The 72,089-nt window shown below is 42.4% G+C and overlaps 1 protein-coding gene and 2 long non-coding RNA genes across 10 annotated transcripts; 1 reads left to right on the top strand and 2 right to left on the bottom strand.

The window, feature by feature from the left end:
- Positions 1-23,674: 23,674 nt before the first annotated feature.
- On the bottom strand, positions 23,675-34,405 carry LOC144316746 (uncharacterized). 4 transcript variants are annotated; one of them, XR_013382598.1, is made up of 4 exons: positions 31,898-32,063; positions 28,931-29,066; positions 24,984-25,101; positions 23,675-24,248 (listed from the first exon to the last, which is right to left on the bottom strand). It is a non-coding gene; the product is annotated as an uncharacterized LOC144316746 (long non-coding RNA). The 4 variants fall into 4 exon arrangements; XR_013382600.1 differs by lacking the exons at positions 28,931-29,066; positions 31,898-32,063 and adding an exon at positions 34,374-34,405; XR_013382599.1 differs by lacking the exon at positions 28,931-29,066 and having other exon boundaries at positions 31,898-32,060.
- A 6,830-nt stretch (positions 34,406-41,235) lies between these two features.
- On the bottom strand, positions 41,236-43,114 carry LOC144316962 (uncharacterized). Its single transcript, XR_013382790.1, has 3 exons — positions 42,881-43,114; positions 42,304-42,465; positions 41,236-41,409 (listed from the first exon to the last, which is right to left on the bottom strand). It is a non-coding gene; the product is annotated as an uncharacterized LOC144316962 (long non-coding RNA).
- On the top strand, positions 41,801-58,684 carry LOC144316961 (uncharacterized). Of its 5 annotated transcripts, none has more exons than XM_077902713.1 (5): positions 41,900-42,104; positions 44,271-44,340; positions 51,045-51,131; positions 54,283-54,338; positions 57,830-58,684. In XM_077902713.1, exons 2-5 carry the CDS (start codon positions 44,278-44,280, stop codon positions 57,924-57,926), a joined length of 303 nt encoding a protein of 100 aa, XP_077758839.1. In that variant the 5' UTR covers positions 41,900-42,104; positions 44,271-44,277; the 3' UTR covers positions 57,927-58,684. The 5 variants fall into 5 exon arrangements, 1 of the variants encoding a protein (XP_077758839.1); XR_013382787.1 differs by having other exon boundaries at positions 41,914-42,104; positions 54,283-54,449; XR_013382786.1 differs by having other exon boundaries at positions 41,801-42,104; positions 51,045-54,449.
- The last annotated feature ends 13,405 nt before the right edge of the window (positions 58,685-72,089 follow it).

Genomic DNA, 72,089 nt, shown 5'->3' with positions numbered 1-72,089 from the left:
ATATATCTTGGCTATTAAGTTAGAAGTCTTAAATTTTTTTTTTTTTTTTTTTAGAAGTCTTAATTTTAAAAGTCAAGTAACTTGGTTCAGCCATAGGGAAATTAATCAGAAAATAAGAAAAGGTAATAAAATCATATTTGAGAATGCTTATTCTTCACAAAATTGATGTTGTGATAGATAATACCATCACATATGATGAATCATGTATGATGAATGAGCCTAGTGTTTGAATGGGTTCTTTGAATTAGGAATTTAATAAAGGCTTCATCTTTATCTTGAATTTTACTTACATAGAGTTATCTAACAGTTAAGCATGAGTACAAACCAACTTGGTTCCAAATTGGTACCAAATTCCAAGTAACACGGAGATACAATCCCAAAATGGTTGTGAAGTTTACATCTAGGAGTTGATCTCTCACCAGGAGTTGCTCTTGTGATCCTATTAATCAGAGAAGCAGATCAGAAACTTGGAAAGCATTATCTCATTACACAGGTCAGATCCCATCCCAGTCCTTTAGGATCCAATTTCTAAGGCTGCTGTAGACCAACTTTTACACTGGGAGATGTGAGTTAGAGAATGGCTTCCACCATCAGGGGTTCAGAGCCTTGTAGGGTCTCTACATGGCCCTTATTTGTCATGGCTCAGTGCCAGAGTCACGCCCCAATCCCTTGCAGTTCTGATGAGTTATTGTTTCCCTTCATGAGCCTTCGTAGTCTTCCTTTTATGTCTCTCCCATATTGCTCACTGTGATGACCAGGACTCCAAAACCTAATAGACTTTGATATTTGTAAATTATTAACACTAAAACCATCATTGGAGGCAACTGAACTCTAAAACTCAATTGGTTCTTTCTAAAAGATGCCATACCAGGCAAGAGTTTCTATGAGGATGTAACGGAAATTTTATTATAGGGCCAGGAGGGGCAATCATTAACCACCATACTTTAAAATGTTTATAGATAAACATCATTTTATCTCCGATTTATGGCACCGAGCTTTGGGTTTCTGGTTTGTGTTTATTTGTGTCTTTAAGATTAGAGCTGGGAGATGGTTTTGTTTTGTTAGATGCCCTAGCCCGCCAACTGTGGATCAATCCTATAGAGTTGACAAAAAGCACCCGAAGTTAAAAATTTCTACAAAAGGACATCAAACTATCCTTCAAATTGTTGATAAGCAACACATGCTGATTAACCCTCAGTCAACGACATCGGAGACGTTTGTGCCCTGTATTCTTTCTAGAGCACAACCCCAGACATTCTACTGTTTAATTCTTGGGAAGAACTTATTTATAAATCACAGAAATAATACTTATGGAAGATTTTCTGAAGGGCATGTAAACCCATCATTATATATAAATAAAATAAGCTTTTTCCTGGGTCAGGCCAGACCTTCAGAGACCACCTATTTGCCTACCCTGTTCGCCACCTTGCAGGCTTCTCACACTGCACTTGAGCTTGTACTTCAGGCTGTGCCACCGGTTGCTTCCTTAACTTCTCTGACTATGACGAAAATCAGCAATTCTTTCCAGTTAGGTCCAGTAATAAGTACAAACCCACATCTTGAAGGAAGAACAGAACGATAATAGAATTAGGCCCCTGGGAAACCTGCTCTGTCATCCAGAAAGCACCAGGGTCCCAGCGATCATCACAAACCCCAGCTCAGCAGCAGGAGCTTATTGATTACACCATTTCTGTCCCCACGAAATCATCACCTCATCCCTCGCTCTGTGTGTCCCTTTCACTTGATGCCTATTTATTGTTTCAGCTGCCTCTTGGCCTTTGCAACCCAACTTTTCTCTCTGTGCCCTTTGGTTCCTGCTCACACTTCCAAATAATTGCCTCCCTCTGTGTATCTCTTATCTTCAAATGCTCCAAAAGAAAACATCCAATTGTTTCCTCTCAACTTCGATCGTCCCTTTTGAGCAAGGGTTTTTTGTCAGATGTCCTTGTAGGCCACCAGCCAGTCTGTAAACATCAGTTACTCTTGAGTCAAGTGCCCTCCCATCTGCAGGCCAATTAGCTGTGGCCATAATGTTTGTAATTGGGAGGTTGGATTACTCTGTGTGTGTGTATGTTTGCGCGTGTGCTGGAGGGAAGGTTGTACTGTGCAGAGCACGGCTATTTGTGGTCAAGCCAACTATGTACCTTTCATACAATCCATAAAGGAATTTTCTCTTATACGTCAATACAAGTAAAAGCTTGGCTTATCATTAGTTTCTGTTGACTCTGCTCTTATGTACACCATCGATTTTGTAAACAATACTTTTTTAGACTGGCTACTAAAAATTCAAGGTCAAATCTATGAATCACTTCTGGCAAACATATAGGATTTTACGGTCTGTGGCTAGAGCTCACCCTACCCATATTTTCATTTTATTTTATTTTCTGCGTTGCCTTTCCTTCACCTATTCATCCTCGTTTTTTGAAAAATATTTTGTCGTGTATGTCTCCTGAAGCTATATCAAATCTTAATTCAGAAGAGGTGAAATATAAAAAAAAGTGACAAGAGCCATAATTATCTATTAATATAATTATCCATTTCACTACACTATAAATTTTTCAAGAAAAGCAATCATAGTGTCATCTTAGCCTCTACAGAATTTCATCCAGTTCTGGTCCGCAATAAGCACTTACTAAAAGCTTGTTGAATGAATGAATGGTTCAATGATTTTTACCAAAATATTGGACAATGATAAATTTCATGCTGCAAATATTAAGTAAAATATGCATTTGGAAATAAATCATTTTATGGCAACTGGCATATTTTGATAAAATCATGGTGACAATATTGTCAGATCCCAAATTCTGATTTATCATAGCTACAATATCTCTTTTATTTTCAATGAACAACACAGCTACAGTCACTAAGAGCATGAAAGTGAGCTTCTTTTAAGTTCATGAAGTTTTTGAGAAAAAACAAAACAAAACAAAACATGACTTACAGTGAAGACCAAAGCCAATACTTTAAAAGCAAATTGAAAGTTCTTTTAGGGCTCATTTTGGCGTTACTATTCATCATTGTGACCTGACTCTGAATGAAGTTGTATTTTCATGTTAGTGTCCTTTGAAATATGTAATTCCATAAGCATTCCATTGTGATGAAAGCTCTTGTGTCCATCCAAACAGAGAAAACACTGTATCACAAGTTACTCATGGCAAGTTTTTGGCAACTACTTAAAGGGGACAAATAAGAAGAATTTAAGAGAATTCAATCAAAGACGGGCAATCCACACAAGAGAAAAACAAGGCCGGACAGAAAATTAGTATAGTCAGCATTATTCCTGAATGCAACACTTCGCAGTGTTTTAGAACTGCCTAGAAGGAATGCATTGTGTAGCACGATACAACAGCTAATTGATGTGTGTAACTACTTAAGTCAAAATAAAAATTTAGCTGTACGAGACATTGGGAAATCTGGCATGAGGGTGTCACTTCTTGTTTCTGGAAGCCTAAACAGCCAGCCAGGATTTCTTTTCATTGGTTACCAGGGCCCAGGAAGGCCCTCGTGTCCTCCTGTGGGCTGGTGGGTGCGTCCTGTGCAGTTTCAACCTGTCGCTGGGGATAACGTGCTGCACCACGTTCCAAGGCGGCCTGGAGAGGAGAGCAGGTCTCTCCCTCTGCCTTTGCCCCAGTGCCCAGCTCCCAACGCCTTCTCCCACTCCGAGATGAAAGCCCTTGACCTTTGCACCGAAAACTGAAGTGCAAGATCATAGGCCCTGATAGTCTACGTGCATTCCCGGTCCCCACTGGAAGCACTGACACGTTCTCTTGGTTTCAGATTCTTATTTAGAAGCTTTTAAGAGGGAAGCATCATGGAGGGTGAAATTTGGACTCCTAAAACTCTGCATGAATTATACACTGACTCTGCACTATTAAAACAAAGCCCTTTGACAAGCGGCCATCAGATACCTTTCAGAGGGGGGGCCCAGCTGCTATTCTCACAGCGCCCCTGAAAGAGCACTGATCCTCTCTGGCTGTAGCTTTTGTTTCCAGCCCTTCTTTTTCAATGGTTGTCATGGAATCGACTTATTAACATATGAAAAGCCATACACAACACTCTTCCCTGCACCCCTACCTCCCCCTCCACCAAAGCCTGTTGCTAAAGCCTCCGTCCTTAATATGCATGTAAAGGAGGGTGGGGTGTGAGAACAGAAATAAAATTGTGGGCGGAAAAAAAACAAAGAGGTTTTCAAGTTGCCTCCACTGGGGCAGAAGTGTTTGGTTTTTTTCGTGGAAATTTTCTCAATTTCTATCTTTTCGCCGACTCTTCCCCAAATTACGGTAACTGTAGTCGCCTACCCTGTTACAACCGATGTATTCACCAGAATTGATTTTAATTGCTTCGTGAGTCAGAGGAAAGACTTGCATGCTTCTCCGTGTATCCTGTCAACAGCTTTCGCTGAATTTAGAGTTCATGTCTATGGCCAATTGTTCTGTCTTCTTAAAAATAATTTTTAAGTTTCCTTAAGATCCTCACCTCACAATTTTCTCTAAAATAATGTTTGAATTTCTTTAAAATCTTCTAGGAGTCACAGAACTTTTTATTTGTTGTTGTTAAAGTTTAGCTTAGTGGTTATCTGGACTGCAGCTCTTGGAAAAGGCTAGAACTGTGTTTGCTTTTTGGAGTTGTCTAACCCCCTGTCAATAAGCCGCCTCTTGTCTCTCCTTGTGTATATAGTCAAAATGATAAATTGTGTTTCCATGTAAAAATAAATCTTGCCGATTCCCCCCAAACACACTTATATACTGAGAACACTAGCAGAGAGGAGACTTCTTAACAGAAACCAACAACCTCGTGAAGCCTGTTCTACTCCATGTATCACACTCATGTGGACGAAACTCCAATCTACCTGCAAAATGTTCTTGCACAGCATAAAGATTTACCACTTTCCAACTTCCAGGCAATTTCTCAACCTAGTCTCTATTGCAGTAACTTCTGGCAAACATGTAGGATGAAGAGATAGTGATGAACGATAGTCAACAAAACAACTTGAACCGTGCACTGAGTGCTAAGAGCTTTGTATGACTGACTTAATACAACAATCATGGGGACAAAAATGGACCCCTTCTTCCATTCGGGGACTTAGTACACTCAATTGGGAAGGTTCTTTTAGGGAAAGAAATTCTGGAAAGGGATCCCTGGGTGGCACAGCAGTTTGGCGCCTGCCTTTGGCCCAGGGCGCGATCCTGGAGACCCGGGATCGAATCCCACGTCGGCCTGCCGGTGCATGGAGCCTGCTTCTCCCTCTGTCTGTGTCTCTGCCTCTCTCTCTCTCTCTCTCTCTGTGACTATCATAAATAAAATAAAAATTAAAAAAAAAATTAAAAAAAAAAAGAAATTCTGGAAAAATAGACCAATTTGGCCAGGTTGATTTGGATAATCCACCTGGATATTCCACAGATCATGTTAACTAGGATTCCTTTAGTTGTCAGAGGCAGACAACACTTTCAAATAAGTAAGAAAACAAAAGGGGAAGATAGTTGTTAACTCTTGCAGGTAGAAAATCCAAGCGAGGCGCTGACTGTAAGCATGACTAAATCTGGATGTCAGTAAACATCCAATGTTTGTCTGACCCTTTCCCCGCTCCCTCTTTCACTGCCTTCATCGCTTGGCCTACTTGTTTTTGAAAGCGCTGCCTTATGATCTGTCACAGTGAAGACTCCTTCTGGGTACCCCCAAGAAAATAGCTGAAGGAAGTTCCAGATTCACATCCATTCTGAAAGAGCTCACTCCTTTCACCTGGTTACCAGGTAACAAAATCGGGGAAGGGGAAAGATTTTGGCTGGTCCTGCTTGACTCCTATGCCCAATTTTAAACTGTATCTTTAAAGCTAGGGGACTGTTTGGCTTGTCTTGTTACAGGCTACTCCTATGGCTGGAGGTGACATCTATCAGGCAGTAGGGGAGACAAGGAAGCTTCCGGAGAATGGACAAAAACTATAGCTACCTATCATCCACACAGGCCTTTATCCCTCCGTGTTTGAAATGAAATATAACTCAAGTTAATTCTGACTTTCTCTAATACCAGCTTCCTTAATTATCTAAACTAATGAAGGTAGTTGCAATGTGTTTACTCCCATAAAAATGAGTAATATTAAAATATGCTTCGGTAAAAATGCATCTGGTAGCCATGCAGCGTGAAGTCGTAGACAGCTGGAATGGTTCAGTGATGGGGAGACATAGTGGAGGCCCAGTTTTACTGAGATGAAGCACTTTAAAAAATAAAAATCAATCAAAATCTATTTCCCTAGTTCCTATTATGTGACCCATACTGTGCTTTGTGCATTGAGAGAGAAAAAATGATAAACATCCAGGCTATCAGATGATAGAAATAATGTATAATAAGTTCTCAACACACAGCTGGAGGGTAAACTGAGAAAGAAAATTGGTCCTTGTCCACCAGAACAATCTATAAGAAAGTGATGAGCCCGTGTCTGAATAAAGGAAGCCTTGAGCTTAGTTAGGCTCCCTTATTGCCCTCCGACACCCCTGCCTTCTGTAATATCCTGCCAATCCCCCGTGGTAGCTAGCAGGGGCAGGATGTAGGATCTGGCTTAACTGGGATTGGCGTAAAGAATCTGTAAAAATGCCATGCTTGTCTCCCATGTGCTTGTTGCCCTTCTACCGGACTTGAGACAGATGTTTACCCGCTATCAGAACTTCTTTGCAGCCTCCATGTTCTTGGGGTTTTCTCTTCTTACACATCTGGAAGAAAGATGCCATGTAAGGGGAGCCTAGGCCCACCCTATGGCCTCTCAGCACCCTCCCAGTCATCACACAAACAGAAAGGAGTGGAAAGTATGGATGTGAAGATCTAAAACATCGCCTGTGTGATCCCATAAGCCATTCTGCAATAGCCAACAAGGCCTGAGCCACCATTCTTTCAAGCATCTTTATTTGGAGACTTGTCAAGGCCTTAAGGACTTTCTGCAGTTTTGATTCACTGCAGTCACTGACCCATCTGTTTTGTTTGTGTGTGTGTGTGTGTGTGTGTGTGTGTGTGTTGCTCTCCATTGAACCATTTGGGAGAGTTACCCACTGACAACCAGGTATCACTGTACTCTAATTACTTTTAAAACACAACTTTGGTTTTAAAAGTCATATCCAAAATAGCTTTTCCAACCAACCTAAAGATGTCCTTATACTCAGTGGGTTCTATTTCATTAAAGATAATCATTATAAACTCATATTTCTTTTAATAAATTAAAAAAGCATCATTAAACAACTCTCTCTACTTTCCTATCTCCTATAGGGAGTCCCTCATTTCCAATCAAATAGTCCTTCTGTTCTTCTTCAAAAATCAGTTAAAAAAAAAAAATCAGTTTTGAGTACAATTCCATAAGAAACCTTCCCTTAGTAAGCCCACCCTACCTTAATCAATATATTACTTTACCCTACATAAAAATCTGCAAGAATTGGTAGCCAATCAATCCACAAATAATTAATGAGCATTTATTAGATGCTTAGCACTACTAAAGTATGTGGGAACATAGAGAAAAAGTATAAGACAGGCGCTCTTCCACCAAGAAGCTTATAGTCTAGCTAAAGAGAGAAGATTTACCCATTAGAAATATTTTATTTATTTTATTTTTTTATTTTTTTAAAGATTTTATTTATTTATTCATGAGAGACATACACAGAGAGAGAGAGGCAGAGACACAGGCAGAGGGAGAAGCAGGCCCCATGCAGGGAGCCCGATGTGGGACTCGATCCCGGGTCTCCAGGATCATATCCCGGGGCCGACTATAGCGCCAAACCGCTGAGCCATCAGGGCTGCCCACATTAGAAATATTTTAAAATAAGATAATGTACAGTAAACCTAATAAACTATATGATTCAGGTGTAAGTAGAAGATTTTGCCAAATCACAATTGAGACAGATTGCAATCAGGGCATGTTGCAACTTGGCCAAGGGAGGTGAGAAAAAGCGGAGGTGACAAAAAGGAACAATGTGTGCAAAAGCACTTTGTGTTACATGGCCAGAGTGTAAAGAGCAAAATTCTCTGCCTTAAAATCCTTTTGGAACGATGAGACGCGCAAACAGATAAATCAGCAAATAAATAATACACGTTTGCAGAAGAGCAAAGGCAGATTTACCAGACACAGAGAGTGTCTGGGAACACTTCTGGGCTTTGTGGAACCTTCTGGGCTTTGTGGAGTGTCCAAGGTAAGGTGGGAACGTCATGTTGCAACCAGGAAGCGTTCTAGGCAAACAGGTCTGGAAAACTACCCAACAGAATCTTAGGGGACCGATGCCTCTCCAAGGATCCAATAGCTCCAGTAAACTTTTACCTCCTTTCGTGTTCTTTGTCATTAAAAAAATCCCCTCTAAATTGCATAAAATTCCAATTCTCAGAACCTGACTCTCCCCTGCTGTGGAGAGAGACTTGCAAGGGAATTATTTTGCCACAAAGATAGGCCTTGACCTGGGCTTTGACTAGAAGGCCCCCCTGCTGAGCAGCGAAAGAAATTGCTTTCCAAGTGGGAAAATTTTGTCTCTGGGATGACTTAAATGCAAACTTTCCCAGAACCAGAGGTAGACTAGATGGCCATGAAAGATCCCTTTCTGTCCTGTGATTTCATAATTTTGAAGTGTCAGATACTCACACTTCACTCACATTGTAGCTACAATCTCAAAGTCACAGATCCTACATTTGGGCGACATGAATGTGATCAATTGTTAAGCACAGCTCTGAGCGTATTTCAGAATTTATGCATAAACTTCAGAATTAAAAAGCCAATTACGAGTCTCAGAAATAAATGTCATTCAAATAGGGGTTCTGAACTGCCATTTCCCTCCTGGTGTGTGTGCAGATTTAAGCTAGATGATCCATTTTTTAGATAGTGTTTTATATGAGGCCAATAATATACCTTCCTTTAGGGCTTCTTCTTTTTTTTTTTATTTTTTTATTTTTTTTTTATTTTTTACTTTAGGGCTTCTTAGGCCTGTGTTATAAACTAAAGAACGCAGTTTGTGCCAACGAGAAGCACTAAGCAAAGCTGTCCGGTATAACTGATAGGTCTCAGAAGCTGGAGTTAAAAGACCTGAGTGTGAGTCCCAGCCCGCCCCCCCCCACCTTCTTGAAAGTCATGTGATAAATGTTCGCTGTAACGTCCATCCTCGTCCATCCTCGAGGATCTGCGGGAGGCGTAACCAGACTAATCTGTCAGACAGTCAGGGCCGACAGCATTCTAAGGCTGGAGTGGTTCAGTGTTACAGATTTTGAATTTCGTCCTGCTTGGGGCACAGCGGAGATGCCGGTTAAGAGTTCCCCCGACCACTGTCAGAACCCAGTAGAGCAATCACAGCTCCAGGACTGAACTCATTGTTGGCTGCAATTTCGGGGTCCCATTTTTCTGGATATAAACATCTCCGGAGTCATGATGGTTTTGAGTTCCTTGGGATAGGCACCGGGACTGATGTCCTAATGAGAAGCAAAGTTGTTAGGCTAGACCCAAACGCTCTCAGTCCTGACTGCACATGGAATCACCTGGGGAGCTTTTAAAAAAATATATTTGTGCCTGGACCCCACCCTGGATGAATTAAGTCAGAATTTCTATGTGCGGAGTCATGGTGAATCTTTCCCAAGTGATGTCACTATGCACTCGGAAATAAGGATCCTTGTAATTAGATTTCTATTCGCCTTTAGCATATGAGGCAAAGAGTACCTTCACCTGTTGTCCCTCCATCTGCAGACACTGCAGCAAGGTTGGACTTTCTAAGTGAAATATCCTCTTATAAAGGACCTACCTAAAAAAAATAAAAATAAAAATAAAAAAAAATAAAGGACCTACCTTATATGTACTATTCATCAATCCAAGCAAGAGGGCTGACTGCTTTGTGCCCTACATTTTATAGGGTTCGGCCTGGTCTTTCAACAGTGCTTCTGTTCTTGGCAAGAAGAGTCCACAGGGCCAAAGGGATAGTCCCACACTCATACACCCTCACGATGCTCTTTGGGTTCTCAGGACCCTTTTCAACCAGCCAGAGTCCATTTCCAGGATCTGTGTAAGGTTTCTTTCCTGGGTCTGTCCACCTAAGTACAAACTGAACACCTCTCTAGGCAAAGCAGTGGCCAGGGGTTGGCAGTTGGCGTCAGTGGAATTTTGACGCATGGGGGAGAGTGACCTGCATGAGTCTGAGAGGCCACACACATTGCAGGTTTGAGCCAGACTATGAAGAGAAGAGGGTGGACCTGGGACCGAGGACAGTGCGCTGAGCAGTGAGAGGCCAGGTCTCACCGGCCATTGTGTCCCGGAATGGAACTCCAAGGAGTCAGAGAACCCCAAATGTGAACACAACATCTAAATTATCAATAAAAATATCATGGAGCAAAGATAGAACACATTTTATGTTTTACTTAAGGGTTTTCAAGCTTAAATTGTAACTTTTTAAGTATTTAAGCATGTGGCATGTGGGCCTCCATCTGCATGCTTACCCTGGGCCCCACGAGTGTTAGAGGCGAACCCAAAGGACACATCTTTGCCCTGCTTCCCTCCAGGATGTTTTCTTATTTGAAATCAGCAGCCATGGAAGCTTTCCAAGGCTGTTTAAATGCAACGAGAATGTGGTCCATCAAAAATGCTGTCTGGTTTTATTGCACACAAGGGGTTGTTAACTCTGGCAATCTCACCGAACTGGGCTATGTTCTCATTGTCTCTTCAGCCTCCCCAGCCAAATCCTAATGGGGGAATGAGTCCGTGCCTATGAGATTTGAGGGAGGGGCTGTGGAATATGCAATCAAGCAGATCACCAAGTGTTGAGCTGAAACAAAGTTCCTGCTCCTTTGACTTCATTTTCAATTCACTCCATTTAGGGTTTGTGTTTGTGTTTTGGTTTGCTTTTTTGGCAGCAGGAAAGAAAAAGAATGGTCTCTTCCTCTTACGAAACCTGGAGCAGGATAACTGCTCGGGTCCCACAGGAACCCTGTAAGGAGGCTCTCGGAGGACAGGGACTGGTTTACAGCCTCCACATGAAAATGTGTAAGAACTCATCACCATCCCCTTCCGCCATTCGTCAATCTGACGGGATTTACTAGGGTCGTGGAAGGGAAGGGTGGCCCCGTCTTAAGAGAAGCTATAGTAGGGAGGTGGTGGGAGTTGGGCACAGCAGGCCAAAGGCAGAGGTCAATTCACCCTTTACGGACCCGGCACCGGGGTAGGTGAACTGCTTCATGAACTGGCCTACACCAGCCAAGGAGGAAACTCAGAACAAACCGAGGGTCGTTCTCAGGCCGTCACTTCTGCCGATGCATTGACCAGGAACCATGCAGGGGTAGGAAATTCCAGAATCCAGGCAAATTCTATGGAGACCGTATGTCTACAGCTGCTGAGGCAGCTCATGGATACTGTGTGTCAGGGGGGTGGCGTGGCCCTGGGAGGAAACAAAAGTCCCGGAGCCCAAGCCTCTGGGGAGCAATGCACAGGCCTGAGGACAGCCAGGGGGCCAGGGCCCGGGGGGTGGGGGGGAGATCCAGTGGCCCTGAAATGGGGTGGTTGCTGGTATAAAGGGCTGGGGTTTCAGCTGCTTAGGGCAGCATGGCTGTTTCTCCCACTGGGCAGAGCAGGGTGCTCGGTGCCTACTAGATGCCCCATTGGGCAGGTGGGATGCGGGCTGCAGGCCGAGCAGCTGCCCTGGAGCCTTGATGTGCACTGGCTGAGGGCCCACCTGTGCCCCGGGTCGGGGCAGGTGAGCGAGGCGCTGGGCGGCAGGGGTGGGGTGTCCCTTGGTCCCGTCGGACGGAATCACCTGCCTGGAGCTGGCACTGGGCAGCTCGACTCGCACAAGTGGCCCAGATCCCGTTCGCTGGCAGCAGGGAACCTGTCTCAGCTCCGGGTCTCATCTAGTTTGGGGACCTACCTGGGGGGCGCGAGAGGCCTCTTCACTTTCCCACCTCACTGACACGGAACTTGGGTTGGTGGCCGGCAGCCAACCTGGAAATGGACCGATTGGCAACAGACTGAAGTGGGCAGAGTGTCTGTCGGACAAGGGTAGGGGAGAGCGGGGTGCGTGGGACCCTGTGGCCCTCCCGTCTGGGCCCAGGGACCACGGTGAGCATCCTGGACCCTGGAGACACGCTGATTTCCTAAAGCCTCAGTTGACAAGCACCAATGACCATGTAACCTGAGTCCAGGGCCTGGAAGGCCCGAGAGCATCCATCCTCATTTAAAATACACACCGACCCAGGCCAACACGCGAGAATAATCCCTCACTCCTGTAGGCACTGGAGTCCACGAGGGGTAAAATCAACGTCTCAAGCGACGATTCTCAGGACCGGGAAGACGGCCAGGGAAGCCCGGACACCACCCGAGGTGGGTGGGCATCTGAGAGCTCTCCTGCACCTCCCCCGGCCCAGGCTCGGTAGGCCCGAGGAGGCGTCCCATGCGCTTGGGCACCTTCTATGTCGCATCATCTGCAACATGTTCATGTGGCCACAGAGTCCCGTTAAGGGTGGAGACAGTCAGCTAGGCAACTAATTATCACAAATCTATAAAAGCCACCCAAATGTCATGGGAATCAATGTGCATTGATCCCAGTCCCAACTTGCTTGAGAAAGACGGAAAACACGCCCTGCCGGGCGACACTCTCACAGGTGAGGACCTTTGGGAGGTGGCAGGATAGTCTTCACCTGAAAGTCACCATCGAGGCTGAATTCCGGCAACGAAGAGCGCCCAGCACAACGCTCTTGAGAGGAAAGGTGCATTTTGTCAGCTAAATTCTAAACACTTTATTATGTCATCAACAAATTGAAGCTTGGGAAAAGCAGAGGGGGAAAAAAAGTAAAAAAAAAAAAAAGAATCACTGAAGATTGAGAAAAGCGTTGCCAGTTTTTTTCAGCAGAATGTTCATATTGGACACCGAAGGGAACTAGTTGGTAAGAACCTGGTATATATATAATATTTAACAAAAGATTCATTTCTCTGCAATCCCAGTGTGATGAGCATTGGACTATTTTTTTAAATATTATTTTTAAAATATATTAAATCAGGCGCTGATTCAAGTTGCTTCAGATCCTATTCGGTCCTGCTGATGTTCCTTCCAAACAACAAAAAAAATTTTTCTACAATAAATAACTGAAAATCTACTGAAATTGTTCATGGGCCAAATATAGCAGAACCACTGTCCTAAAGACAGTAAAATAGACATTTCCCCTGGAAAGTACCTACTGATAAAAAATAGACTGAATCGCCGAATATATTCCAGTTTTCCTGGTGGTCTTAATTACTAAATTAATTTGATTATATGGTTAATCAAATTGACTGGATTAGTTTAAATGGCTGGGGTGATCCTTTTTCTGGGTCGTAGTTTGTGGCCAATAATCATGGTCTTTCCAAAATATTTCAGTTGAATGAGATTCTGTATTACCCTTGAATAAATTTTTCCAATGATTAAATGCTTTAAAACTCAACGTAATTTTGTACATCTAATCTCAACTTTCTTGGTGTAAACCTGTTGTCTCTTTGCTCAAGATCACTTTTTTTTTTTTTTTTTAGGATTTTATTTATTCATGAGGGACATACACAGAGAGAGAGAGAGGCAGAGACACAGGCAGAGGGAGAAGCAGGCTCCATGCAGGGAGCCCGATGCGGGACTCGATCCCAGGACCCTGGGGTCACAACCAGAGCCGAAGACAGACACAACCGCTGAGCCACCCAGGCGTCCCGATACCCCTATATTTTAAAAGCTACTCTACAATTGTTCAATTCTGTAACTTTCTCCACTTAACCTGTTTTTCGCCTCCTTCGCATTTCTTTTTCTTTGGAGAGCGGGTGAGACTACTAGTATGAGTGTGAGTGCAAGCGAGCCTGCGCCAGGGCAGAGGGAGAGGGAGAGAGAGAGAGAGAACCTCAAGCAGGCTCCATGCCCAGCATGCAGCTGGATGTGGGGCTGGATCTCACCCGAAATAGTGCCCTGAGCCAAAATCAAGAGTTGAGTAGCTTAACCGACTGAGCCAGCCGGGCGCCCCATATCCTTCTTGTCCTCAAATATTTATATATCTATTGTATGTCTCCAGGTATAAGGTTTGTGAGCTCAGGGACGTTGTTTTTGTTCACTGGCAAATCCCCTACACCAATTATAGCTCTTTTATAAGTATTATTGAACATGTCTATGGGACGGACGCTGAGACATACCAAAATCAAAGTGTACCAAAAAGATGCAGAACCAGATGTTTCCAGGGAGAAGAGTAGGATGTCAAGGGGCCATACACTTACTTTGTGAGCCCTTCTCTCTTTTCTATTCTCCAGCAAAGATAAACAGCATAAACCTTTTCCTTCCTTCGTCTTTTCAGCTTTTTAACTACGTAAACGTCCTATTTTGATTGCTCTCGCACTTCTTAACGGTGTTTATCTTCAGACTCATTTCTTTCATTCATAAAATATATTTTTTTAACAGACTGAATTTTCTCTCACAAAAGGGTAAATCTTATGGGTGCAAAAAGGTGTGACGCATTTTGTGAATTAGTTGTTGTTGACTCTTGCCTATAACCTGAAGTCGTAGTGTTCAGCAAGGTTAATTATAGACAAATTCAGGTAGTTTTAGAGCCTCAAACTGGTCCAGGCTCAGGAAAAATACTAGGAGCTAAAATATTTCTCTGATGCTCATGCTTAAGTGGAATGGCCACTATGAGTGCAAGGCCCCCCAGATGGCAGCGTGCTGGTCTTCCTCAGCACTGCGGGAGCCACCTGCCCCCTCACCGAGTGCCAGGTAGCGGTGAACCTGCTAGCGAGAATCGGTTCACTGTCGGATTCGATGTGCTCAGTCAGTGAACTTCATCCTGAGGTTCTTGGATGTCTTACTTTGTTTTAGCAACGTATCGTCTCCACCACCTACTCCCATAAAAACTGTGGTGCCATCTCCGTAGAGAGAAGTTAACACGGTATCTTCTCCAGTTGTGCTTTCATCGTGAGCCCCCCACCCTTAGTTCTCAGTATTTCTACTTCTCTTCCCACCCAAATGAATACCTCCTACAGACCTTGAAACAGAGGATGACGCTAACTCCTTTTGATTATCCACACCAACAGTTTGGGTTTCGCTTGAGACTTTGGCCAAGATTTAGGACAGTTCCTATGTTGTCAAACACGTTTAGCCAACCCAACGGGGAACTTTATTCTCCTGCTTTCTACACAGCGAGGAGAGAGAGAGAAGTGGTGGCAGGTTATGGGAAATAGGAGAAAGGCCTTTCTCTTACCTCTGGGGATTGTCGATGGTTGATATGGAAGATTACACTGGAACAAAGATTGCATTGCCAGCTTGTGTAGTTTATGCTCTACTTGTACTACATTATTATGGACTAGTTCTATTGTCTTGGGGGACAATAGAGGGTTTTATTTCAACATTATGTACAGAATGCCTGTATGGTCTCTTTCTTCCCTCCTCCAGATGCAGGAAGATATTTAGTATCAGGTTTCTGAAGGAGCCATGTCAAAATGAGGAGGTATAAACATTTCCTTTTTTTTTTTTTTTTTTTTCCCCCTTCTTCCCCCCTGTCAGCTTTCAAAGCCCAGGATTCTGTTGTTTGTGAGAGAAGACTAAGTCATAACCCATTAGAGTGCGGCCTTCTCGGGCAACTCTGCACGAACAAAAACGAGTTATATATAAAATGGGATCCTGAAAGAATGATTTTTATGCCAAACACCTGAGAGAGAAGTCTTTCAGTGATGTAAGGAAAAAATGCTCTAAGAAACACTACTCAGAAAACTCTGCTTTTAGGTAAAACTTCTTATCTTTCTCTCTCCTCCCTGTTCCTACCTCATCATATACATGTACAAAACCATAAATTCTATGTTCTCAGGTAGATACACAAATGCCCAACCAATGTACACTCGCAGCAATTGTTTCCAATAAACCGTGGCTTACTGGTGTCATGTGCCAGGCAGGATGTGCGATGGGTGATATCGTCAGAATCGTCAGAACTTGCATTCCACTGATCCTTATGTTCTTTCAGATGTGTTGATCCTCTCTTCCCATTGATGAGTCCGAGATTATTGTTAAATAGACAGTTTTAGGCAACCTGTAGATTGGGACATATGCAATGCAAAGTGAAGAATTAGCAGGTCTTTTTCTTTTTTAAGTTTGAGTAAGAGGCAACAATTACTCCAAATAACCCATGACGACAATCCCATGTCATTGTCCTAAATTTTCTAAATTATCCATGCCGGTCTCAGCAATTAAGGACAGTTCCTTGTTAGATGAGAAACCCTAGTCCTCCACTTATGCTCAACCTTAATTATTCCCAATTAGGCCATTTCATCAAAAGTGTGGTCTGGTCAAATTATTTGGCTCTAAAGTAGTTGTCACCTAAAGATAGTCTGACCTGTCTCCTGCTAAAGGAAATCGGTGTAATGAGAATATTGCTTTTGGGTCACCTTGTATACTTAAACTTTCTGGGCTACGGTTTCCCCATCTCCAAAACAGAAGTGCTACATCATTCTCAGAGGGATGGAGCCCTTGCACTTGGAGAATGTGGGCGCTGGAGGGTTGGAAAAAGAAGTGTATTGGGCTTAAGATGTTGATAATCACTGCCTATCATGTGACGTATGTCTTTTTAAAATCACTGATTGAGTGGGTTTCGTACATAAATCATGGGCACGATTTCTGCAAAATAACTTGCTACATCTTTTGAAGGTTTACGAGCAGCATAACTGATTTTATGGCTTCACCGACCAACACAATCTCACTTCTCTGGGGAAATACAGTAACACTCATAGGTAACGTATCTTCTCTTCCTTTTATTCATACTGCTACCACCACCGTTTACATCTTCTCCCACCACATTGAGTGTTGCCATAGTTTCCCAACTGACTTTCCTCCCTCCTGTGCTTCATCCTGCAGATTGCCCTTAATCATTTTCTGAAAGCACAGCAAAATCACCAGGATCCTACTTAAAATTTTTGACTGCCTCTTCACCGCCGATGGAATTAAGACCAAACCATTTGACCGAAAATTCTGGCTCCCGGCTGTTCTTCCAAACTCAAGCCCTAGTCCTCCTCAAGGTTGAGCTCTAAATGCAACTATTTTAGATTATTTCCTGATCATAGAATGCCCTGTTCACCTCCCTGCTGTTTCTTCAGCTGCAGCTCTCTGCCCAGCACTGCCCTCCAATCTTGGTCAAAAGGAAGTCTATCATTCCCAGAAGAGCTGGAATCCCTTCCATTTCAGATTTCTGGGGCCCATGGTCTGCATCACAGATATGGCACGTCATCACTGCCTGGAATATTGTGCATAAGGGTACAAGTCTTAGCCATCCCACCAGAATGCAACCTGAATATCTTGCATGGCATAGTACCCGGCACAGGCCTCGTTGGAGAAGGAAGATGGTGTTGCCTTCATATCCGCTTAGTGAATGAACTAATAAAGTCAATAAACATAAAAGCAGGGCTATAAGGGAAAAAACGAAGGACAATGGTTTTTAAAAGAATGGAAAATCACTTTATCTGGCAGTGAGATGACCGCCGTAGAATGAACGAACATGCTATAAGCCATTTCTTATGAAATTCCAAGTGGAAGGTGATAACTTTGTCTCAGAACTAAATGCATCTGTGTCTAGCCTGCGTCAGGAGCACGTACATTCAACCTAGCACCATGCTTTTACAGGTCAAAACAAACAAATCTTTGCCATGGGCAGATGCTCTGGTACGTCAGAAACGGACTGGCCATTTGCATCATTAAATATCCTGTAGTTAACTCTGTTTGAGGCAAGCATCCTAGGAACTTGATTAGAAGGCAAAGACTTTTGAGGAATGCATTCATCACTCCGCCTCTAGACTTTCCAGCCTGCTCTTCTAACCTGCAGGTTGTGGACTTGAGCGGCAGCCTCCAGCTGGATCTCCCACTTCCAGCCCAGTCAGCTCTGCTCGCTACAGACTGGCCAGCCTTCAGAGCCCAAAAAGGCCGAGCCTTTTCAGAGCCCAAAAAGGCCGAGTTCCTTTACTTCTCCTGTTGCTACTATTTCTCCTTGACTGGAGATTTAGTGCAATTCAGCGGCTTTTGTATACTGACAGACTCTATTTAGTTTGTCTGAAGTCTGAAGCCAAGGTGAGATCCTTGTTAGCAACCGAGGACCTCTCCCTTCAGTCCCAAATGGGTTTTCCCCATTGCAATGCAGTTTTACAGATTTTACTGCTCTTGGAGTTTACTCATACCACTCACCGTGTAAATGTATCAACAGAATTCACCGCCTGCTAGAGTCTCTAATTATTTAATATAAAGCCATCCATTTTATCCTTACGATTCAAACATCTGGACATGAGCCAAGGCAAGCATATACGTCAGCTCAGTATTTAATAATGAAATTCAAACGTGTAAAATAAAACTTGAAAACTATTCCCTTCCCCCCAAAAAATGTCTTGTAGTTAAAGCATCAGTGAACTCATGGTCAATTCAAAAAGATGATTCAGTTCATGAGATGCTGCATGTCTGGATAATGAATCCCATTAAAGCTGTGCAGAAATTCAGAGCTGAAAGTCTGAAAGCCTTTGCAAAGATAATGTTTACACTAGTCCTTAAATACTCTGGCAAGGCAAACCCTAGAAGATAATAAATCAATGATTGAGGGGTGGAAGAGAGACAATATCACAACCATTGGAAGGCTTTTGAATGATCTAATGAAATACCTTACCCTATATTTTTAAATTTTTCTGTGAGAAACAATCCACTAGAATTTATTGATATTATAAGGCTTAATTTCTCACACAACAAAAGTAACTACCATATAATTAGATTGCCAATTGTCTGCCAATTTAATTGAGAAATTGACTGAAATATGCCATGCATACATTATTCTTTTATATCAGAAGTCCTAGTGTTGCATTGATCCCAAATATTCCCTGTCTACCAACTATGAAACGATAGACACACTCTGGATGTCTGTGTGTGCTTTCCCACAAATGTCATTTTCAGAAATCTATAACTCAGCTTCCTAGACCAAGGAAAGGAAGGCACATGAGACCAACAGGCTGTTTTCGACTTTGCGTTTCAGATCATTTATACCGGAGTCCTGCTGATCACCCGGTGTCAGGTCGGCTTCACTGACGTTGAGGGCGTAGGTGAAGAGGCTAAGGTTCTAAGGGTGGATGCCAGAAATTCCACCGAGAAAGCTCTCCCTGGGTCTTTCAAGTCTTTGCCCCTTTTAAAAATGCAAATAACCCTTCAAAAACCAGACTTTTAATGCACTTATCGATCATTTGTATATCGGTGATAGTGGAAGACGTGGGAGTGCCAGACCTTGGCAAGAGGACCAGCAAGAGCGATGGTGAGAAGACAAGTTCAGAGGAAAACATGTAACCCAGGGGCATGGGGCAGAGAAGACCATCCTGGAGGGACCAAGCACCGTTGTGAACCTAGCCTACCTCCCAGTCTGGGCAAGGCTCCCTCCTGGATTCGCCCCTGAGAGCCCCTAACTCTACCCCGTGAAAGCCGTGGAACTTCTGCAGAGGGGCTGACCCACGTTCTCGAAGAAAACCCTCTTGCTAATACAACCACAGTCACGTGAAAAAAAACAAACAAAAAACAAAAAAAAACAACCCATAGTCATATGCAACAAATTAAATTATGGAAAGACACCGAGGAAGGATGTTTTAAGCACTGAAAGACCTTGTTAGGAAGACCATGGGATTTATCATTCAAATGGGGGCCCAGAAAGGGGCTACCGTCTTGCCCAGGATGGCAGACAGACAGGTGGACGAGAGTGTCTGCCTATTCCACTCCCACATCCATTTTCAGCCGTGAAAGATTATTGCGGTCTTTCTGGCATACGCTGGGTAATCAGCTTTCATCTTCCGTCGTCCCTCAGAGTTGAAGGCCTGACCCCGTAGCTACTACCCTTTGCAAGTGGGATGTGTTCTCGATTCCTGACCTAGTTCGCCAGGAGAGTATTAGCTGCTTAGTTAACTCGGTAGCTTGTCCCTGGCAGGGGGCCCGGATTGGGGCTCCCAGAGGGGGGGAAGCCTCTCCCAGGAGGCCAGTTCTCACACAGGAGGGGGCCTCAGACCAGAAGGATCTGGGCGGGAGGCGGAGTCCTTGCAGCAGGAAAGAAAAGCTTTGTAAGCAGTGAAGGAAACGCTGAGCAGCTCCCCAAATCCGTGGCAAGAGGAGCGGGGGCCTCCTTTCTTTTGCAGAGACCCGCTCTAGATGCGTGTCCCTGTTTCCACGAGCTGCTTCGGGGCGACTCCCACGAGGCCAGCCGGCTTCTCCCCTCCTTGGGGTCCTCCGGAAGGCCTGGGCCACGGGAGGCCTCAGGGCCCGGGGCGGCCGTGGGAGCAGCTGGGCAGCCGGGCCGGGCCACTGTCGCGCCGCAGTTCTCGGGTGGGACGCGGGCAGGGTCGCTCGGGAGGTCCTGCGTCTGCCCTCCGAGCTCATCTGAGAACAACCACGGAGCAGGCTCGGAGAGGTGCCGGGTTTCCACACCAAGGCCTGCGAACGCTTTCCATTCCACGCTATGCTTTTTGTCAGGGAAGCGGACGGCACTTTCCGCGGCCCCACGACGCCCATCCTCGGCCGATGCTCCTGAGTCGCGGCTGCCAGGGGACCTCCCGTGCCAGAGCCCAGGCCCCTTCCCCTGAGGGCCTCGCTCGTGGTGTCAAGTCCTCCCGTGAAGCCTGACTCTGTGCCGGCTCAGGCCGAGCCAAGGCTGCAGTAATTCCAGCTCTAATCACGGCCACGTGTTCATCAGGAGCTTTAAACTACTTGGTTCTGCAGATCCCAAGGGGCCAAACCACACACAGGCAGGGAACCGAAGCCTCAGCCTTTCCACCGATTACTCTCTGTTTATCGCTCCACTTGGATTAGAAACATCTTTGTCACCCAGCTCCTGGCGGGCCACAGAGTGCGGGCCCGGCTCCGCGGCGGGCGTGGGGCGCCGACGAGGTCACGGCCACCGGGCCCACCGTGGCCTTTCCCGCCTGTCCCCTGCTGCCCAAGACTGTCAGCCTCCGTCAAGGCTTGTGCGTGAGTTTTCTCAAAAACCTCTGAGGACACTTCACTCTGAAGGCTTGACGGTGCCAGCAGCGAGTGGTGCCTCGTGCAGCCTGGCGCAGAGCGGCCCAGGTGGTCATGGGGAAGTGGGCCCGGCCACACGGCCACACGGCCACACCGCCACACGCCGAGCAGGCCGCTGGCGCCTGGGCAGAGGCCGGATCTAGGTCACCAGGGCCCTGCAATGCTGCAGCTGCCGGGCCCTCCCAGCCCCAGCACGTTCTCAAAGCGACAGCACCCTGCCACTGGCAACTGCCCTTTCGCTCCGGCCCCTCCTTCTGTTGGCCATGTGTCATTCTCCGGATTAATTGAGGACCCCCAGCCATGGGAGCTGGAAAACATTCTATGTGTGTGTGTGTGTGTGTGCGCGCGTGCAGGACATGGACAGACAGAGATTTTGCTCTGGAGCCTGCGTGCTGAAGTTGCTGTTTATTTTGTTTGTTTGTTTTTTTAAGAATTTTTTTTTAAAAAGATTTTACTTATTTATTCCTGAGAGACACAGAGACACAGAGACACAGGCAGAGGGAGAAGCAGGTTTCCTGTGGGGAGCCCAATGCAGGACTCCATCCCGGGACCCTGGGGTCACGCCCTGAGCCCAAGGCAGACGTTCAACCACTGAACCACCCAGGTGCCCCTGAAGTTGCCATTTAAATGCAGATTTCCACAGAGTGAGCTAAATATTAATATCACATTCCTCTGTTAACGTAAACACCAGCAGCAAGATTTGGCAGCTCATAAATCGAGGAAGAACTTAAGCTTTTCTCCATATGCAACATGTGCATTTTCTTTTCTTTTTTTTTCTTTTTTCTTTTTCCTTGCCTGAGTGCCACTGAAGTGAAGACCACATCCACAGTGTGGCAACATGACAGGGAGATTTTTTTTTTTTTTTGAAGCTCATATTCTTTAATGTTGTACAAAAAAGTAAGAGTAGAACCAAAAGTAAATTAAGCCTTATCACGTTTGTTTACACCACTATCTAGTTCTTCATATTAACTTTACTATTCAAACAATACAAAGTAGGTAGCAATTTAGGGATTGGGAAAGAGATAAAAACCAAAAGAACTTTTCTACCATGTTTATTCTACACGGTGTTTAGCTGCGCTCACAGAGACGGCTCCTTTTACTTCTCCACCGTGCAGGAATTCCGTTGTATATAAAACTGAACCTGCTCAGAAGCTGAGGGAGACTAGAAATGATGGGTCCGTATCCTGGGGCATTGTCAGACAATTCAGACAACGGTGCAGCTACAAGCTTGTGACTTTTAGGGACTGCAAACAAGGCTTTCTCTTGAAGTTGAACCCAAAACAACTTCTTATGGTCCTTAGGTTTTGTAATATGTGCAGGAATATATGGATACTGAGGAGGTTCAAAATTTGGTCTCCACCAGTTGCCAATGCAGAGTCATCAATGACCCAGTCTTGCAGGACTCCATCTTGATGACCCAGTGTCTCTGTCATGAAGCGTTTTAGTCCTTCAACTTCATCTTCTCCTGGGTTAAGCTCACCACCAGGTAATTTGAAGAAAGTTGTTCCCAGTTGTAGCAGAACTACACAGCAGGGAGTTGGGGGGGCTGGAGATGTGGGTGTCCTCTCCGTGGTCCTTTGTCCTTCCTTGTCCAGAGCTGGACGCTATACATTGGGGACCATTTATTTGGCGTTACCTTTTCCATTCTATGTAAGGGCAGCGATCTGCATTTTTCATATAGACAAGCAATCTTCGTGAACATTTATTTTTTTTATGATTACTTTTCTCTATAGCTGGGCTTTCCATGTCTGAGGCATTGTTCACTTGAAGGCAGGCATTTTTGTTTTGATTGTTCATCCAAATATCAGTCAGGATTTCCTGGTTTTCTGGCTACATGCCAAACGCACACACCTACACACACACTTGCTGCTACCTTATCTGCATTATATAAAAATCTGAAAGCATCTTCTCCACTTAGCTACAGGGAAAAAAATACAAAAGCATTCTATTTCCACAATAAATGTATGAGGCAGGAAGATTTATATTTATCCACCTCTTTCCTCAAAGAAAAAAACAATGCTTGAATAAGTAAATATCCGAAAGCAACATGACCTAGAGCCCCAGATATCAAGCCACCGAAAAAGAGAGGAGGAAGCAATACTTGATGGGATGTGGGAGGTGTGTAAGGATTAACCCTGAAAAGGAAAAGGAGTGCTCTGAAAGCAAGAGGAAGAAAAGCAAGAATGATTACCATTATGCACTGAGTTGTGTCCCTTCCTAAATTTGAATGTTGAAGCCCTAAACCCCAGGACCTCAGAATGTGACTGTATTTGGAAACAGGACCTCTAAAGAGGAAATTGAGGTCAAGTGAGTTCATATGGGTGGGGCCCTCGTGCAACGTGACTGGTGCCCTATGAGATGAGGGAGAACAAAAAGGTGCACAGAGGAAAGGCCATGTGAGGACACAGGGAGAAGACACCATCTGCAAGCCACGGACTGAGGCTCAGGATAAACCAAACCTGCCGACATCTGGATCTTGAGCTTCCAGCCTCAACTATGAGAAAATAAATTTCTGTTGCTTACACCATTTAGTCTGTGGTATTTGGTTATGGCAGCCCGAGTAAACTGATATGGTTACAAACACAAATTTGGAAGGTGATGTTCATGAATTTGAGCAAATGTTTGCCTTTGCTGGGCATCTGAGACCGTTAGAATAAAGACAACTATCATTTTTATTTTTTTAGATTTTATTTGTTTATTTGGCACACGCAGAGAGAGAGAGAGAGAGAGCACATGTGGGGGGAGCAGCAGGCAGAGGGAGAGGGAGAAGCAGACTCCTGCTGAGGAGGGAGTCGAAGGGCTCGATCCCAGGACTCCGGGACCATGACCTGAGCCAAAGGCAGCCACTTAACCACCTGAGCCACACAGGTGCCCAAGACAGCTGTCATTTTAATCAGTGTGAGTTATGTGTCAGGAAGCCTGCCGTACTAGCCATGTACTGTCTCACTGACTCTTCACTGTAACCCCAGGAGATGAGCACTATCACTGCTCCTCTTTCATGGTTGGGGATTGTGTGTGCATCATCATGTACATATACATGCACACATACATGCACGGACCCAGGGAGTGAATCAGTGAACCAGAATCTCAAAGATAGGCACTGGTGGGCCATCAGATGTGGGTAGTCTCCCTCCAGACCCTGTGCTTGACCGCCTCTTGACAGCACGTTTCCAACCACATGGCCTCCCTGAGGTCCTTCCAGTAGAAAACACGTCTTCTCATTCCCTTCCCTTCTTCCTTCTTGAATCTTACCTGCCAATTCAAAGCACAAGTGAGATTTTAGCAACCAATGGAAGCCCACGTACGCTCTCAGCCTCTTCTGTATCCTAGAGCATGACATTCTATTGATTCCTATAGCACTGCCTGCGTATTGCTGGGAACTATCATGAATTATCTGCCTGGGGGTATGTCCTGTATCCGTGTCCAGAGAAAAAGCTTCTTGAGGCTAGGGGCTAGACCATGGACTTCTTCCCAGCATCCATTACCAGACTAGCATATAAAGATACTTAAGGAATACTATTTGACTGAAGCTTCCAAAAATAAATTTCCGTACAGACACTGTAAATAAACTTAAAATCTATGAAAACACCTCAACCTGAAATGTGTGATTTCAGCTGCATTAAGAGTCTGGCCTGCCTCACCACTTGGAGACTCTACATGGTTGTGGTGACCAACAAGGTTACACAAGGACAAGTGGGGAGCAAATCCAGCAGCCCTCAACTGAGTTTGGAGCTGTTTTGCATCCACTACTCAAGCATCCCCACACTCCCCTTGCATGCTCATTGCCAACATTCTCTAGTTTCTCAATTAGACAGTTTGTGTTATAGGAGATGCAAAGTCTTAAAGTCAGATAGTTAATACGTGAGAAACCTTGAGCAAGTTAATGTCTCTGAATCCCAGTCTCTTATTTGTAAAAGACAATGACTCTTACTTCAAAAACAAACAAACAAACAAACAAACAAAAAAATAAAATAAAACAATTCTTACTTCAGCATCCCCACCGCAGCCTCGTGGGGTTGTAGTAAAGTTTAAAAGCCATATAGGTAAGTGCCCAACATATAGCAGATAGTCTGCGTATGTTAAGCCTGTCTTCTCTCCCTTCTTCCTGTGCCAAATGTTTAAAAAGAAAAAAAATCAACAAACTGTCACTAGTAATTAAATTGCTCCACATAGCCACTGGAAAAGGTTCCAATCATACTGATACTTAACATTTGATTAAAGATTTGCCGTTTACAAAGGGCTTTTATGAGCCTTAACATTTGATCCTTAGAAAAAGTTCCATGAAGGAATCAAAGCAAGAATTATTACCATTTCAATTTTAGGGGAAAAAATAAAAAGCACTGTGAGTCCTCTATAGAACAAGTTACTCAATCAAACTTACTCAACTGGAAAGTCACAAAGCTCAGGTTTAAACCCAGAGAATCGGGATCTTTCTGGGAAAGCACAATGACTCCCTGAACTGGGCTCTGGGGTAAGAAGATTGTTCTGAAAAACACAATGGGAACATTTAGCACACATTCTGTGAACAATCATGACAAAGGGTTGTGCTGCTTTTTTTCTCCAATCCTTCCTTAGGTTATACTCCCTTCTAGGGGTATTCTCAGTATAAAGGAAAAAAAAATTACCCCTTGCCCATTTCCGGTAGTATAAGAACATGGTGACATCTCTCCAGTTTTCTCCTAAGAGAGGCATAGTGAAAAGGCTGGGAAGGATTTTGCGCATTGCATAGCTTGATTCAAATTATTTTTCATGTGATGCCTCAGTTTGTAGTAGAAAGTAGAGTCAGTTTGTGTTTTTATGAGAAATAACTCATGTAAATGTCAGTGATATGATTTGTTAAGTTGCAAATGTATTAATCTCAAAGTACTAAAGCTAGAAATGACTTTTTAAAAACTAAAATTAGACAAAGAACTGGAAAATAAAATTTCGAAAGTATACTGTCTACAATAAGATCAAAAGACAGAACTACTTAGGAATAAATATGAAATCTGTGCAAGAGTAAGACACAGAAAAGGATTAGACATTGCTAGAGAAATATATAAAGATTTGAATAATGGAAATATATACTATGTTCATGAATTGAGATACTCAGGATTGTTCTCTATTCTCACCACATTAATCTATAGATTTTATGTAATTCCAATCAAAATCCCAGCATATCTCTTTTTTTAAGAAATTGATAAGCTGATTCAACAATATGTATGAAAATGCAAAGGATCTAAGAGAAAAAATAATTATGAAAAAGATGAAAAAACTTGGAGAACTTACGCTATTTGATTTTAAGACTTACTGTGAAAAAATCAAGGGGGTGGAATAGAATAGAGAGATCGAAAATAGATCCAAACATGTGTGATGACTGTGTCAGGCAAAGATTTCTTCACTAGGTCAAAAATAACACCAAAAATAAAATAAAATTCATTGCATTTATCAAAATTAAATCCTTCTGTTTTCTTCAAGAGAAAAATACAGGAAATGAAAAGGAAGACTGGGAGAAAATTTTTGCAACACATATAACTGATAAAGGAGAACATCCAGTATATGTAAAGCACCCAATTATAAGACAAATAATATAACTTATTTAAAAGGGTAAAAGATTTCAGTAGACTCTTCACAAAGATATATGAATATCCAGTACTCAACATGAAAAGGTACTCAACACTACTAGCTTGTAATGTAAATTAGATTGTAAATGTAATGTAAGTGTGAATTAGATTAAAATTGTAATGTGGTATTACTTTACGCCCACTAGAATGGCTAAAATTAAAATGACTGGCAATATCAAATATCGTCAAAGACTGGGGGCAAATGGAATGCTCATACGTTGCTGGTGAGAGTGTAAAGTGGTACAAAGGCTTTGAAAAGCAGTTTGGAAGTTTCTTATAGAGTTAAAAATATACTTACCATATAACCCAGCAATTCCACTTTTAAGTCTTTACTAAAGAGAAGTGAAAATGTATGGAACAGAAAGGACTTGTACACAAATGTTCACTGTTCATAGCAGTTTTATTCATAATAGTCCACACCTGGAATCCACCCTGTATCCATCGATAAGTGAATAAATAAACAAATTGTGGTATAGTCACACAATGAATACCCTACTCAGTAATTAAAAAAAAAAAAATGAATTACTAGTATACACTACAGCCAGGATAAACCACACAGACATATTGAAGGAAGGGAAACAATACCAAGAATGGGTATGATTCCATTATATGAGACTTTAGAACCCACAAAATTAATCTATGATAATAGAAATTGGATTCGTGGTTTCCTAAAAATGGTGGAGGAGGAACTGACCATAAGTGTCACAAAGAAACTTTTCTAGAGAGGTGGAGGTATGCCATATTACACTGATCTGGGTATGGTTCTACGGTGTCATCAACCTGTATGTTTGAAATAGGTGAACTTGATTGCATGTAAATTTTACTTCAGAAAAGTTGATATATTAAAAGGCGGACAGGGTCAAATTTCTTTAAATATTCTTTTCCTCTCACTTCATAAAAATTTGTGAAGGCTCTAAGTGAGACATGAGTCTATACCGAGGGCTATCCCCTCGATATCGATTAATTAGAGATTAATTTATATGAAGGGAACTTTGCCGAGCTTCCCGCTCAGATATTCCAAACACTAGTCTCCTCAGACCAAAAGTTCCAATATTCTTTAAATGGTGAGTTGTAAAAGAGGGTCATATTCTAAAACCACCAACAATATTAGACAATAACGAGACCCACAAATCAGACACGTTCCACAGGCTTCTAAAAAAACACTTTAAAAAAGACTTTATTATGGAAAATTATAAACATACATAAAAGGAAGAACAGCAGAAGAAATCTTTGTGTCCTCATCACTTAGCTCCAAAAATCATCATTATCTGGCCAATCTTGTTTGTCTATAACCCTAAAGCTCCCCTTCCCCACCTGCTCAATGAATATTTTAAAGCAAATCCTAGGTGTTGTATCATTTCATCTGTAAATACAAGAAGCTCTAAAATCGTGATTTGTTTGCTCATGCTGTATTCTCTGCCTGAAATGCTTACCCCTGTGCCCTGAATATAGCTGAATCTTTCTTATCTGTCAGATGAGACCTTTCCAGAAAGACCTTCCCTGATCTCCTGATAGAAATAGCTCACCTCTACCTCGGCCCCATTATTTTTTGTCCTGGTAATTTTTGACAGTTTGTAATTATGAGTTCCTGGGTTTTGTCTGTCTTCTCAACTATATTCAAAGTGCCGCTGCGCGGGCACTAGCACAGCGCCTGAAAGGTGGTTAGTAAATGGTAGGTCCTTATTGCTAATTAATTGTTCTGACCAGAGAGCCTGCAACAACTTTTCAGAAGTCAATGATTAACATTTCTTCTAGATGGGGTGAGGTACTGGATTACCACCAAAGGTGAACTGGCATTGTGTTTTCATGATTTTTCAAAGCCTACAGTATAGGAGGTGTCGAATAGAGCCGGCGGGTGTGTTTCTTCTTTTATATATTTTTATAAGAACCATGGAATGTTATAAATGGAAGCAGATTGAGAAATAATCTACATTCATAGATTTGTCGACTTTTAGAATGAAAAGAATGCTTAGGTAACATTTTGTTGAAGACAGTTCAAGCTTTTTTCTGTTAACAGATAACAGAATGTCATACCCACACCTAAAGTTGCAGGATTTGTGATTTATAAATGGCCAATAATCTGAGATCTTTGTCTAGAAATATAATCCATTAACGTAAGTGAGAATTTAATTTCATGAAACATTAGAAAAATCACTCGATTTTGTATTATCTACAGCTCATTGACTCAGTTAAGCTATTCATTCAATAATTTTTTTTTTTTATATCCATCTTGTAACAAAACTCCTCTAGGTAGTTGGGGATATAATAACACTGGAAAGGGAGCAGAGATGTGCTAAGGCCCACCCTTGAATCCAGAAGTGTCCAACGCACCTAATATAGCTTTGAGTTTCAGGTAACCCTTCTAGTCGATTCATACAGAAGAGTGTCTTCCATGCCATTGTCTCCATGAAGTTACGCCAAACACTCTGTCCATTTCCGTCATCACTCCTTCACTCTGGCCAGGGCGCTAGTCACAAGATAGGGTTTAAGGATATGGGTTGCCAAAGTGATAGGTTCTTCTGCATTGAGCATGGAGTCAGGGGCAACTTCAGAGGTGGAGGGACAGCAGCCAGGGAGGTGGGGCTGGCCAGCAAGAGGGACGGCACGTTTCCCCGAAGTAGAGCGGATGCAACATCCACCACTACGATCCCAGTCAGGGTGATGCCTCTATTCTGATCTCTGTCTCTCCGATGTTCTTTTCTACCACCGCCATCACCACCATTTTGTTAGCAAGGGACTTTGCTAGTTTGCTGGCAAAATTCTTCTCATTGTCTGAATATAGGCTTTCCTGGGAAATTCTAGCTAGACTCCCTGCTTCACCTGGACACCAGTCCGTGAGGCATCCACTCTGGATGACAACAGTAGAACAGCAGCAACGCTAGTCTAACGAGTGTGGATATTGAAACGGTGGGGTACTAAGTGTACAGTGTTTCCCCGCACCCGAGAATAGAGAATACCATGTATTGCAGTTTTAGAATTATAAAATAATGCAAATTTCCTATTTTAACATCTCAAATCTCAGTTGCCAAGTAACAAAACCACAAGTTCTCCTATTTTCCATGAGCTTTCAAAGTTTATGTTTCTGGCATACTTCAGGGCACAGAGGAACTTGTTGCTAAATATATCATATGCTCTGCCTACAAGAAATTTGGGGATTTCTCAGAACGACCTTGGGGCTGATGGGGTGATGGAAAAGTCACTGCCAGGCTTTTCTTTTCTGAGCTGCTGGTTCTATTACTATGGAGAGACAAAGACTAACTGTTCCCCTCAGGATGAATGTTTCTTTGAGAAGCCAGAGACATTTCTGGAAAGATGGAGTAATAATCCTGAAAAGGGCATGTTGGGGAGCAGGCCTGGGATTCCACCTTCCTTGTTGGAAAACTATACAATCCAAAACCTGCAGAATTCTAGTCTCTTCGCAGAGCTAGATGTCCAGCCCTTGGGCTGGTCTTGCTGGTTTTCCTTCATGGTGAAAATTAGCACATCCTTCCTCTAAATTCTTGAGTTGTAAAAGAGTTTTACAACTTATTTTCTACACAAGCCCTTGGTACTCCTCATATGTTGCCCTTGTTATTGGTGCTGCTGTGCACGTGATACATCCCTAACTAGATCACAGGCTCCCAGGGAGCAACTATGGCTTGGACTTCCTGTTTATCTCCCGCTGCCCTAGGGAAAATACTCTGTACGTAAGTTCTAAATAAGTATATGTTAAATGACTAAACATTCGTAGCTGACTGAGCGAAGGGAACAGAAGTGGTATCTGCCGACAATATTCCCCCCATTCTCTGTTTCCTCCTGTAAATACCAAACACACACACGCACACTCACAACCATAGACCCTAAAAGCAAAGTCTTCACTTCTATTGCTCCGACTCCTAACATCCCTTGGCCTGTCTTGATTTCTTATGGTAAAATATATGAATTATCGGGCCTGTGCTTAGCTTCATCTTGATTTTCTTAGATTCTGTGATTCTGCAGAATGGGCACTTCCTGGCTTTCTCCCTATTTCTCTTCATTCTCAGTCTCCTGTGTGGATTCCGGCCGATGGCCCACACCGTGGTTATTGGTGCCAGCACCCCTCTCTCAGCACTCACTCCACGTAGTACCTTTTGTTACCGTCTACATGCTGTGACTGCCAATTTGTATTCACAGATGAGCTCTCTCCTCTGAATGGTAGGGCCATGTAACTGATGGCCTACTGGACATCTCCATGTGGATGTCCCCCTAGGTGACCCAAACCAGAATTACCACCTTCCTTCTTCAAAGCTGACCCTACTCCTGTTTCTGATCTCTGAAAATTACCTAAACTGGACACTTTCCTCTTGGCTTGACTCACCACCAATCATCAGTAGCTGTAGGCTCTACCCCCATCACATACCTCTTTACTTCACTGGTTGCTGGGCTAGATCAGGTGCCAGCATCCCTCACAACAGTATGGGCCACCGGTTCTAACTGGCCTCTCCAAGTATGGTTTTAAACCCTCCAGGCCATTTAATACTGAAACCAGAGTAATCTTCCTTTCTTTTCTTTTTTTCTTTTTTATGTAGGCCTCATGCCCAGCATGGAGCCCAGTGTGGGGCTTGAACTCCCTCCCCAGAGATCGAGACCTGAGCTGAGATCAAGAGTCAGATTGTGAACCGACTGAGCCACCTGGGTGCCCCCTTCTAAACTATAAATGTGATTATGTCACTCTGCGCCTAAAAATCTTTCAATATATCCCATTGTTCTTCATGATAAAGCAAAATTCTTTAACGTAGCTTAGAAAACTCCTGCACGACCCCAGCCCTGCCAACCCAGCCCCAGCGCTAACCTTCTTTCTAGCCCACCTAAATGCCTTTATTACCTCAAATGTGCCATACCACCTCTCATTTTTGTGTGTTTCCTCAGCATATCACACTGCCTCCCCCAACCCAGTCCCCAGTTTTGCCATAACCTCTGCTTCTGCTGCATTTTAGCTCCACCTCTGCCAAGAAGCCTTTCCCAGCCCCTCAAGTATAGCTGAAGGGCCACTCATTGGCATTCCCAGAGCATATGAACTCTCTGTGATTTCATTTATCATACTGTGTTATCCTTGGCTTTTTTTTTTTTTTTTTTTTTCCTGAATCTCTTACTAGCCTCACCCAGAAAGACAAAGATTCTATCCCTTTTGTTTAAAGCTTAATCTCCAGCATCTGGCCCAATGTTTGGCACATAGTTAGTGCTCGGAAAGTATTTGCTAATGACTGCCCCGAATAATAAACTACATGAAATCACTTTGCCTACACGAGTGTGATATACGTAGAGAAAAATATTTCTTACCTGGTATTTAAAGCTAGAAATGGGGATGCCTGGGTGGGCCAGTGGTTTGGCTCAGGTCGAGATCCCGGGGTCCTGGGATTGAGTCCCACATCCAGCTCCCTGTGTGGAGCCTGCTTCTCCCTCTGCCTGTGTCTCTGCCTCTCTGTGTCTCTCATGAATAAATAAATAAAATCTTTAAAAAAATAAATAATAATAATAATAAAAGCTAGAAATGGATTTTCCGCTTTCCTAACCTTACTGGCTATTTTAATTATCAGGAAACGGCAACTTCCTGATGAAGTGGGGTGAGGCCGAAAATGTAGATAGAAGTTTGATATGAATGGTTCTAGCGTCCAGTGGGAGCAGATTCTCCTTTATCACGAGATACACACAGAATGGGGGTCTAGAAATCTCTAAGTTAACTCCCTGGGGATTGGTTTTTGTTTTTGTTTTTTGTTTTTTGTTTTCTTATTGATCTATTGACTGATCTCAGATAGAACCGGTAATAAGTACATTTCAAGCTCCTGGTATATTCTGGAAAGTTGCGTATCAGTTTTTCTATGCACATTAAATACATACCGACAGTGGTCATCCAGATCTCATACTTAGCAGAGTATTTACATTAAAAATCCATTAAAAGTATTTACACTAAAATTTCTTATTTGACTATTCAGGCTACCTGGCACTCCTAAATTCAAAGGGACTCTGGGTTTGATTCCTTTCCAATTAGACCCCGAGCAAGACAAGAAAAGAAGTAGTAAATTCAAATATTCAGTGATTAATCATGTCAAAGTTAAAGACCAGGGTGCAAAGAAATCCACTATCTTGCCCTGAGTGGATTAGGGAGAGTGTTTTTAAGGAGGTGATTAAAACTAAAGGTTTTAGCTGGGAAAGCCTACAGAATCTGTTGATTCTTTCTTAGAAAATAAACTGCCTAAATTAAATAGTAACTCCATCAAGAGGCATTTGAAAGCCACTTTTAGCAGAATGCTCTCATCAAGAACACAGGCCTAATTTTCTCACCGGGTGCTGGGGACACTAGTTAGCTTGCCACAAGGAGAAACAAAGGAAATAAACTAACACCAGTCTTTTGTCATATTCCTGGATCCAACATATCTTACATTAGAGCTAATGGGCCTTAGAAGAACACAGGGAAAGTAAGCTTTTTAAATACTGAGCTTACAAACCTAACCTTGATACGTAGGCTTCGGAACTCAGGTGGGGCCCTATTCGAGCTATCTAGGGCTCCAGCGCTCTGGTTCCCCCAACATTCAGGTGCACATGTGACAGAGTCAAACAAACACAGAACTCAAGCCAGGAGACTTTATTTATTTATTTATTTATTTATTTATTTATTTACTTATTTTTAAGATTTCATGTATTTATTTGAGAGAGCGTCAGAGAGAGAGAGACCACAAACAGGGGGAGCAAAGACCTGACTCTAAATCCAAGCTTTTACACACACCAGCAGTGTAAGCTTGGACAAGTAAATTCCTTTCCAGAGTCTGGGAAACCTGAAGGTACAACTTGTAGATAAAAAAACTGGGTTGGGGCACCCGGGTGGCTTAGTCCGTTATGCATCTGCCTTCAGCTCAGGTCATGATCCCGGGGTCCTGGGATCCAGCCCTTGCATTGGGCTCCCTGCTCAACAGGGATTCTCTGCTCTTCCCCACTGTCCATGATCTCTCTGTCTCTCACTTTCTCTTTTCAATAAATAAATAAATAAATAAATAAATAAATAAATAAATATCTTTAAAAGTAACATGAATTAACACAGGTTGGAGGGCCTCTTGTCTTCTTTTCTAGAAACAATCTGCTATGGAAGCAGCAAGTCGCAGCGGGCCTCCTTGGCAAAGGGTTAACATTCACCTCACATCTTTCTGTGGTGCTTTTAGCAGCAACCTGGAAAGCTCTTTCACTTATGCCCAATTACACTGCAAAATGTCAAGCTTGTGAATTTAAAAACTTACTGTCAACACTTTTGCTGCAAGTAGATATTAATTGATATTAAATCACTGTGGAATGCCTATAGAAAAGCACTGCATGCCAAAGACTTTCTGACTGAGGAAAGGTAAGCACAATGAAATAATTAGATATGACTTTCCATTTCTTTACAAATGTTGCTAAATACTTAATTCAGCAGCACTTGGGTTCTCACTGTCTTTATTATTAGCTCGCATGTATTCATTTTGTCTAGTTCTCTGTAGGTGTTTTTTTTTAAGCCCCTTAAAATAAAAGAATATAGTATTCAAAATAAATGTGCTCCATTAATCATAGCACTTTCTCAGCATTGACTATTAAACTGAAATCTGGGTCTGCAATAATACTGAGACGATTCAAGACTTACAAACATTTTTATGAAAGAAGACGAGTACCTTGGACTTGAGCATGGAGTTATCATTATATTTGGAAGAACAGATGAAAATTTAAAAAGTATTTAAAATTCTTCTCTACCCTAAAAATTTGGGATCATGGAGTAGATGGAAATGCTGCTTACCAGTACTGCTAGCTTTCCTCTCTTCAGACTGGTGAGGATTATACTTTTGGGTCCTTGAAATTAGATACAGTCATGTGACTTGCTTTGGCCAATGAGGTAGGAGTGTCACTTCTTGGCAGAAGCATGTCATGGTTGGTGTGAAAGGCTACAGTGTTCTCCTGCCTGCCCCAGTTATAGAAGCACATAATGATAGAAGACACAGAAGAAGGTTACCCTAGGAGTCACCCACCCATGCAGTAGACCCAGCATGAATGACCCAGCAACTGCTATTGCTCTAAGATTTAGGGCTTTTTGTTACCACAACATGGCCTAGAGTTTATAACCAATACAGAGACACCAAGCCCTACCATCCCAAGCTCCCTGGACTCCCTCAGCATGTCCTCACAAACTGTCCATTCTCTCCTCTAAGTTGCTACTAAACTTAGAATCATACATATTTTTTTTTTTTAGGAAAACTAATATGATATATTGGATGCTAACACCAAGAAAACCAAACGATTGAATTGACCATATATAAGTATATGACTATATATACATATGTAACATAGGCAGAAAAATTCACATATTAATATACTGGATTAAGTGTCTCCTGGGATTTCCTCTTATTGAATCAAAGGGTGTATTAGTTTCCTATTGCTGCTGTAACAAATAAAGTGACCGAAAACAATGCAAACGTATTCTTTTACAGCTCTGGAGAGCTCGATCTAAATCCGTGTTAGGAAGGCTGTGTTCTTTTTGAGGGCTCTAGGGGGTGGTCTGTTTCCTTGGCTTTTTCAACTTTAGTGTGGCCTGTATTCCTTGGCTTGTGACCCCATTTCCAAAGAGCAGCACTTCAACTTCATTTTTCATCATCACGTTTCCTACCATTCACTCTGACCTCCTGCCTCTCTGATAAGAACCCTGTACTTACATTGGGTTTATGAGGATAATCCCCCCCTCTCAAGATCCTTACCTTAAACACATCTTCGAAGACGCTTTTGCCAAATCAGGTAAAATTCACAGTGGGTGTTTGAAATCATCTGGCCCATCTTGCTTCATCATCACTCCACACCCCTTCTCACCCTTGTCTAGCACAAGGTCTTAAATAGAAATCCTTGCTGAAGAAATGAACGTTTAGCTCAAATGTGCACTGTATTATATCTTCCTTTATCAAGAGCCCAAACAATAAGGTTAATAAAGATATACACACAGAGAGAAAAAAGTAATGCCTCTCATAAAAGCAAGAACTTATGGGGAGCTTAAAGTAGCTGGATTTAAGCTGATCAAAATTAATGGGAAAGAAAGTAAAATATCTTCTCATATTGGCACTTAGTACTAAGTCTTAGCAATATGAAAAAATGCTTCAAGTCTATGACTATTCATATAAATACACATTATGCATACATATGTCAGCATTGGATACATCTGCATGGATTCAAATCACTAGTAACTAACCAGAATATATACTATATGTCTTTTTTTTTAATTGAAAGATTTTATTTATTCATGAGAGAGAGAGAGGCAGAGACACAGGCAGAGGGAGAAGCAGGCTCCATGCAGGGAGCCTGATGTGGGACTCCAGGGTCATGCCCTGAGCCGAAGGCAGATGCTCAAACATTGAGCCACCCAGGTGCCCCTACTATATGTCTTTTTTTTTTTTTTTAAAGATTTTATTTCTTTATTTGAGAGAGAGAGTGTTTGAGAGGGCACAAGCGATGGAGAAGAAGTAGACTCCCCATTGAGCAGGGAGCCTGATGTGGAGCTCCATCCCAGAATCCTGGGATCGTAACCTGGACTGAAGGCAGCCATTAAACTGACTGAGCCACCCAGGTGCCCTAAGTTATATGTCTTCTTGCTGAAAGTTGTGTATCAGCTGTCCCTCATTCTTCTCATATGAGACAATCTGCTGAAAGGAAGAGTCCGTTATTTCATTCTTCTCAGTTTGGAGTCTGTGTAGGACAACTCCCTCTGTTTCTGTTCTTTTTGTGCCTTTGTATTACCCAATTCACATGGGCTCTAAGTTTTTTTTTTTTTTTTTTTTTTTTAAAGAGTAAAAATTCTTAAAATGTGTGATCTCACTAGGTGCCTGGAGGGCTCAGCCCGTTAAGTGTTGAACTCTTTATTTCTGCTCAGGTCATGATCTCAGAGTCTGTAGATCAAGCCCTGTGTTGGGCTCCATGCTGGATGTGGAGCCTACTTGGAATTCTCTCTCTTTCTCTCTCTCTCACTCACTCTCTCTTTTTCTGCCTCCCCCCCCCGCCCCGCCCACCCACTGACTTGCACGTTCTCTCTCTCTCAAAAAAAAAAAAAAAAAAAGTGTGATCTCCCAATTCCACTTAACCCTGTGACTCCATGATAATTTTTTCTAGTGCTTTCCTCCGCTCACCCAGTACTTACAGTTTGAGGAAATTCACTCTTACAGGCTGTCCAATTTGCTATCACTCTAACTACTGACCTATAGCTTGTGTCATTCTTTCTGACAAACAACTTGAGGTGACAAACCTCAAGGGATTGGGATTTTCCAATGGTGAATATACAATCACCGATGGGTTTCCTAAATACCCAGTGAATGAATCCCAATAACTAGATTGCAAATATATCTCAACCATTTTTTTTTAAAAAGGTTTTGTTTGACTGCAGGTTCTAAAGTGAAAGCTAAAAATATGAAAGACCCAAGTGTTATTTTAAAAGGCTATTAGAAAGAAAATATAGTAAGTACTTTTTGGTCCTGACAAGTGGTAGCCAGGGGTCAGGAGACACAGAGTGGCCTGGGAATGCCTTGAAGGTGGTGGCCCCATGGCTGTGGCTGGGAACTAGGACCAGCTGATGCACAACAGTGAATCCAACAACATTCCTTGACACCCCAGACCAATACCCTGCTCATGTAGGCTTCCTCCCCTTGAATGTCAGATCTTCTTTCCATGCTTGTCAATTCTAGGTGTTCAGCTCACTTTATTCCTAGTTTAGCTTCAGTTTCCTCATCCACAAAATAATGTTAGAAGAATGAATGAGGACAATATATATAAAACACCTAACACTGCAGCACAAGAGATCACCTAAAAGTGCTATTTGATTGATTGCTAGGTTGGTTGATTCATTGATTGACTCATTCATTCAATGTATCCAATATGTACAAGGGTGTCTATTAGGTGTGGGAAGTAATCCTGTCCAAAAAGTCAGGGTGCTGGCTTGGTCCATTACTTCACAGTGCAGAGGCCTATGGAACTCTCAGGTAAAGATATGTAACTTCAGACGTTCTGTGATGTTATGCAGTTATAAGCAGAATTATATTGTGTTCCTAAGTGCTTATGAAAAATTTTATAGACATAAAAGATTTTATCAAATACTCGAAGGAATCTGTGTTGTGGTCATCTTTGCCACCTCGTGGAGTAGCCTACCTACAATGGAAGCCAACAAGGAAAAAAACTAAATAGAAATCTGGAAAAAAAGACAAAATCACAACAACTTTTGTTTGCTATAAATTTCTCTCCTTTTAGTGAAAGGCCATCTGGCTAATTCAGGGCAACTACTCTTTACAAACAAACAAAGCCACTAGTTTATTGCTCCTAGACACTAAACTATTTTGTGGTCATTGAGTCAACTTAGTTCTCTTATTTTTGGGGTCCATTACTTTACCCATCTCCAAGTTCAAATTCAATCCCACCATCAGCCCATGACTTGCCATGCCTTCTCATTTTATTATATCACTTCCACATTCACTTCTTCCCTTGTTTCAGAACATGACTGTAGAGATTACTTTTCCATTCTGATTGGCCCTGAGCCACTTGCAGAATTACCAAACCAACAATTGAGTTTCCTTCATCACTTTCACTCCCATATTCACCAAGCCAGAGTGATGGTATAAACTCTATCCCAATCAACATAGTTATACTCCATACTCACTGGACGTTTGTGAAATAAACAAAATAAAGATTTCCCTGTGTCTTTGGAATCTTTCTCTTTCATTCTTAAAAGGAAGAGAAGCACCAAAAATGGAGTTTGATTCCAGGGCCTCACAGGGGAGCAATCCCCAGGACAGGAGAATCTTATCTTCATCCTAACTTGGTGTGTTATAGGTCTGAGAGGAGAGTGTACATAAAGTTAGAGAAGTGGGCAGACCTGTTGCAATAAATTTGAGGCAACATCTAGTTTCACTTTTATAGCACAAATTTTTTAAAGCCTACCCTAAGCAATCATAACACATAAATAGTAAGTGAATAAGAAAACGAAAGTTAATATTTGAAAATGAAATCAGTCATTAGATGAAAAGGACGAGATTAGAGCCTATTATTTTCTCTTTTCAAAAAATTCATGTATCATGTTTACTGTTATTTAAAGTATTTTCAAAATATTGGCATAAATTGCTATTTTTTTTTAAACTACTGCAGATAATTCATTCGTGTTGCAACATATCCTCAAGTGGGAAAATTGTCTGGTGACAAAATAGAAAGTAGGCCACTGGGGAGAAAATACACACACACACACACACACACACACACACATTTGGGGTAAAAAGACAAATCCATCTGATTAAATACACTCTGTTTTATCACCATATGTACATAATACTTAAAATAAAGAATGGCCGGAGATTCTTTTTTTCCACTGCAAGACCTGCATGAACATAAGGCATGTATTTCCGGAGCTATGTTTAAAAAAGAAGAAGAAGGCCTTTGCCCCTAAGTGGCAATCCCCCGTCAGGGTGGGGGGCGGGGAGCTGGCCCAAACTACTGGGCAGAGAAGGAAGAGGCTTCTTAGGAAATCCCTGTGAGCTATAAAGGAAGTGAGGACACAGAAAATGCAGAGATCCAATAACCCCCTAAGAACCACAGAAGCCTCTAAATTTCCATTGGAGGTTTTGAGAGTTGGCCCTGGTGGGAGGAGAAAGGTGACACAGAGACCAAAGGCAAGAGAAGCAACAACAAAAGCCTTTCGGGGGAAGCCAGAGGAATTTGGAGACACCGTGACAGTGGAGACCCTGGGAGCAGAGGTGGCCAGGCCCTCCCTTTGCCACTGTCCTCAGACTGCCCGCAGGACTCTTGGGGAAGGTCCTTGTCTTGGCCAGACACTTGGCTGACGGGCTGACTGTGCCATTTGAAAGGGACGTGGGAAGCCCAAGGGCGGGTAGGAGCCTCTTCGGGAGGGGACTTTCCCTGGCCCGTGAGGTTTCAGATCATGTTCTGCAACAGCCTCCTGGCTTGTGACAGCGTTTCAGGGAAATGAGACAACTCAAATGCAAATCACAAAGGAAAAGAAATTCAGCCTGGCTTGAGAAAACAAACTGGGCCCTGCCGAGCCTGACAGGCCCGCCCCAAAGCTCGCTGGAAGGGGGACACGGAGGGCAAGAGCCACAGCGCTGGGGGGTAAACACGAAGCAGGGCCTGGGTGCCCGGCGGCCTGCTCTGTGCTTGGGCCCTGCGTGCATTGCCCCTTGTCCATCCAGAAGGAAACGTCACAGAGACATTATTAACCCTATTCTCATCTGTAAGGGTGAGAAAACACACTCAGGGGAATTAAGTGGGAAATTAGCCACCATCACCAGGTCCAGGGCCAAGATTCAAACCGAGGCCCATCTGATCCCAGGGATCATGCTTCTCCCCTTGACTCTTCTGCCACTAATTGAGGTGACTCACCGCACAAGTCACAGTTTTCTTTATACCTAGACTTTTCCTTAGGGATGTGGTACAGGTAATCTTAACGTCAGATAAGGTAGCAGCTTAAAACTAGCCAATTGCAGCCCTGATATGTCCGTCCCTAAGCCGTTTTGTGGAAAGGGGTAAGTCAGGCAACTTCCCCGAGTCTCTGCATTCTCCTCTATAAAATGGGTCGGGCCTGGGCGCTTCTCCAGTTCTCAACTTCTGTGAGGCTTTCCTAGTCCTCATGTGCCGAAGGGAAAACATTTCAAAGTTGTATTTGTTTTTTTTTAACAGCGCATATGATGGGATTATCACATTCCAGTTCTCTGTGGATACCGTATGTGTAAGGACCCCACACTCAGAAAGTGAAAATATTCTTAAGACAGTGTTTTAGATGGCCTTGCGAGTGGAGCCAGAGCATTCCCAGCCAACCCTCTGTTAGCACAAAGGCTGGATGGAAAAAAAAAAAAAAAAAAGCCACTCAACATTCTTTGCCCCTTCCCAGCATAAATCATCACTTGCTGTGGGAAAATGATTACTTGCCAGGATGTAGGGCCTATGACTCATGAACCGTTGTCCTCGGCCCCCAGTTGAGCAAGAACTAAAGGTGAAAAGACTGAGAAGCTGGGCTGAGGACTCTGGATTGCCGACTGTTCCACCTATGACACCGTAAGAGAGGAAAACCGAAAGCTAGGTGAGAGGCTGGGCCAATGGAGTCACACGCTGCTGTGCTGTGGGGCCAAGTCCAGGGCAGAACGACGTGGGCCCCTGGCTTTCTGAGTCATTCCTTGGGTCTGAGTCGTTATAACCCCAAAGAGGCATTGATTGACAAAATGCAAATAATACCACCCCTGGGCTTGTCCTGACAGGCAACCAGCGTGCTAATTAATGCTTGTGTAAGATACTCTCCACATCCGGAAACACCAGCAAACTTCACAGAGAAGGGGTTAAAATTGCTCAACATCGGCATTCTTATTCTAGCCTAGAAGTACATGAGGTCTTAGACACCACAAACACCTCCCCTTGTGGTTTCAGCAAATACTGTGCTATGCTTTCTCCTTTGTTGCTCTAAGCTTATGGAATATCTGCTGTAAACACACTTCCTATTATATTGCTCTACGTGGTCTTTGGTGTCTTTAAAGAAGGTTTGGTTAGAACAAAGAGCCATCTTGTGATCAAAAGAATAAAAAGCTAAAATTACATACTGCGTATATAGTGTCCTAGGAACTTATGAAATGCAATAAAAATTTTTTTTAAAGATTTTATTTATTTATTCATGAGAGACACAGAGAGAGGCAGAGACACAGGCAGAGGGAGAAGTAGGCTCCCTGCAGGGACCCCCATATGGGACTCGACCCCAGGACCCCGGGGTCACGACCTGAGCCAAGGCGGACACTCAACTGCTGAGCCACCCAGGTGCCCTGCAATAGGAAAAATTGATGTTATCTACTCTGAGCATTGTTCTTTACTTTCTTCTTTACTGTCTTAAAGATAGTGAAAGTAGAAGCTCATTATGGAGATGATGTAGAAGGGAAGATTTTTTTTTTTTTTAATTCTCCTAGTTTGGGGAGGGGCCGTTAGATACGGTCTTAGGGTGGTGGTTTGTGATTAAGGAACTAGAGTAGAGTTACTTGGGATAATGAAATGAAACCAGAATTAGCTCGTCTTCAACTGATGTCAGGAAACAGTAGGTCTTTGGATATGAAAACCTCAGAGAATGGAAGGCTCTTCCTAATGCTAGCAGGATAAATGAAGAATAGTAGTTCTTCAAGTATGTTCCACAGAACTCTAGACCCATGAGGTACCTGCATAAAGAAGGTTTTGTACTCCAAAGTAAGCAGATGGGCTAAGTCTGCAGAGTGGTGTCTCTGCACCACAGCCGCCCTGTTAGGGAAGCCGGGCACCTTTGTCACACCCAGCATATCCCCAAGGCACTGAGGCCCTTGGAACCACGCCCCTCCCCTTTTTATGTTTCATGTGACACTTTTTAATCCTGTACAACTAGTGCTTCATGACCAATTCTTGGTGAAATGCTGGTGAGGAAGGAAAATATAAGGGGAAGAATTTACACGGAAAGGGATCCGCAGAAGGTTCCTGATCAGTGAGGCCCCAAAAGGTAAGATCCTAACGTGAAGAGAGGTAGACAAGGGACACCATGCAGATGAGCGATGGGTTGGACTGACCAGGAGAGGGGATCAAAACTTAGAAAAGGAAGCCAGCACTTAGAATACTTAAATTATATGGCACACAGTGTACCCAGCTTTGTGAGGAGGAATTATTACTCTATTTACCATTAGGAAGAATAAGCAACTCACCCAAGACCACATACCAAGCAATTTAGAGCATGAAGGCTCAGGCAGGCCCGTCCAGCCAGACAGTCACGCAGAGCACGGCTGCCAGGGCTGTGGGCCACCGAGACCGGGACGGGATTGGTATGTGTGGAGCTGTGAGGTAGCGGTGACACGGCCTCCTGGGATCTGAAAACAGATATGACGGTTTTCAAAGCTGGAGTGGGCTTTCCTCTGCAGGCAGAAGCAGGCTGATACAGTGGGAGAAAAACAAAAAACAAAAAACAAAAAACCCACACTTCTGTTTCTTTCCTTCCTTCCATCTTGGGTCCCTTAGTTATCAAACTTCTGGAGAAACAGGCAGGAATCGGGCCTTTAAAACTTTCTCTTGGGGCCCCTGGGTGGCTCAGTGGTTGGGCGTCTGCCTTTAGCGCAGGGTGTGACCCCGGGGTCCTGGGACCGAGTCCTGCATGGGGCTCCCTGCATGGAGCCTGCTTCTCCCTCTGCCTGTGTCTCTGCCCCTCTGTGTCTCTCATGAATAGATAACTAAATCTTTTTTAAAAAATAAATAAAGAAAAATAAATAAAAGAAAACGTTCTCTTGCCAATTCAAAGCAGGCAGCATTTTCTCTCATAGGAGGTCCTCTCTTCTGATGTCCAGAGGAAAACAGGCTCCAATTTGTCTCCCCCAGAGGGGACAGGCCACAGGCACTCCACCTGGGCACCCACACGCGTCCCGTTCCTCTGGCTTCCTCGAAGCCCTGCTCTGTGAGCACTGCCGCTGTGTCCAGGAGGGACGTCTGACGGCCGTGACACTGAAGGATCATGCGAAAAGACAGGTGCTCTGGCCTAAAAATAAATGTTCTCTTTCAAGAGCTGCCATCGACTTTATCTAAACTAATACTAAAAACAAAAAAAAAAAAAACAAAAAAAAAAACAAAACACTACTACTAGATTCTCTAGGTGGAATTCAGGGAAAAGCTTCACATTTTCTTGGGTATATTGTTTACATGGGAGACGGCTTCTCAGAGAGCCCATCTTCGTACAGTGCGTGGATTGGAGGAGCTAGGCATTATAGGCAAGGTGTTAACTTCATCAGTAAGCCTTCACCTTATTTAATCTCCCCTGTTTAACAGTTTAAGACGAGATTACCCCAATATATCTGTTTTTACCTACGAACGACCTAACTCTGCTGCCCGGTAATGTATTATGAATGATATAAAGCACTCACAAAAAAAGGTTTTTAAAAAATATTTAAAGATACATTTATTTATTTTCACTATTTCCCCCATACCTCGATAAATCAAGGGATCGGCGCACCTCACTCTGTGATCACTGACCTTACAGTTTGCCTGTCATGAGAGAACTCATCTATTAAATGAGCTCAGAAAGCTTTCGAGTCTCTAAATAATCTCGTTAAAAACCTAAACAGCCCATTAATAACCTGATTGGTCTTAAGGCAATTGAACTATGCCCTCATAAAAAACCATTAAGCAAAAGAATGTAGGCCACTGGTTGGCTGGCTCGCAAGGAGTTACTTCTGTTTCCCCAAATGCTTTTGGTTCACTGCCCACTGGATTTTAAGGGAACAGCTAAATATCGTCTCCTCGGTAATGTTATTCTCCCTCAAGTGCGTGTAATCTTGCAGAGCTGTTTCTCCAGAAAAGAACAAGGTTATGTGAAGGGGAGAGAACATCTCTCCCTCCAGGGCAGTTGTGCAATGCAGGGTCAAGGGCTCTGTCTACAGAACTCAAAACCAGATCTTCAGGGAGTGCTAGGAGAAGAGAAGGAGCTGAACAGAGTGATCGTGCCCCTGCTTGGGCACGGCAATTACTTGAGTTTTCAGATGAAGAGTGCTGTCGGAGGCCCAACAGACTATTTGGCACAACCAATAAAAAAATTTTAAAAAGACAAAAAGGTACCAGAGCGGGTGTGGAATATTTGCTGGGTACGGAACAGCACTAACTAATGCCCTCACACGCTCTCTCCATCTAGATGCCCCATGCACAAAATTCTCCTACTTAGAAGGAGAGTATTGGTCGTTCACCTCACTCTTCCTTTAAAGGTATGTTCATGTCTCTTTCCATTTAAAAAAAGTGTATATTTGCTTTTTAAAAGACTCCTTGGCAGAAAAACCGACCAAACCACTATTAACGTCTTAGTGTGACCTTGGGGATAGGTCTCATGACTGATAAAAGCGCTAAGAGGATTGACAATTTGGTGATCCGTAACTCTGTAAAGAAGGAAGATGCAAAGGGAAAGGGCTTGGAAGGGCTACGGATCTCCAAGGGGGAGACACTTGGGGAAAATGGAGAATAGGAGGATCTCGGAAGGGCAAACAGCATCGTTCAGACTCTGGTTTAGAAACCATTCTAACGGCAGCCACTCGAAATTTGGGTTCTTTGCTGGGCTAGTTCAGCGACCACTGAAATGAGGAAGTAAGCCCAACGCTTTTGTAAGCCTCGGAGTCCATAGAAGTTATGGAAATTCCTGGTGGGCTCACAAGAGACTCTACACGGAGGCAAGGAAAGGCAGGGAGATTCCACCAGTGAGTCAGACCAAAGGGCCAAGGAAGGCCTACAAAAGCTTTTCTCAGACAAAACGAATCACTGAGAAATTTGGGAGAATGAAATCAAGTTAACAGATTTGGGAGAAATGGGTGTATTTCCTACAGGACCCGGGAAAGAACATTAAACGACAAACCTTTGGACTTAAAGACTGAGCGAGAAGGTTGCTTGGGTGGAAGATAGACAACAGAGCGCCAGGCGCTGGCCCCGGAGGCTGGTGACAGTGTTGGGGGAGGCCCTGTGGGCAGTGGGCACCAGGAAAGCCCCCAGCATACCTGGAGGGGCTCCGGGGAGCTGAAGGCAAGTCCATAGTCTGTGAGGGGAGGTGACTAGTGAGGCTGAGCCTCTGTAAGGCCTAATCCTCGACGCAATGGGCCTGGCGATGACCTTGCCCGAGGCTCTCTAACTCCACAGCCCCAAGGACGTGGAGATGAACTGCATCAGGAGGGAGCACATTGATGGGAGATGACTAATATATGGACGAGAATTTCTCGTAAGCTTTTTCTTATTGAACACATCTGTGATAGAGGCTCTGGCATCGCATTTTATATGACACAAACTCTGTAAAAACTCTGAAGTGACTATTAAGTGCGTGATGTCAGGTCTAATGTGGGCCTAAATAACACCGGACGCCACAGACGGTAATTTAGAAGGTTCTAATCACATCTTGACAACAAAAACATTAGAGTCTATATAATAATGTCAAAGCATCTGAATGAAAAGAGAAAAGCACAAGCAATATTTTTTTTTCTGCAAAAGCCAAACATCTGGATATTTTGGAAGACTGAACAGATATTTCATAAAACCACAGTTTTTAAAGTTAAAGTGTTCTGTGATCTGCTTGGATCTAATTATTTTCCATGGTTTTGCGTGAATATGGAAAAGAGTATTGGTTCAATAACTAATAACTGAATATAATAATGGTAATTCATAGGTAGTGGTGGTTGAGCTTCAAAATTCCTATCTGATGTATGTATTTTTAGCGCCTGTGTTTTACACGTAGTGAACCTTTCACACATCGTTAGCTCAGCTGCGGAGGGCAGGGTCCTTCAGAACTCACCACTATGGTCAGCTGATGAACCCACGTTGGCCTTGTGGTCACTCATATCTTTTAAATTAGATTTAAATAAGAATTTTGTTCTTCATTAATCATCATTTCTCTTACATGTTTTTATCTTATAACACCCTGTTCTACCGTAGCCGAAGTACCTGCTGGCTTGTCACCTTCCCAACTAGGCTGTAATTCCTCCGCTGCTTACACGGGGTGGCCGGTTCCTGGCTGTGCTAGGACACAGCAGGTGCTCAATTAATATTTATTAAACTAAACAAGAGCCAAAACCCATGTAAAATTAAGACTTCAGCTAGCGTTCAGAGAGCACGGCAGATCATTTGCACCTTAGCTAATTTCCATACTTAGGCCAAGGTAGGCCTGCAACTTTGATTTCATCAGGTTGCTCAGTATTCACGTCAACTTGGATGCAGTTTTATTACTTTAATTTGTTAGTTCAGTGTGTTCACCATGACTTTCCTTTTGGTTTTCCCTTTTGCTGATCCCTCGCCAGCGTTTCTACGCTTCCTTCTCACTCCCCGCTTGGTCACTGCCTCTGGACAAATTCAGGCAGTCATTTGTTAGATTTAAGATAGAAGTTAGAGACACAGGAAGAAAAAACAAACAGAAACCTTGGGCATCACGTTTTTGCTTTTAGTTTTATTTCCCAAATCGCTGTAAAAACAACTTGGAGCTATTTTCTTTCCTTTTCCCTTTTTAGCATGTTGTACACCCTGGACAGGCAGCTATGGTTTCTTAATGATTCTACATGATTTTTAATGCCTGGCCTTTAAATATTCAAAACAGTTTGTTAAGTCCATAATTAAATTTTAACTTGTTTTTCAAAGTCTGTGTCTCTGCAGAACCACTGAGAAACACGAAAGACAAATGTTGGCACTTGTTTTTGTAGCATAATCAGAATCCATTTCCTAGGGGGAAGAAATGTTTCTGTGGTTTGCACTTGTATGCACAGTGACCCACCTCCCTGCAGACCCAGGCTGGAGTACACTACAGGCCACGCAGGGCACAAATGCAACCTTTAAATGCTACCAATTCCCCAATAGAGGGCAAGGTCAGGAGCGAAGCCCATAGCTATCCTCCAGTGTGGATCTCCAACTCTACCTCTTGCCTCTTGCTAACCTGCAGCTTAAATAATTTTTTGAAATTGTAAATTTTGGATGAAATTTTTTTAAAATCAATTTCAGCTGCACAAGAATAGAGATGGGAGCATAATAAGCCCTCCCACCTCCCCAACTCATTAATCAAATATTAATTCTGATATGTTCTCTTCTAAATTTTTTTTAAAGATTTTATTTATTTATTCATGAGAGACACACAGAGAGAGGCAGAGACACAGGCAGAGGGAGAAGCGGGCTCCATGCAGGGAGCATGATGCGGGACTGGATCCCGAGACTCCAAGATCACTCCCTGGGCCGAAGGCAGATGCTCAACTGCTGAGCCACCCACCCTGCTGGGGATCCCCCAAATATGTTCTCTTCTAAAGGATCTCAGTCCATGATTTTCAGAACATGCCAGGTCAAAATGTTACACACATCAAAGTCAAATGATATACAAAATATTCGTCTAGTGTTTTTCCTGAAGCATAGTCTAAGCTGGCTTCCAAATAGACTGTAGAATTGATTAATCTTATTTATTAAACTTTCTGGCCTATCCCTCAGCTTTCTAATTCCCTGGGGAATCTACACTTGCAGACATACTTCAACACCTAAGTATGAACTAGACTTGATCATGTCTACCCAAGTCTTGGCCCTCACTGTTTCCATGCTGCAAGAATCACGCTACTTAAATGGAATTTGGTTGTTTCAAATGTATTTAGTTCAGTGTTTGTTTTGTTTATTAGTTTGTTTTAGGGCTTTGCTCTCCCTATTTTGCCTCACATGGATATTTTGCCCAAATTTCCCTACTTTATCTTCCTTTTTCACTCCCCACCTTGCTACTGCCTCTCAACAAACCCATTTCCAGATCTAAGTATTAAGGCTGTACCTACACGGGCAAAGTGGGGAGCTAAGGCAACTCTGGAGAAGAGTTCAGCACAAAATAGCAACCTCCTGATCCAGGGGAAGGCAGGTGGAGCTCTGTAAGGGCTGAGTCTCTCCACCCTGATGCAAACTGATACGAGATAATTTCTATATCTTTCCATCCACTCTCAAAAAGCACATGTATTTTTACTACATTTAACCAGCACGTTTAGATGGCTCTTGTGTGCTAAGTATAAGCATAGAGCGCTGGGGCCAAGGAAGGTCAAAGACGTGCAAGGGAAGGGAAGAACTATTTTTTTTTAATTTTTATTTATTTATGATAGTCACACACACAGAGAGAGAGGCAGAGACATAGGCAGAGGGAGAAGCAGGCTCCATGCACCGGGAGCCCGACGTGGGATTCGATCCCAGGTCTCCAGGATCGCGCCCTGGGCCAAAGGCAGGCGCTAAACCGCTGCACCACCCAGGGATCCTTTTTTTTTTTTTTTTTTTTTTTTTTGGGAAGAACTATTATGAAGGAACTAGATCTGGGCTGTGGTCTTTATATTCACTCTCTTTTGTAATACCTAACACAGGACAGATCACCTCTGAGAGATGCAGAAAGAGAGACTTGGAGAAGTTAATGAACTGGCCTGTGCTTTCACAGTCAGTGGGTAAAAGAACCAGCATCTGAAAGCAGCCGGCCTGATCCCACAGCCCATCATCTTTCTACTTGCTGCCCTCTGCCTTCACACCAAATGCGTCTGCCCTGAAGATGTTTTAAAAACCATAAGGAGAGGCAAGATTTACACAGATCGGAAAAGCAAAAAAATAAAAATAAATTGAAAAAGAACACGAGATGGAAAAAAAAAAAAAAGAACACGAGATAGGATTCAACAAAATCCAACAAGGAAGGTGGTCAAAAACCACAATGTGTGGTCGTGAACAAAAAGTAAAGATGGGAGGGACAGTCTGTGTGGAAAGGAGGTTGGCCTTGATGTCCACCCCATTAAGTTCAGGAATTATCACCTTTTCCTGTGCTGATGTGAACTTTGGATTCTTTGGGTGACTGTTCCTTGCTCTACCATGGCGTCTGAATTCAAGGCAGAGCCCTGGAATCCATTTGTACTGTTGACTCTTCTCATTCTTTAGCCCCCTACTCACCTACCTTCACCGAACCCCTTCCCTAAAATACCGGTGAGGCCAGTAATCTTTCAGAAATAACAAGAAAGCAGGATTTACAATTATTTTGATAATGTCTGTGCAAACAGCCATAAATTCTATACTTTACATCATGCAAAGGGCTGCAGTGTTGACAGTAAGAAAGGGTCAAACCAAATATTTGCATCTGGGGCCTCACCTGTTAGACCAGCAGTGAAGAGTCCAAAGTACAGCCCCAAGGCACCCACCGAAGCCCAGCAGTGCACTTGCGACTATTTTCCTGAAAGTTCCTGCTAGCCAACCCTCGCGGGCGCACTGCCGGCTCCTTTGAAATGGGGATCTCACCTCTCCCCATTCACTTACCGAAAATATGTCCATTATAGGATCAGATAAAGTCATTTGTATACTTATTTGAAATTCTTAGCAGCCCTGCCTGCTTTGGAACAGGAAGACAGTCATTTAAAGCTACAGTCTGATAAAAGAAGAAAAAAAAAGAATCACTGGGGAACTGTCTCCTCACCCTCGACACCTCCTGTCTCCTTCCTAGGGTTTGACCTGAAATCCTGGTGTGCAGCAGTGAAGGGGAAAATATATATTCATGTTACTGGGAACCCCTAACACCGTCTTCCTTTTGCTCCTCAGATCATAGGAAATCAAGAATTTTTTGAGGAAGCAATTTCATGTTGGTTTTGGTGGATTGAAACAAATTCAGGCCACCAGATAAAAGAAAGAAGAGGAATGGAAATAAGATCACCCTGCCCCACCTCAAGCCTGGAGACCTTACTGTCTCGAAGCAGCATTTTTTTAAATATAAACTTAGCATAAATAATTACCAGGAAGAAGTGAACCCATATTTCTTACAATAAAGAATATTCTAACTAACGAGCTCCAACTACGCTGAAGTCTCATGTCACGCCCGCATGGACAGTGGGTATCATACAAGGCACTTCCCAGAGCCCCCTTGTGCCATACTGATAGACAGAAGCACTGTACAGACAGCAACCAACCTGTACAATCAGGATTTTCTGGATATTCTTGATGTAAATATATTGTCCCACTGCTGGAATAGAAAAACGTGTGTCTCAAAAAAAAAAAAAAAAAAGAAAGAAAGAAAAAAAGAAAAACATGTGTCTCTACGTCCATCTGCATTAAGCTCAAGCGTGTGTGTTCTCTGTTATAGGACGACTCTGTCCTCATTGAATACGGTCTAACAAAGCAGGGGCATCGGTCATATTCAAAATCTTTCTGCGTAACATATTCATCACATCTTGTTAATTATAGACTAAATAGAGTCTGAGCCCAGTTTTGAGGGCTAATAACAGGGGAAATATTATTTACTAACCTGATTTTACTTCTCGATGAACAGATATACCAACGTTCTGGGTTCAGAAATGATTTTTCCTATTATTTTGGTTCTTCCATGAGCAGCCCCAGAATAATACAAGCTGAAATACAATCCCATTCCTTGGATGCTGGCTTCGCTGTTTTTCTCAAAGAACCAAGGCCTCTTGTGGTCCTCAAGCGTATCCACACAGCCACCTGCCGATGGGCTAGTAGTTTTGGTGTGAAAGCATCAGGGTGGGGGCTCAGCTGTGGAACCCAGAAAGCTGGAGGATGGCCACCGAACACTCAGCATGTAAGAATAATGGAACTGCCTTAGCTCAGAAAAAAAAAAAAAAAAAAATCCTAAATTACATTTTCCTGATGCATCCAGCAGAGTAGATGCAAGCCCCCGAAGCCTGGAGTCGTCCACAGGGTGCTGCCCCAGTCATGCCCTAGTGGATGCTCTGGGAGGTTCCATAAACCCCAGAGAATATGCTCATGTGTGGAAATGTTGCCAGAGAATTGTGGTGGGTGTATATTGTGGTTTGAGTTCCTTTATGACTAAATGGTTTATTTACCTCTTTCTTTCTTTCTTTCTTTCTTTCTTTCTTTCTTTCTTTCTTTCTTTCTTTCTTTCTCTCTCTCTCTTTCTTTGGGTCTGAGTGGCTATGAACCATCACCGTGAGGACAGTTTGCTGGGTTTGGGTTTGTTTTTAACGAGTGCACCAGTCCTTTTCGAGATGCAGCTGCCACAGAAAAGGAAGAAAGAAACCATGAGGTGAGTGGGGGAGGAGAGAGGGGAGCACCAGGAGAGAGAATGCACCAAGTCTGACCACTTGCGAATCTAGGCCTCTGCCCGGTGGGGGGAATCACCGGCCAATAATAAAAGTGTGGTGGAGTCTAGGTCCTTTATTTAGCTTGGCTTCTTCCAAGGACAGCCGAGCGGGATGCAGGGGGGTGACTGCTACAGCACCCACCCGTGCCACCCCCCCCGCCGGGGCGCAACCGCGTGGCCTTGGGGAGCAATGAATGCCAAGGTGTGTCAGGCCCGCCCGCTGACCGGCCCGGTGCTTGCAACAACTAATGGCTCCTCGTTTTCATGCTGAAAATATGCGCCCCTTGGAACCTCTTGTCTCCTGGTCAGATGTGCGTGATGTGATCTACACTGTGGAATGCAGCCCGGGCATGTGCTTGCAAGCGCTCGGATCCAAGAATCAGGTTTCTATTATATACATGGTCTGCATTGCCTTCTGCAGTGACCTCCGTGCATTTTTTTTTTCTTCATTTAAATTGTGGGCTTATTTTTAAATGATCCGTGTTCCATCAATCCCTTAGCCCCAAATGTCTGGCTGATAGGTAAGTGTGCTACAGTTATCAAAACGTCCCAGAGACGGATTTCACAAGCTCCTTTTTCCCTCCTCTGGTCCTATACCTGGGAAGTGCTGTGGTGTGGGTAACAGAGAGGTGGGGGTACAGCTGCCCTGGGCCGGCTCTCTGGGCTGGCACCTCTGCTGCGTGGTGCGTGAGTAGACGTGGCCGGGATTGCAGGCTTCTCAAAGAGACACCACGGGTCCCATGGACACAGCATTAATACATTTGCCAAACTATTTACATATTATTGTTTACTTCCTCGTGAAGCTGGCTGTGTTCACTGAAGCTTATCTCGCAGGCACGTAGGGCGTGAGGAACACGCTTCACGTTTCTGGAAGGTAGAAAGCCTAAGGATCTTAGTTTTAGGCCTTCCTTCTCCACTAGCCCTCTAGTAGGCTTTTGTGACTTATTTAATTTTTCTGGGGCTTGGTTTAGGAACCCTTCTTTGGATCCAGAGAAGTTTTTGGGTGTTTGTTTTTCCCTGTAGGATCTCCCTGAGTCTTTGCTATGCTAATGAGGGCTATGAGTTCCAGGAGTGTGCAGTGAATCCCAAGCTGACAGGACTATTGAACACTTTTTCCCCTCAAAAAAGTGCTCACATCCTGGACTTTATTGCAAGTGTTCCATAGAATATAGTTGGGGGGATGCCTGAGTGGCTCAGTGGTTGAGCATCTGCCTTCAGCCCAGGACGTGACCCTGGGGTCCTGGGATCGAGTCCCACGTCGGGCTCCCTGCATGGAGCCTGCTTCTCCCTCTGCCTGTCTCTGCCTCTCTCTCTCTCTCTCATTCTGTCTTTCATGAATAAATAAATACAATCTTAAAATATATATATATATAGTTGGAAAAAGCCATGGAACTAGAAGTGCTCTTCTTGCTTTGACATACTATGAATCTATAAAGACAACGCAGAATTACACACATTTAATGGATATATAGAGAGGTCGTTTATGATCCTGTTGTCTCAATCAAGGCTTTATGTCCCAGGTAACAGTCCTCACTGCTTTTGGTTACTTGTCCCTCGCCACGGTATGGGTGGCAGGCAGCGTCCTGAGATGGCCCCCAAGATTCCTGCTCCCCGATGTAAATACGCACCACAATACCCTTTCTTTGAGTGTGAGCAGAACTTGTGAATATGATGGGGTATCATTTCCATGATTATATTCCTTTATACAACAAAAAGGGGTCTTGTGAATGTAAATAAAGTCTCCCGTCAATTGGCTGGGAATTAATCCAAGGAGAGTTACCCTGCGTGGATCCGACCCAATTAAATGAGTCCTTAAAAGAAGTCAGAGATTTGAAGCCAGAGACACTCTCCTCTTGCCTTGAAGGAGCAAACTGCCATGTGTAGACGGCACCACAGGGCAGAGAATGTCAAGAAGGCTCGGCCTGCGGGGAATGACCCCAGCAAGAGAGCAGGGAGCTTACTCCTACGACCGTACGCAACTCAATTCTGCCAGCGACCAGGCCGTGAGCTTGGAAGAGAAGCCTGATGAAAGCCTAGGCCTGGCCAGCATCTTGTGGAGGAAGCCCTGAGCAGAGGGTCCAGCTACCCTGTGCCCATACCTCCGATCTGTAGAAACTGAGCCAACAAATGATGTTATTTTAAGCCACTAAATCCATGTAATTTGTTACACAGCAATAACAAATGCACACTTGCATGTGCATGATGGAGCCATGTGGGTCCTCAGAATTAAACTGGAAAGGCTTTTCACTTTCTGCCCTCTAAACTTTAGTTAAAAAAAAAAAAAAAAAAACAGAAGTGGCTGGTCTTGGTACTGAGTGAATCGATCTCAGCAACCATCTTCCTTGGGGAATTCTTTTCCAAAAGTCCACGTCTTTCAGAGGACATCTGATCAGTATTAAAAAGTCCCTTAGTCTTTTGTCTGGTTTTGGTTTTGTTTTAAGATGGCAAAGATCAACCTAACATACAAGTACTCAAGAGAAAGTAATTAACATTTTTGCCAGCAAATCCCTTTTTTAAATCAACCAGTTGTCTAAACGGATACACCAATAGTTCTAGACTGATTCCTCTATAAAATTTTTTGTTCTTCATGGAATAGATAACTATTTATTTATTTATTTATTTATTTATTTATTAAGATTTTATTTATTCATGAGAGAGACAGAGACAGAGACACAGGCAGAAGGAGAAGTGGGCTCCATGCAGGGACCCCGACAGGGGATTCAATCCCGGGTCTCTAGGATCAGGCCCTGGGCTGAAGGCAGCACTAAACCGCTGAGCCACCCAGGCTGCCCAATAGGTAACTTTTTAAAGAAAACAATGCTATTCTAAGAATAGTCTCTATCATGGGATTTTTTTTTTTTTTTTTTTGGAGATTTTCCATATCTTTATATGTGTACTGATAATGTATGTATAAGGCCTGGCCTCTGGGTCTCACCAACATTGAGTATATTGATTATATTTTTAGTAGCTTCTTCCCTGAGAATTGAACAAATCATCATCAAAACCAAGCTAATAAAGGAAGGATTTTTTTTTCCAGATGAGGAGTTAAAGGGCAAATATTATTTATCTGATAATATATACTATTTCTCCCTAGGAATATGAGAAGACAGGGATTCCCATAGTACTCCTGAAGAGTTGGAAAGTTTCCTGGTAAAGCTGAACTTGTTTCTCATCCTTATACGAAAGCCCACTCACATGCCCGATGTCTAGCCTACCACCTTCCCCACATTAAAGTGGCTCAGTTTCTATTTGTTACATCCAGTAACTTGAACCATCTCCTCTGCCTCATTAGTAGTACTCCCTGACCCGACCAAACTTCCTCTCATTTCAGAACGACCCAAGGTGAGGAAGGGTAAACAATGAGAATGACAATTAAGAACTGGTGATTTCCAGAAGCAAAACAGAAGCCCCATTTGCTTTACTTCATGTCGTAATTTCCCAGATCTGTTCCTCTTGGCCAATGTTGAGCCAGGCATTTTCTCCCTTGAAGGCTGAGCAACTTCTTACAAAACCACACTGTGGGTTTTCCCAGGTGCTGTTATTTCCTGAGCAGTACATGATAACAGTCCCTTACTTTTCACAGACTGAAAGTTTACAAAAAGTCTTGTCTCAGCTCATTTGATCCTCACAATAGTTCCATAGGGGTCAAGCCAAGTGTCATTATTTCCCACTTCTAAATAACAGAAATGTCTGTTTTCTGGAATTATGTGACTGGTCTAACTATGGTGAGCTGTGATGCTGAGTTTGGAATCCACATCTTTTGGATATAAGTCAGTCTTTCCCCAGGATTCCTATCCTCCTACAAAAATGTCAGTGAATGGATGGAAATAAATATTCAATAGGCAATGGCTTCCTACTGTTCCCTGGTCTTACCCACCCAAGTCCTCTGCCCCACTTGTAAAGGGCACCTGTGACCATGGCTAACACCATCGAGTACAAGTTCCCAAGCATAAATCTGGATCTTGCCTACCTCTAAGTCTGACCCTTTATCTTCCAGGAATGCTCCATTTCTTATAGTCCGTTCCTCATACTTTCTTTCTGCCTAGACTTGCTCTGACTGCATTTTTCTGTCTGAGTAAGTTGTATTTGTCCTTGAGGACTCTGCTCAGACTTTGCCCAGGCTGGCCAAGCTAGTCCTCATCTGTGTCCAGTCTAGTCTTCTATTTATCACATTATTAAAATTTCTGCTAATACATATGTACCTCTCTAGGATATGGGTCTGTTGATGTGTCTGATTTATCTTCTGTCCTCTGTATTTACCCCAGTGCTAGGAATTTCATCCCTCAATGTTTGTGGAATTAGGATTTTTTTTTTTAAGGAGTGATTTTATCGGCTAGGAAATAAAAAGCCAAACACAGTGAGCCTCCAGAGGTGTAGCTTCTCTACCTAAACTGGTTCTGAGGGAACTGAGAGTCTAAGAATGGACTGAATTGCTATACATTAGGCTGGAGATGGGCGTGGAGAAAAGAGGGGGGAAATGCCCATAAGCTTTGGAAAGTTCTGCTGAGGATCCTGAGGATTTCAGGTCACATGCTTAGGCACTTGGGTGGCCATGAAGTTACCCTCTTTGAACTCTCCCTTCCAGAGCACCTGCAGCAGGGAACATAGCTGTCTGACAGCCTCAAACTGACATAACTTTGGATCCACTGAAGCATTAGAGTTAGGTCTCCTTCCCATCGGCTGCTCCCAGACAAGGAGAACACAGTGGGGGTAGGAAACCTGGGCCATTTCTGCCTGGTCAGGTCTCCTCTGATAGGATGTGAGCTCAGGGAGCTCAGGGATCCCTACTGGCATAGCTGAGGCTTTCTCAGAACTGGACTGTGGTCTGCAGCTGCTTCCAACCAGATCATCTCTTCTCTCCTGAAGCTTGCTCTTGCCTACTCATACTCCCCACCCCTTTTTCTCCTTCACAAGCATTTCCCCCAATTACTCTCTTGCCCAGGTAATCTTTTCTTGACATCTGCTCTTCAGAAGACTTGGACTTCTAAACTAAGAGAGTTAGTACTCTAAGTACTCAAGATTTAGGTCCAAAAGTCAAATTTTAGACTTGCTACTCTAAATGCATAAACTCTGCTTACAATTTAACAACGCCCTTAGTCTAAAGCTATGTAGTAGTTTCGAATCTGAGCTAAAAATACCATAAAACAGGACAAATGGGTTCTGCTTCTGTATATCTGATATACACAGAGGCAAAATAGACAGTAAAAGTAGCCCACGTTGGCCTATAAGTAGTATGAAAAATATCATGGTTCACTTGACTCATGGGACAACAGGAGCGTGATCAAGTCATCGAGGTACCAGAAGGGTTGAAGAGCATGGACCAGGTGTCCAACAGTTACAGAGTATAAACAGCCCAGCTGTCCCCAACACTAACCAGCTGAGGAAAGCCCCAGGAAGAGGATATTGCAAGAAGTCAATTGTGTATCAACTGCTATAATAGGGTGACCTTTCGGTCTTTTTTTTTTTTTTTTTAATTTGTATGGCATTTCCAATCATTTTATACTTTTGTTGTGGCTATGGATACTCATGACAGGAAAAGTGTATGAGAATTGTGCAGATCTGGAAGTATTTCATCGTATGGAGAAGTCATTCAGACACCAAACAGCAGAGTTACCCTTAAAGAAATCCTTCAAGTAGGGTCTCCAAGCACCATGAGAACACAGCCTCTGGTTCTTCAAAAAGGCAGCAACCAGTCACCCAAACATGCTATGCTGTGTTTCAACTCTTTTCAGGATCTTTTAAGCTACAATTAAATTAAGCTATTGCCCGACCCTTAAGGATGTGGGCAAGTCCATGAAGTAACAACAGTTCTACACATTGATACTTCAGTAACTCAGTCTGACTGGTTTTCTTATCTTCTTTATTTTTCTGAGCTTTGTCTTAATGTGATCTACAGTTTTGCCTTTCTTCAAAATGACATAAGTTAAAAAAAAAAAAAAGAAAGTAAGTGAACTTTTCAATAAATCCAAAGAAAAAACAAGGTATATGTCAGCCATGATGAAATCGTAGGTGATTAGAGCTTCTTCTTAATTAATGCAGTATCTCTCACATTTGTTGAACTCATTGAAAAACATAAAATAATGTAAATTATGGTCCCTCCCACACCTGTGCTAGAGATTCTAATACAACCTCCCAAAAAGAGTCGGCTCCCAACCTCTGTGAAACCTAGGAGTCAACATTTTCCAGAACTTGTTTTTTCCTACTGTTTAATATTATAGAAATAATACCTTTCATTTCCTTTTCCAAATATAAAATTATACAATGATATGGAGAATGGTTTTCCAAACCACAAATATCCTAATAAATATCCTGATATATCCTACCCCATCTCTGAATATCAGGATAGGTCTCACAAACATCACTGAGAATTATTGATCTAGTCTAACACTTTTACTTTGCAGAAAACCTGAGGTTGTAGATTAAATAATTTGTCCAAGTTTGCAAAATTAATAAAGACTGAAATGTATTAATGTAATATAAATTTATTTAATCAATTTGAAGAGTATAACCCCCTATTGTTGAGAGGCAGTGAATATAACCACCAAAACACAATTACTACTCCAAAATGATAAACTCTGATGCTATGTTTCCTATATTATAATTTGATTTTATCTACTAAGTTCCCACCATCTCTCTTCTAGGCAGCCTTTCCAGGTGAACACAGTGCACAGCAAAACACAATTCCTGCCCTCCGGAAGCTCACTGTCCAACAAGCACAACAGACAGGTGAATCAGTGACTTCGATTTATGATGCAGGTTTGATGACGAGAGCAGAGCAGGATTGAAGCACAGAAGAGAACAAGTGAATCAAGTCAAGGCTCGTGGGGACGCCTGAGTGGCTCAGTGGTTGAGCGTCTGCCTTTGGCTCAGGGCATGATCCTGGAGTCCTAGGATCGAGTCCCACTTCGGGCTCCCTGCATGGAGCCTGCTTCTCCCTCTGCCTGTGTCTCTGCCTCTCTCTCTCTCTATCCCTCTGTGTGTGTGTCTCATGAATAAATAAATAAAATCTTTAAAAAAAAAAAAGACTCGTGGTCAGGAAGGCTTCCTGGAGCACTCCTCTGGCCACCACACAACGAGACACCCCCAAAGACAGAGCCTGTACCTGGTTATCGCCCTGACTCCACACCACCTACTACCACCACTGGCTTATCAGCCCTTCGTATCACTTGCACCTTCGCACAACCGTTCCCTACATGATTCTTTAGCCAAATAGTTTCTACAACTTTGCAAACACATGATTGAACTCGTTATTGTTTTTTTTTTTCTTTCTTGAAATTTGAGTTAAATTTACCCAACCATATAATACCAAAGGGGGAAAAAAATCTCACTTTTACATCTTTCTATCCAAAAGGCAATCTCTTTTACCACCTCTTTTTGTTGTTTCACTCACGAGAACTTGGATACTTGAGTGTTTGTGTAAATGAAAACAAAAATAGAATTCTGTTTGTATGAATCTTACAATAAAACAAAATAAACCCACCAATTAAAAATCTTCAGATCAGATGGATGGCCTGCATTATTTCAACCACAATATAGGGCAAGACTCAAAAAGTTTCAGGGCCATCTTACAAGGCCTGTAAGTTGGTGACCTTCAACTGCTTCTTTCCTCCTCCCTTTTCTATTGGCTTCAGTGCTGGCCTGGACAAGCACTGTGATAGCATAGCCTCTTATTCAGAGCTCCAGAATTGTGCCACCCACAGTCCAATGGCTGGAGGCCAGAGCACTGCCAGTCACACAGACATGAGTCAGGCTGTGACATGCAAGAATTCCCACTCAGGTTCTTTCCTGATGGTTTTCTTGGAATTGCCACCATCAACAGCAAGATGGTGAGAAATGTGTGATATAAAAGAAATGTGTGGTAAGGCTGGTCAGAAACCTTGACTCCCACTCTTGTGACTTTCTCAATGTGTGACCATTAGCAGTTTTTCTAATCTGTTCTGCTATCTCACAGTTACTGTAAAAATCAGAATGAAATGATGAAAATTAATAGTTTAATTTTTGTTAGTGAGAGAAGAGAGACATTCTCACATTTATTTGGTCTAGGGGAAATTATAAGACCTTCTGGAGAACAATTTAGCTGATAATTATCAGACTTTTAAATGCCCAGGACTTTGGCCTAGTGATTCCTCTGGAAATTTAGCCTCGGGAAATAATGAAGAAAGTGCAAAAAGATATATGTGAAAGTAGGTATATTACTGTGCTGATTGTAATAACAAAATGTTAGAAACAATCGAGTGTCCAATAATAGAAAGTGGTCAAATAGAGTAGAATGTACCTGCATAATAGTATAGTGTACAGCTACTAAAAATAATGTTGCAAAAATATAAAATACAGCTATTGGTACATAATGGCATGTAAAGGTTATTATTATTAACTATACGGGCAAGTTAAAAAATGTATATATGGTGTTAAAGATATGTGTATGTGTATATATAAAGATATGTGTGTGTGTGTATATATATATCCATAAACATCTACATAGAGAAGTGGGATGGGTATGGAACTAAACTCACCAAAGTGCCAAAGAGTTTAACTCAGAGTAGTATTTTTTTATTTTCCTTCTATTTATGTGTCTGTTTTCTAATTTTTCTATAATATGCATATATTTCTATTATAACAAGAAAAAATAACCTTACATTTGGAAAGTAAAATAGCATGTATGAAAACCTACACTCCACTGTTATGGTATATCAGAGTATTATATACACCTATGAATTACAAAGGTTTTGTCATCTCAATGATATATGTCACTGTACATTTGTAATAGAAATGGAATAGAAGAAGCCCCCCTTTTCCATAGTAAGAGATTGCTGAGCCCTCAAAATACTGAAATATTTTGTAAATTTTCCCTAAAATCAACACTCCTTTAGTAAACTTAATTGAGGTTAGTGAAGAAACCAAAGATCTCCATGAAGAAGGTGATGTTGTGAAAAGGCTCTGATCCATTCATCTTGTATAACAAGTTTGACCATCTTTACCCACTAAACATACAGCAGAGAGTGTTCTAAAATAGTTACCTCATTTGCAAATAGGAAACTCCAGTTCTATTGCTGGTTCCGGCAAAAACTTTCTGCAGAAACTCAGACAAGTATAACTTGTCTGTGCTTGAATTAATTTGTCTGTGAAATGAACATCATGTTGGCAAATCCTTTAAGTGAAGTTTAGCTTTTGAATGTAAAAATATTATAAACCTCCTTAAAATGAAGTAGGAGGAGAATTTGGAAGAGGACGAGAAGAAAGTTTTGATGATTCATTAAAGAAAAATTCATAGCCATTTCTCAACGAGATGCTACAAAATAGCTTTAATGAGCCAATTCCAGTGATTTAACTCCAAAACATTACTCTGTTGTTGCTAAAATTTGAACTATTGGCATTGATATCTGACTTATAAACACCACTATATTTTATATGGGTCAAGTCTTTTAAACTTTTAGCTAACTTTAATTTAAATACTATTTTTCTCAACAATACTAACCTTTTTAATGCAAAACTACCCAAATTATACAGTATTTATTTTTTGAAATAAATTACTGAACTATATTTTACTGAATTGTCAACTATAAAATATGGAAACACAACTAATAAAAAGAAATCCATGTCTCTATCCATTGTTGACTGCTTTTCAAGTGAGAGTCATGTAGAATTGAAGATGTTCCATAACAAATATATCAAGTCTGAGTCTATTGAATCAGCAGTAAATTACTTGCCTTTAGAAGATATGTTAATGATTTTGTAACACTAGGACAATAATTTTCAAATTTTCCCAATCCCTAGCACCTACAAAGAATGACGGTTGGCACTCACACTTCTCCTTTTTTCCATACTCTTCAGTCTATTATGTGTATTTTCACATTCTTAATTTATGAACTATGTCTCTATGCCCAATCCATTCTGAAAGATGCTACAGAAGACACAACATAATTAACCCAGAAAAAAAAAAAAAAAAAAGATGGGACACCTGGGTGGCTCAGTGGTTGAGCATCTGCCTTCGGCTCAGGGAGTGATCCCGGGGTCCTGGGATCGTTCCCACATCAGGCTTTCTGCTCAGCAGGGAGTCTGCTTCTCCCTCTTACTCTCCCTTTGTGTTCTTCCCTTCTCTCTTTCAAATAAATAAAATCTTAAAAAAAAAAAAAAAACTCTTGATACAAGTAAACCATACCATGCCATAGAGTGCTAAAGACAATAAGGACAATTCACTTTCAAAGGGAAGATGAGTGCTCCAATGCCCAAATTGAATCAGAACTGCATGTGATCAGTACATGTCCTGGAACATAATAGGTGCTCAGTAAATGTCCGAGGATTTTGTTTTTCCCTTGTGCTATTTCTGAGCCACAAGTTTTGTGAAAGTCAGACCTGAACATTAAAATATGAGTAAGATTTGAATAGGCAAAAGGGAATGGAATAGGCATTAGCACAGGATATTATTAGGACAAAATGTTCAAAGGCAGGATGACATACTCCGATTCAATGAATGAACCCCTCAGTTGGAGCAGAGGTGTTGGTAATGGAGAGAGAGCTATTCGGATGAGAGTCCAGTGATCTTTGGTGCTTGCACGTGGAAATGGGCATCTATCCCATGCTATCAATTGAGTATTCATCAAATATATACTGGATCTAAAATGAGTGCTTGGAGCTCATCAGGACCTCTGGTCCTCTTCTACTCTTCCCTTGCCTAACAGCCCTGTCCTCTCTTTAGTCCCATAATTACCCTGCTTAGATTTTGTAACATCTGCCTCCTCTCTTACCAACGCTCTGGGCTCCCCGGCCCCACTGTCTTTCCATAGCGTCTCCTTGGCCAAACCCCAAAACCGGTGACCTCACCTGTTTACTTTCTCCATGCAGCTTACCAGGTTTGGTTCAGTGTTGCATGGTGCAAGTGAAAAGTAATATTTGGGGAAGAAGGCAAGACGGTGGAAGAGTAGGGTCCTCGTTTCATCTGGTCCCCCAAATTTAGCTGGATAACTTTCAACCCATCCTGAGCACCTATGAATTCCACCTGAGATGTAAAGAAAGAGTAGCTGGAACACTACAAAGGGAAAGGTGTCTGCTCCTTGCAAGGTGCAAGGAGAAGAGAAGCAGAGGGGATATATCTGAAGATAAACGTGAGGGGGAGGGAGCCTTTGTCAGGCCTCTGCGGGAAAGTGATACAGCGCACAATCGGGACCTTTAGGAATCTGCTCCAGAGAGAGTTTTCCCTGCCTGAGAAGTGCTCGCAGGACGGGCAGTGCGGTCTCAATACTCCCGGAGGCACAGAATAGTATGCAGAGGCCTACACTGCCAAAATCCCCAAGCGTTGGAGTGGCAAACGGGTTTGGGTGAGCGAGCCCAGGAGAGAGCTCAGTTTGTGCCATAAACTGTAAACCATGGTTAGGTTGGGGGACCGCTGCCGCACTAGGTCCCAGTAAAGGACTGGAATGCAACAGCCCGCTGCGGGCATCTGGAAGAGGTGGAGCAGGTGCACACTCGAGCGGGTGAATGCTGTCTGCCCCAGGGCCTGGCAGGGGACAGAAGTGGACTATCCCCCATTCCCACCAGGAGGGGCAGAGACAGTGAATGCACAAGCCCATGAAAGCTCTCCCAGTGCCCTTCAAACTGTAGAAATCAGTGTCCCCTTGCCTGCCCCCAGCGGGATCTCCGCCAGTGCACATAAGAGTCTGCAGGTTGGTACCTGCTGGGAGCTCTTGGTTCTAGGGCTGGAGATCTGGCTGCAGCTATTTATTTTTTTTTTTCTCTCTTTTCACCTGGGTGAGGCATGGCCTCCAGGGAACAAAGTCCTACCAGGGCAGACAGCTCACACTGAGCCCAGCCACCTGGCAAGGGGTGAGGCACCTCCGCCCAGACACAGACACCTGGGAATGAGCACAGCGGGCCCCTTCCCCAGAACTGCTGGAAAAACAGGGGAACAGCAAGTTTACTGACCAAGCAGTTCTGGAAAGCTCCAGGTCTGAGGGAAAATAGTATATAGAACTCGAGGTTTTTTTCCTTATGATTTGTTCATCTTTCAGGTTAAAAATATCAAATATTCTTTCTTTTTTCCTGCCTCAACTACAATATTTTATCCACTCTTCATTTTTCAGTTTTTTCCTTTTTGACTTGCATTTTTTTACAATGATATGTCATAGATACATTCTTCATTTTTGGCTTCCTTTCAACATATTTTTGTAAATATGTAAGTTTTGGGTATTTGAGAGGACTTTTTGATTTGTTTTCTTTTATGATTTTAAGATTTAGTACCTTCTAACATACAGACCAAAATACACTCAGAACCAAGTGGAGCACCATGTTAGTCTATTCTGTGAGACTATATTCTCTCTTTCTTCCCATTCTACCCCTCTCTTTTTTCTTCTCGTTTTTGTTTTTGCTGTTGTTACTGTTGTTTCTCTATATAAATTTTGCTTTTTTATATCAATTTGGAACTTAGTACCTTCTAACATACAGACCAAAACACACTCAGAACCAAGAGGATCATTGTCTTGGTCCATTCTGTGAGTATATTCTCTCTCTCCCATCATTTCCTTCCCTCCACACTTTTTAAATGTTTTACTATTTTTTTAAAAATCTGTTTTTCACTTTCATTGGTTTTTTTTGTTTTTTTTTTGTTTGTTTGTTTTTTTCCTTTTATTCTCTGGTCCCTGACTTCCTTGGAATTGTTTGGGGTGTATTTTGCTTAAGTGTTGGTTGATATTTTTGCCTCGGCTCACTCATACAGCCATTCTGCACTGGAAAAAAAAAATGACTAGAAGGAAGAATTCATCACAAAAGAAAGAACCAGAATACTCTCTACCACAGATCTAATGGATATGGATTTAAGTAAGATGTCAAAGACAGAATTCAGGATTACAGTTATAAAATTACTGGTGGTTCTTGGAAAAAGCATAAAAGACTCTAGAGATTCTCTTACTGCAGAAATGAGATCTAATCAGACCAAAATTAAAAATACTTTAACTGAGATGCAGTCTGAACTGGATGCTCTAACAACTAGAGTTACTGAGGCAGAAGAGAGAGTGAGTGACATAGAAGACAAGTTGATGAAAGGAAGGAAGCTAAGGAAAAGAGAGAAAAACAACGAATAGCTCATGAAGAGAGATTCCAAGAATTAAGTGAGTTTGAGAAAGAATAGCATTCATCTTATTGGGATTCCAGAGGGCATGGAGAGAGAGAGGACCAGAAAGTATGTTGAACAAATCATAACTGAGAACTTTCCTAAACTGGGGAAGAAAACAAGCATTCATATGTAAGAGTTAGAGGACCTCTCCCAAATCAACAAAAACTGGTCAACACCCCAACATATAATAGTGAAGCTTGCAAATTTCAGAGATAAAGAGAAAATCCTAAAAGCAGGTCAAGATAAGAGATTCCTAACTTATATGGGGAGAAATATCAGATTGATAGCAGACGTCTCCACAGAGACTTGTCAGGCCAGAAAGGGCTGGCAGGATATATTCAGGGTCCTAAATGAGAAAGGTGAAGAATACTTTATCCAGCAAGGCTCTCATTCAGAATAGAAGGAGAGATAAAGAACTTCCAGGATAGGCAGAAACTGAAAGAATATGTGACCACCAAACCAGCTCCTCAAGAAATATTAAGGGGGGACTCTAAGCAAAGAAGGAGCCCAAAGAAAACAATCTGCAGAAACAGGGATTGTATAGGTAATACAATGACACTAAATTCCTATCTTTCAATAGTTACTCTGAATTTGAATGGGCTAAATGATAGTCAAAAGACACAGGATATCAGACTGGACAAGAAAGCAAGGCCAATCTACATGCTGTCTCCAAGAGATTCATTGAAGTACACTGAAAATGAGAGGGTGGAGAGCCATTTACCATTCAAATGGCCCTCAAAAGAAAGCTGGGGTAACAATCCTCATATCAGATAAATTAGATTTTAAACCAAAGGCTGTACTAAGAGATGAAGAGGGACCCTATATCATACTTAAAGGGTCTATCCAACAAGAAAACCCAACAATTATGAATATTTATGGCCTAATGTGGGAGCAGCCAATTATATCAAACACGTAATAACCAAAGTAAAGAGACACATAGATAATAATACGTTAATAGTAGGAGATTTCAATATGGCACTCTCAGCTAATGACAGATCTTTTAAGCAGAAGATCACCAAGAAACAAGGGCTTTGAATGACACACTGGACCAAATGGATTTCACAGATATATACAGAACATTCCATCCTAATGCAACTGAATAGATATTCTTTTCAAGTGCATTTGGAACTTTCTCCAGAATAGACCACATACTGGGTCACAAATCTCAACCAAAAGATTGGGATTATTCTCTGCTAAGACTATAATGCTTTGAAACTAAAACTAAAACTCAATCACAAGAAGAAATTTGGAAGGAACTCAAACACTTGGAGGTTAAAGAGCATCCTACTAAAAGATGAATGGATCAACCAGGAAATTAGTGAAGAATTAAAAAGATTCATGCAGACCAATGAAAATGAAAGCACAGTTGTTCAAAACCTCTGGGATACAGCAATGGTGGTCCTAAGAGGGAAATACATTTCAATACAAGCCTTCCTGAAATTTTTGGAAAAATCTCAACTACACAAGGTAACTTTACATCTAAAGGAACTGGAGAAAGAACCAGCAAATAAAGCCTAGCAGGAGAAGAGAAATAATAGATTAGAGCAGAATTCAATGAAATAGAGACCAGAAGAACTGTAGAACAGATCAACGAAACCAGGAGCTGAATCTTTGAAAACATTAATAAGATAGACAAACCCCTAGTGAGATTTTTTAAAAAGAAAAGAGAAAAGACTCAAATTAATAAAATCATGAATGAAAGAGAAGAAATCACAACCAATGCCAAGGAACTACAAATGATTTTTTAAAATGTATTATGAGCAGCTATATGCCAACAAATTAGACAATCTGCAAGAAATGGCTGCATTCCTGGAAACCTACAAATTACCAAAACTGAAACAGGAAGAAATAGAAAATCTGAACAGGCCAATAACCAGAGAGGAAATTGCAGTCATCAAAAACCTCCCAAGAAACAAAAATCCAGGGCCAGATGGCTTCCCAGGGGAATTCTAGCAAACATTTAAAGAAGAAATAATACCTATTCTACTAAAGCTGTTTCAAAGGATAGAAATAGAAAGAATACTTCTAAACTCATTCTATGCGACCAGCATTACCTTGATCCCCAAACCAGAGAAAGACCCCACCCAAAACCCTAAGATACCTAGGAATAAGCCTAATCAAAGAGGTAAAGGATCTATACTCTAGAAACTACAGAAAACTCATGAAAGAAATTGAGGAAGACATGAAGAGATGGAAAAACATCATGCTCATGGATTGGAAGAATAAATATTATGAAAATGTCTATGTTACTCAGGGCAATGTACACATTCAATGCAATCTCCATCAAAATACCATGGTCTTTCTTCACAGAGTTGTAACAAATAATCCTAAGATTTGTATGGAACCAGAAAGACTCCGAATAGCCAAAAGAATGTTGAAAAAGGAAACCAAATCTGGGAGCATCTCAATGCTGGGCTTCAAGCTGTATTACAAAGCTGTGGTCATCAAGACAGCATGGTACTGGCACAAAAACAGACACATAGATCAACGGAACAGAATAGAGAATCCAGAAATGGACCCTAAACTCTATGGGCAACTAATATTTGCTAAAGCAGGAAAGAGTATCCACTGGAAAAAGGATAGTCTCTTCAATAAATGGTGCTGGGAAAATTGGACAGCTGCTTGCAGAAGAATGAAATTAGACCATTCTCCTAGACCAGACACAAAGATAAACTCAAAATGGTTGAATGATCTAAGTGTGAGACAAAAATCCATCAAAATCCTAGAGGAGAACACAGGAAACAACCTCTTTGAACTTGGCCTCAGTAACTTCTTGTAAGACACACTATGAAGGCAAAGGAAATAAAAGTGAAAATGAACTATTGGGATTTCATCAGGATAAAGAGCTTCTGCACAGCAAAGAAACAGTCAACAAAACGAAAAGACACCCTACAGAATGGGAGAAGAGATTTGCAAATGACCTATCTGATAAAGGGCTAGTATCCAAGATCTATAAAGAACTAATTAGGGGATCCCTGGGTGGCTCAGCGGTTTAGTGCCTGCCTTTGGGCCAGGGCGTGATGCTGGAGACCCGGGATCGAGTCCCACATCAGGCTCCTGCATGGAGCCTGCTTCTCCCTCCGCCTGTGTCTCTGCCTCTCTCTCTCTCTGTGTGTCTGTCATGATAAATAAATAAAATCTTTAAAAAAAAAAAAAAGAACTAATTAAAGTCAACACCCAAGAAACAAACAATCCAATCATGAAATGGGCAAAAGACATGAACAGAAATTTCACCAAAGACGACATAGACATGGCCAACAAGCACATGAGAAAATGCTCTGCGTCACCTGCCATCAGGGAAACACAAATCAAAACCACAATGAGATTCCACCTCACACCAGTGAGAATGGGGAAAATTAACAAGACAGGAAACCACAAATGTTGGAGAGGATGTGGAGAAAGGGGAACCCTCCTGCACTGTGGGTGGGAATGTGACCTGGGGCAGTCACTCTGGAAAACTGTGTGGAGGTTCCTCAGAGAGTTAAAAATAGACCTGCCCTATGACCCAGCAATTGCACTGCTGGGGATTTACCCTAAAGATACTGATGCAGTGAAAAGGCAGGACACCTGCACCCCGATGTTTATAGCAGCAATGTCCACAAGACCTAAACTGTGGAAGGAGCCTCGGTGTCCATCAACAGATGATGGTTAAAGAAGATGTGGTCTGTGTGTACAATGGAATATTCCTCAGCTATTAGAAACGACAAATACCCACCATTTGCTTCAATGTGGATGGAACTGGAGGGTATGATGCTGAGTGAAGTAAGTCAATGGTAAAAGGACAATCATCATATGGTCTCACTGATACGGGGAATATAAGAAATAGTAAAGGGATTATAGAGGAGAGGAGGGGAACTGAGTGGGGAAAGTCAGAGAGGGTGACAAAGCATGAGAGACCCCTAAGTCTGGGAAGCAGACAAAGGGTTGCAGAAGAGGAGGTGGGCGGGGGATTGTGGTAACTGGGTGACAGGCCTTAAGAAGGACACTTAATAGGAAGAGCACTGGGTGTTATTATGTCAGCAAACTGAATTTAAATTTTTTTTTTTAAAAAAAGGAAAGAAAACTAATACTGAGCAATTCGCCATCATAAATCTGTGATCACCCCTCTCAGCGGAGCTCTCCAACCTGGCCATCAAGGAGCTGACCAAAATTCCTTAGCCAGCTTCCATTTTTCATGCTGCTTCAAACTCTCACCACCTCACCCCTCTCAAGTCTCTCAAAGCTGCTCTTTGCTTTGCATTTCCATCTGAGAACCTTTCCTCCTACTCCACTGAGAAAATAGAAGTCATCATAAGAGAACTTCTGACTATCAAATCTACTTTCGTTTTTAACCCTCATTTTCTTTGCTCATACTGGAAAAATAGCAGAATCTATCATTTTAAATAAAGCCGATCCCTCAACACACACTGTAAATTTCATTCCTGGTGTTTTGGACACTGATCTGTAATTAATTCCCCTCTGACATATCAACCTTCTCTTTCTTACTCCTTCTCATCAGCACTTAAACAAACTCAAATCTTATGACTGCGAAGGAATGACCTTCCCTTTTCCAACATCCTTTTGATCAAACATCCTACTCTTCTACTTTTCATTGTCAATCTTCTTGAAAAACCTGACTATCCTCATTTTGCACTCTCACTTGCCATTCATACTCCTTCATCCACTGTCATCTAATTTTCTCTGCCGTGATTCTACCAGAATTGCTTTTATCAGGCTCACCAAAGTCGACATATAAATAAATTCAGTGGATATTTTCAGTTGTTGTAACACCTGCCTTTTTTTCAGCATTTAAAACTGTTGATCACTCTTGAAAACATCCTTTGTGGCCTCTATGGCTCCCCACACTAGTGTTTTACTATTTACCTTCTGCTTCTTTGTTTGCAGTCTTCTTTCCAAGTTTCTCTTCTTATCCTTATCCCTTAGAAAGTAAATATTAGCCTTTTTCACTCTTTGCATTTTCTCTGGGCTATCTTATTTATTCCCAAGATTCCAAAATCCTCCTAAATCTTCAAGGTTCATCTCTTCTATGAGCACCCAGTCCATATCTCCAACTCTTTCTTGACTGTCTTTAAGTGAAGACAATGAGCAACTCAGACTCAATGTAGGTCCCAAACTAGGGTCATTCCCTTAATCATCCCTTCCCTTTCAGGGTTTCTGATCTCCAAAATGCTGTAATCACCCAGCCAACTGCTCAAGTCAAGACTCAAGAGTCACGTGTGTGTGTGTGTGTGTGTTTCTCACACACACTCAGCCCACCACCAAGTCCTACTGAGTCTCATACTGTTTACTGCAACCTTCCCATCACCCAGTTCATTTCATCTTTTCAACCATCTCAGTGATTGAAACTATTTAAAGTCATGTCGTCTTCCTAAGTCATCCGTGTAGCTAGAAGGATAATCCGTGCACAAGTTTAAAGTTCTGGTTTCCTTTTTATAGGAGATTGAATAAAAATCTAGGAAAGGTCTTTATGTTCCTTCATCCCATCTTTTTTAATGATAGTGTTGGTAAGATGACATCCTCAATTTTTGCACAAAAATTTTTGGCAGGTACACATCATCAGTGTTTGGTCATGCTAATAAAACTGGAAGGAATGTGTTTTCTTTCTGCAAACATAACATTTCTACAACCTAAGAAAATACAGGCTACTGCTATTTGGCTGGGTACCTCAACTATATATGTGTAACAGGCTGAACTGAAATAAATGAATCCGTGTTACAGGTATCTGTTGGAATTAAGAGCAATTGCGAGAATGTCACAAGGAAATCTGATTATTCATTGCCCTAGTATCTACAAATGAACAACAGATTACCTAGGTAAGGCAAAGTTCACAGGTAGTGCTAGGCTGGTCTTCCATGGTCACTTGCACCTTTTCCACAGTCTCTGTAGAAAGATGTCCACACAGAGACTTCAGTCTAAAGCTTTCCATCTGTCCTTTAGTTAATATGCCTTTGTGGATAATGTCAACCATTTTCTAATTCAGGAAAGACAGGAAAGGAAAGAAATTAGTAAAAGACTAAGTATGCTTCTAGTAGAAAATAAGTGTTTACTCATGGGACAGAAAGTCTTTCTTATTTATTTATTTATTTATTTATTTTTTTAGATTTTATTTATTTATTCATGAGAGACACACACAGAGAGAGAGAGAGAGAGAGAGAGAGAGAGGCAGAGACATAGGCAGAGGGAGAAGCAGGCTCCATGCAGGGAGCCTGACGTGGGACTCGATCCCGGGCCTCCAGGATCACGCCCTGGGCTGAAGGCAGCACTAAACCGCTGAGCCAGCTGGGCTGCCCGGGACAGAAAGTCTTATTTGAGACATAGTTCATATATTTCAAGGGTTTGGAGTATAATATCATTAGGAAGTGGCCGATTTAGCCAAAAACCCAAGTGTAATCCACAATGATTTTTCTCTTTTCTCTTTCCTTTGCCTTCCCCACAGCAGCCTTGACAGTTCACCTCCAATCTACATTCTAAATCTCTCCAATTTCTCCCATCTCTCTGGCTGCCCCTCTCATGCAAGCCACCCTCAGCTCTCACTGGGTTGACAGCAACACGCCCTAACTGTCGCATCCGTTTTGACTAACATTAGAATCTCTTTTCCATACAATTGTCAAATTGTCTTTCTAAAATTCATTCAGATCGTATCATCCCTGGGCATAAAACCTCTCAGGTAATTCTCTTTGCCCATAAAGAAAAATACACACTTGCCTCATCCGAAGGGGCCTTCTGTGACCAGGCCCCAGCCTGATTCTAACGCCCCTTCTGATCTCCCCTCCTGCTACTGCCTCATCCGTCTATGATGCAACCTTGCTTCCTTGAAGCTCAGACCCTCCTCTTGCTGTTCTCGCTGACTGGGATTTTCTGTTTCCAGTTTCTTCATGGCTGACTACTTGTCATTCAGCTCTCAGACCCACTGCCACAGAGACCTCCTAAACTAACCACCTTCACCCTCTATCACCTTGTTCTGTTACATTTCCTTTGTAATACATTCAAAGACCTGAAATTATCTTGTTTATTTTTTTAAGATTTTATTTATTTATTCGTGGGAGACACAGAGAGAGAGGCAGAGACATAGGCAGAGGGAGAAGCAGGCTCCACGCAGGGAGCCCGATGTGGGGGACTCGATCCCAGAACCCTGGGATCAGGCCCTGAGCCAAAGGCAGACGCTCAACCGCTGAGCCATCCAGGCGTCCCCTTGTTTATTTTTCTTAAGTTCCTGTTAGAATGCAATTTCATAAGTACAGAATTATTTTCCCTATTGTTCTCATTGTTGAATTCCCAGTGTCTACAACAGTGATCAGCAAACATTTTCTGTAAAAGGCCAGATAGTAAATGTTTTAGACTTTGCAGGCCATATAGTATGTGTTGCAACTACCCAGCTCTGGTTTGGAAGCCTGAAGGCAGTCATAGACAACATGTAATTGGTGCATGTGTATGTTTCATTAAAATTCCATTTCTGAACACTAACATTTGAATTTCATATAATTTTGATGTTTCATAAAATATTATTCTTCTTTTGATTTTTTTTTAACCATTTAAAAATGTTAAAACCATTCTTAGCTCATGAGCCATCCAGACTTGGCCTGCAGGTCACTGTTTAACAACCCCTGATCTGGAATGATTATTGCTATCCAAAAGAAGCTTGCAAAAAAATTCTTAACTGAATGAATGAATGAATAAGGAAATGGATTTTCCTTGTAAACTTTCATAGACTTGCCATGGGCCAAGAGTTAATATGATTACCCACTCTACTGTTTCAGTCCTCAAGATGGATTTATTCTATCTGCTTGGCTATTATT

The sequence above is a fragment of the Canis aureus genome, chromosome 7 (assembly GCF_053574225.1).
Source record: "Canis aureus isolate CA01 chromosome 7, VMU_Caureus_v.1.0, whole genome shotgun sequence".
Taxonomy (NCBI): Eukaryota; Metazoa; Chordata; class Mammalia; order Carnivora; family Canidae; genus Canis; species Canis aureus.
This window is presented reverse-complemented; position numbering and strand designations above follow the sequence as displayed.

Bases quoted from the DNA above. Each gene is read 5' to 3' on its own strand.
- LOC144316961 (XM_077902713.1), top strand. From the start codon at position 44,278: ATGCACAAAATTCTCCTACTTAGAAGGAGAGTATTGGTCGTTCACCTC. The intron at 44,341-51,044 runs GTATGTTCATGT...CCGTGAGGACAG, and splicing joins ACCTCACTCTTCCTTTAAAG to TTTGCTGGGTTTGGGTTTGT. The intron at 51,132-54,282 runs GTGAGTGGGGGA...ATTTCTCCCTAG, and splicing joins AGGAAGAAAGAAACCATGAG to GAATATGAGAAGACAGGGAT.